Source organism: Setaria viridis, chromosome 9 (assembly GCF_005286985.2).
Source record: "Setaria viridis chromosome 9, Setaria_viridis_v4.0, whole genome shotgun sequence".
Taxonomy (NCBI): Eukaryota; Viridiplantae; Streptophyta; class Magnoliopsida; order Poales; family Poaceae; genus Setaria; species Setaria viridis.
This window is the reverse complement of record NC_048271.2, coordinates 16,364,966-16,435,169: the sequence shown is the minus strand read 5'-3', so window position 1 is coordinate 16,435,169 and position 70,204 is coordinate 16,364,966. Positions and strand designations below refer to the sequence as shown.

General features: G+C 44.0%; 5 protein-coding genes, 3 long non-coding RNA genes, 1 other non-coding gene and 1 pseudogene across 10 annotated transcripts; 5 read left to right on the top strand and 5 right to left on the bottom strand.

The window, feature by feature from the left end:
* Positions 1-732: 732 nt before the first annotated feature.
* LOC117835358 (transcription factor MYB30) lies at positions 733-3,134 on the bottom strand. The gene is made up of 2 exons (XM_034714720.2): positions 2,601-3,134; positions 733-1,511 (listed from the first exon to the last, which is right to left on the bottom strand). Exons 1-2 carry the CDS (start codon positions 2,861-2,863, stop codon positions 920-922), a joined length of 855 nt encoding a protein of 284 aa, XP_034570611.1. The 5' UTR covers positions 2,864-3,134; the 3' UTR covers positions 733-919.
* Positions 3,135-18,046: 14,912 nt separating this feature from the next.
* Positions 18,047-21,958, top strand: LOC117836954 (uncharacterized). Its single transcript, XR_004636211.2, has 2 exons — positions 18,047-18,348; positions 19,979-21,958. It is a non-coding gene; the product is annotated as an uncharacterized lncRNA (long non-coding RNA).
* A 2,219-nt stretch (positions 21,959-24,177) lies between these two features.
* On the top strand, positions 24,178-28,546 carry LOC117838638 (UDP-rhamnose/UDP-galactose transporter 5). Of its 2 annotated transcripts, none has more exons than XM_034718738.2 (6): positions 24,178-24,336; positions 25,262-25,478; positions 26,154-26,338; positions 26,415-26,615; positions 27,444-27,605; positions 27,938-28,546. In XM_034718738.2, the coding sequence occupies exons 2-6, from the start codon at positions 25,349-25,351 to the stop codon at positions 28,256-28,258; spliced, it is 999 nt and encodes a 332-aa protein (XP_034574629.1). In that variant the 5' UTR covers positions 24,178-24,336; positions 25,262-25,348; the 3' UTR covers positions 28,259-28,546. The 2 variants fall into 2 exon arrangements, with proteins under 2 accessions (XP_034574629.1, XP_034574630.1); XM_034718739.2 differs by lacking the exon at positions 24,178-24,336 and adding an exon at positions 24,548-24,565.
* A 2,935-nt stretch (positions 28,547-31,481) lies between these two features.
* Positions 31,482-33,213, bottom strand: LOC117838637 (uncharacterized). The gene has a single exon (XM_034718737.2). The coding sequence runs from the start codon at positions 33,196-33,198 to the stop codon at positions 31,870-31,872; it is 1,329 nt and encodes a 442-aa protein (XP_034574628.1). The 5' UTR covers positions 33,199-33,213; the 3' UTR covers positions 31,482-31,869.
* A 1,111-nt stretch (positions 33,214-34,324) lies between these two features.
* Positions 34,325-39,416, top strand: LOC140221113 (uncharacterized). The gene is made up of 3 exons (XM_072290437.1): positions 34,325-35,363; positions 36,603-37,318; positions 39,366-39,416. The coding sequence occupies exons 1-3, from the start codon at positions 34,325-34,327 to the stop codon at positions 39,414-39,416; spliced, it is 1,806 nt and encodes a 601-aa protein (XP_072146538.1).
* Positions 34,805-34,943, top strand: LOC117841136 (small nucleolar RNA Z247). Its single transcript, XR_004637168.1, has one exon. It is a non-coding gene; the product is annotated as a small nucleolar RNA Z247 (small nucleolar RNA).
* Positions 39,395-43,918, bottom strand: LOC117835361 (ubiquitin C-terminal hydrolase 12-like; annotated as a pseudogene).
* A 16,221-nt stretch (positions 43,919-60,139) lies between these two features.
* Positions 60,140-62,499, bottom strand: LOC140221272 (uncharacterized). The gene is made up of 2 exons (XR_011897016.1): positions 61,405-62,499; positions 60,140-60,776 (listed from the first exon to the last, which is right to left on the bottom strand). It is a non-coding gene; the product is annotated as an uncharacterized lncRNA (long non-coding RNA).
* A 1,235-nt stretch (positions 62,500-63,734) lies between these two features.
* Positions 63,735-65,186, top strand: LOC140221112 (uncharacterized). The gene is made up of 3 exons (XM_072290436.1): positions 63,735-64,149; positions 64,607-64,734; positions 64,833-65,186. The coding sequence occupies exons 1-3, from the start codon at positions 63,735-63,737 to the stop codon at positions 65,184-65,186; spliced, it is 897 nt and encodes a 298-aa protein (XP_072146537.1).
* A 681-nt stretch (positions 65,187-65,867) lies between these two features.
* Positions 65,868-67,511, bottom strand: LOC117838011 (uncharacterized). The gene is made up of 3 exons (XR_011897015.1): positions 67,135-67,511; positions 66,306-66,432; positions 65,868-66,038 (listed from the first exon to the last, which is right to left on the bottom strand). It is a non-coding gene; the product is annotated as an uncharacterized lncRNA (long non-coding RNA).
* Between the last annotated feature and the right edge of the window lie 2,693 nt (positions 67,512-70,204).

The window sequence follows — 70,204 nt, the reverse complement described above, 5'->3', positions numbered from 1 at the left end:
CACATGTGTAAATTTGGTTTTCCGATCTCCCTGTTTAATCCAACTAGTAAAACCATGAACATTCGGAGGTGGAGCAATAAGATCAAAGACAATGTATAGCACGTCACAGAAATTTGGTATAACTGCATCCAAAAAAGAGATGGTGAATGTTTCCACAGAACTATACAAAACTGCATATTCTGCTTCCATTCCACACTGTATGAGACAACCTCTAAGTAGGCTAGTAATATAACGATATGTTCCTAAACGAGACGATAAGTAATTTGTCTTCAGTTGTTCGAACCGTGAATTCTTCCTTGTTTTACGCGTTTTTACCTGGCTCTGGACGCATAGACGCGCAAGGGCTGGAGGTACAGTGAGGCCCATTTTTCTGCAGTCTGCACGCATGCGAAAAACATGGGTGCCATAGCCCCACAGTGCACCCAGCTCTATCACAACTAAATTTCATTCCGCCAAGGAACGAGTTAACCATGTGCTGCAACGGAAAGAGTCACGATCGGTACAATGAACTGTGACAAGTGTGGTATTCTGAAACGATGCCAGGGACTTCTTAGTTCAGTGCTAATTTTGCAGGTCATTTGTTTTTCTTGCCCAATACATCGAATCTGGGTTTAAGGCAATTAATTTGTCAAGGCTGAATGGAAAAACATAGGGAAGGTAAATTTTATGTCATTTAACCGGTGTGGCCATCTCATTTCCAGGATAGATGTGCACTGTATCTGATTCGCCAGCTAAAGAACAAACGAAATGTCGCTAGTATTCTTTTTCTAAGAAGGGTGAAATCACCCGATCGAATTTCCCAACATTTTCTCATCGCCGGAAAATGGGAAAAGAGACAACAGAAAAAAGAGAAAGAAAAAAAAAGCATGGTTCTAATCTTGCACGGTGGCAGCTAAGCTCGATTCTGCAATGGCTGTTGTTACAAGACGCTCAAGTCCCTCATGTCGCCGGCCTCCAGCAGCATCTTGAGCCAGAACTCCATGTCCTCGTCCCTCGTGGACAACGACGGCGGGCCCGCGAGGCCCAGCTCCTCGTCCATGGCGCCGAGGCCCATGTCTACCACGTCCGGCGACGACCAGAAGCTCTCGTCGATGGGCGGGAACTCGGCCGAGCTGAAGCTCTCCATCTCCATCTCCGCCTTGGCGGCGCCGGGCTGGGGGCTCGCGCTGGTGGTGGCCGCGTTGTCGCCCGACGACACCGCCGCGGTGGACTCGGTCGCCGTGGAGAACGTCGTCTCGCCGCTGCTCACGCTGCTCGACAGCCCCGGCGACGCCGTCGTGAACGGCTGCTGCTCGCTGCTGTCCGAAACGGCGGCGGCGGCGGCGGTAGCCTTCTTGGCCGCGGCAGCGGGCTTGCTCTTGCGCGCCTTCTGCTGCTTCGGCCGGCCGCCGCCGGCGGCGGCGGCGTTGGCCTCCGCGTCGTCTTCCAGGCGCTTCTTGATGTGGGTGTGCCACACGTTCTTGATCTCGTTGTCGGTGCGCCCCGGCAGCTGCGCCGCGATCGCGGACCACCTGCGTTGCCACGTTAAATTCAGCTGTCAGCGCCAGCAGGAACACGACGAGCAGAAAACAGTTCACATACACACGGAAATAAATAAAAAAAATCTGCGCGATGCAATGCAAGCCTGCAAGATTGTGATTGTGATGCCGCAAAGATTTGATTCCGTGAACGTGCAGTGTAAGGTCGTTTCGAAACACTCTCAAGAAAAGTATAGAAAACAACTCCTCCTTGCCAAGCTCGTGACTAGTTTATGGAGGGAAAAGAAAACTTGTTCCGGCATTGAATTCAGAGACTGGGGTTCTCATGTGCGCTGAAAGTGGTAGGATGGATGCGGGCTCAGGAGCCAGGACATCCTTGGGCACCGCATCCCACTGCAAAAAATTTTTTGGAAGATAACATCCCCACCAGCAATTCTCCCCCATAATCTATGCCATGCTAAGCAAAAATTTGACACTGCACATGCACCAGGCAGGGGTGTGTGGTCCAGGATCGGAGCAGTTGCTGTGCAAGTGGTGAACGAATGGCAATGTTGCTGCACTGCTAGTCTGCTACCGCATCAAGCGCAGGATTTTCATATGAGGCAGGAGAGGCCAAACGAGATGGAATCTCTGGCGACTTTGATGGCCGGGATTGGTTAATCTGCAAGTGGGGTGCTTAGGCTAATCGCCGGAGCTTTTGTCCTCTCTGGCCCTCTTGTGGTGGAGGATAAGTTTATGGTTTCGAGGCGGCTATGGCCATGGCCGCCGAGCAATGATAAAGCCGTACGAAAAAAAGCCTTGAAAAGATGATGCAGAGTATCTTTCCCATCTGAGCCACTGTTGGTGCCTGCAGCGCAGTAGGGCCCACCCGGCAGGCTTTTTTATGCCCCAGAAAGAAATGCTTTTATTTTCTTTTGATTTGCGGAGAGAAATAAAACACAAAAATTGTAAAAGCAAATTTTCCTCATACAAAAATCTAAGCATATTTATTTTTGAGACGGAAAAAAAAGGGAATGGGAATCAAAACCGGAATATGTGGGGAAAATGGATAAGCAAAAGACCAGAAAGAAGAAAAAACAAGAGAGGGGAATGGAAAGGAGGTGGCGGGCAGCTGGTGCTGACCTGTTGCCGAGCTCGAGGTGGAGGCGAACGATGAGGGCCTCCTCGTCGGCGGAGAAGTTGCCGCGCTTGATGTCCGGGCGGAGGTAGTTGATCCAGCGGAGGCGGCAGCTCTTGCCGCAGCGGAGCAGCCCGGCCTGCCGGGGCAGCGCGCGCCAGTTGGGGTGGCCGTGCTGCCGGATGTAGGCCACCAGCCGCTGGTCCTCCTCGGGGCTCCACGCACCCCGCCGCAGCCCCTCCTTCTCGCAGCACGGCGCCCTCCCCATCGATCGGCTCGGCGACGGCGGCGATCGAGAGCTGGCCCCGGGTGGAGTGGGAAGGGGATCTCTCGCTCGGGACTCGCGGGTGCTCCGGGGGCGGGGGAGGAGGAGAGTGGAGCGGCGGAGGAGGACGACGGGGACGGGCTGTCCCCGGCGGGGGGTATTTATGGTAGCAGGGGCAGCAGGAGCAGGAGGGGAGGGGGAAGCGAGCGAGCCGAAGGATGGCAGGGGCAGAATTAGAAAACGTGGGGCGAAAAAAAAATGGCGAGACGCGACTGCGCGTACGCACGCGCGCGCACGCTTTGCGTTTTGTAGCCTTCCGAGCTCCTCTTCGCCGTGCGCCTGCCTGCCTGGCTGGCTGGCAGTGGGCCCGGCCCCGCGCTGCAGTGCTGCGCGTTGGCCGCAGCGTCGGACTCATGCCGTGGAGTGTGGAGCCCACCCCGTCTCTTTTCTCTCCTGAAGGAAAAGGAGCTGTGGAGTTTTTCTTTCAGAGAGGCTTCTCAGAAATGGGGGTATCGGGTGGGGCCCGCAGGGCCGGGAGGGATGGACAGGGGGTAGGAGAGGAGTGGGCGTACGGGATTGATTGGCTCGGGGATTTTCTGTGACGGCTAACTCTGGGGGTGTTGGGGGAGACAGGGTCTAGGAGAAGAGGTTTTACTATGTCAGTCATCACACAATAATGGTACTAGCGGTGCCGTCACGCTGGTTGTGTAGCTTGGCATGACGTAAGTGTTGGCGACTAGATACGCGTGAGATGAGGAGTAGTATGTTTCGTAGTGTTTTCACACTAGTGATGTAATAGTGTCTAAAGAAACTCACCGGGCACCGGTCATACACCGATAAACTTAACAGTGATCTTTGTCGTGTTCTTTTCTTCCACGGGTGATGTAACAGTGACTTTAGCAAATCGCTCACTATAGGCTCGTAAAGACAAACGACGATCTTGCCAAGTGTTTTCCTACCACTATGTAATAGTGGTAAAAAGTAAACAGTCGACCGAGTACATTATTTGTATTCATTTCGTTAAAAGAAGCGGTCGCTTGACCAGGTTTCACCATAGTGTAGTTTATAAGTAGGGTTACGTGTGACGTTTCCAAAATTTCACATTCACACCGGGCAAGGAGTTATCATTTGCTGTCAGCCAGTATAGGTAATTTCATGGTGGAACGGGACATGTAACCGTACCTTTACCATGTCAACCATTTACAAGATCCAGCCAGCCAGCCAGAGCATCATCCTTTATTTTGATTGGTTTTCCAGCCATATGCCCATGTCACACTCCCACTAGGAAAAGATGACAACACCACGCATTAACTTATGACCTATTAAAACTGACAGCAAGATCCTAGGAGATTCAGTGCCTGATTTTAAAATTCAAAGGCCAGTGGAACCCAGTTTGGAGGACAAAGATAGATTATATCATGGACGGCAGTAGCATGCATGCTAACATTTCAAGGCCCTCCCAACACAAAGCTGGACCAATCATGAAGGGGCCAATTTGCTAAGCTTCAGATAGCAACGTTGGGGTATGCAGGCACAGGCGCACCGGCTCTGACAAAATGCTTGATATCACCATGCATGTGATGCCTAAACGAATATTCACTTTTCATTTGGTTTAGTTTGAGACAGACGGCTCAAACGAATATCCACGCACACGATTCCTAGATGCCATATACGTGACGCTAACAATAAAACCCTTTTTTTTTTTAAGTTGCACGTCCATGATACCCGGATACTGACAGTGTCACAACATGATCCCTAGCTTGTGTTTTGATTCGTACAACGCTACTAAGCTAACAGCATCACTAAGTTACGTGCATAACCATTCATTATTCAAATTAGGAATCAATAGTTTTTCCCTGGAGAAAGATATATAAAAATAGAGTCAAGATCATATCTTAGCAAGTTCCATCTGGTTACTCATCCTATAATACCATCTACATCTGACAGCTGAAATTAAACGTCAGCGGTACTCATTTATAGTGCTGGGAAAAATAATGCTACACTGTATCTAGCTAATCCTTCATGATGCTAATTATTACTGGACGTCGAGTTCATCCTTTTTTGTGTGAGAGAAACGAAATCCAGATCCTAACATAGAACACGCTATCATCTGATCAATTTCACAATCGAAAATTAAAGATATGTACTACTCCCGCCATTCTAAATTTGTTTTGATTTTTTTTTATACATAGCTGCTGCTATGCATCTAGATATATGTGATACTTAGAAAAATATTTATTTAAAAAAGAAAAAATGACCTAAATTTAAAATGGAGGGAGTAGTATTGTTTATAGAAAAAAAATGAAGCAGTGTATCTGGCCAATTCTTAAGCAAATTACTGTTGGCTCATTGCTTCTCTTTCACTCGTGTTAACAGAACTCGTCCAGATACATTGGCCAAGATGGGCATGCAGGACCCGTGAAAGCCAAATATACACTCCCTGCATATATGATTATCTTCTGCAGTGCATGCTATTTTTTTATTGGTAAAAGAAAAATAATACTCCTTCCGTTCCAAAATGTATATCGTTTTAGTTTTTCTAGATCCATAGATTTTTCTATGCACCTAAATATAGAGTTATGTCTAGATATATAGCAAAATCTATATATCTAGAAAAGCTAAAACAACTTACATCTTGAAACGGAGGGAATATATTATAATCGGAAGGTAGTGAGCAAAATAATTCTGCTCTCTCTTGTGTTCATATAGTATAGTCGACTGGTCTGCCACCGTCGATAAAGTGTGTGGCGCAGATATAAAATGTTGCTACTCGTTTGCTTGCTAACTTAAACTAGTTGCTGAAATTTGTTTATACTTGGTGCGTGCTCTCCAAGCATATAAACAATCAAGGTGCCCAAACACGGCGACGCGGCGTTACAATTATCCGTGCAAATTCGTAGAGATGGTTGAATAATGAATGCTGACGAAGGCAACATTGTTCGCGTTGGGGATCGGAGGCTGCTACATACGGTCTTTGTCCACTCTTTGAATCTAAAAGAAACGACTATTACAAAGTAATGAAAAATGCTTATTTTCACTCGCGCAAGGTTTGGTGATCGAAGGATAAGAGAAAAAAAATTAGAGAAAGAAGAACTCACTAATGCCAATGCCAATGCCAATGTTAGAGTTTGTGCCTTGAGATTAGAGCTCAAGGCTTTTAGGTTTCATGGTTGTTGGATCTAAAGACGATGCTGGGAAAAGGTTGGATTGATGGTTATGGTAGGTGCAATGGGGTGAGGTGGGGTGATAGGTTGGGGGGCGTCGCAGGCCACTAGGGTGGGCGGCAGAAAATGTCAGTTGTATATGGATGGCGCGGGGGGGGGGGGGGGGGGGGGGGGGGGGGGGGGAGGTGGTTGCAGAGGCGCAGTGCACCGCAAGAGTTGGTGTTAGGGGATCGCTCGGGTTGAAGAGGGAGGATCCTATTGTATTTCACGGTGATGGTGGAATGATATGGGTGGAGGAGAAGATAAAAGTTTAAAGGGAAGAGTGCGTAGCAAAGAGGATTCCGTGTGTGCGCTCATGTGTTAGTAAAATTCTAATAATAAAGTATTTATTTATGGGGACAAAAAAAGAAGGTCCTTGAAAAACCCAGTTTGACTAATATTGTGCATATATAGTCTGATCAGACACGGAAATAGTGGTATATTCTATGGGTGTTTGGATCCCTGGGCTAAACTTTAGTCCCTATCACATCAAATGTTTAGATACTAATTAGAAGTATTAAACATAGACTATTTATAAAAATCCATTGCACAGATGGAGGCTAAACGACAGGACGAATCTATTAAGCCTAATTAGTCTATGATTTGAGAATGTGCTGCTACAGTAACCATTTGCTAATGATGGATTAATTAGGCTTAATAGATTCGTCTCGCCGTTTAGCCTTCATCTGTGTAATTAGTTTTATAATTAACTTATCTTAATTAGCCTTCGAATATTTGATGTGACGCGGATTAAACTTTAGCTTCCGGATCCAGGTGGGAAAGATGGCGAATGCAACGTTGTTCTTCCGAAAGCGGCGATGTCCGGCCCGGCTCTGCCTACTGCTACCTAGCCTGTGGCGGCGGTCGCTCGGACGTACGTGCCCCTTGACCGTTGGCGCTGAACCAAATGTCACTGTTAGGACACATCACATATCCCTTGACCGTCTATAGCTATACTACTCTAAAAGATATGCTGCATCCGATGTGACCATCCATCTCTTATTTTGGCATCTTCGCATGTGAACGCATGGCCGATCCATCGACATGTACGTGCCCTCCCTTTTGACGAGCTGGGACACGACGACCGACCGACATATAGTCCGATACCAATGTAACTAATTAATAAGCTACTATCATATAGCACTACTGACCCATAAACATTTACTTGACCCAGCATGTAGCAGGACAATATTGTACATGTGGATGTGAAGTCCCTCGTGCAAGTATAGCACAACTATTTTTAGACACGTGTGCACTGTGAACTTAGAAAATGCCATTGATTTTCGTAAAGTTTCCGGTGGAAGCAGATGGCCTGGTTGGACTTGTGCTAGTAGGGCAGCCAGTACTTTTCGTTCGTCCAGTTGCTGTGGAAGTTTGCAGCCGGGGGCCCGGCCGGCCGGGCTTTTCAAAGCTCCGGGAAAGCGAGAGTTCACATCGTGCCGAAGCTTTGAACGAGCGGGAGGATATATGTCGTAGTAGGAGTATATGTGCCATGCCATGCATGCGTCCATGCAAGCAAGTTTGCAAGTTTCTTTTTACAGTACCGTCCTCTCCCTTGGAAAGAAGTTGGGTGCTTGGATTGACTGTCCGTTGCTCTTTTACTCCCGTGTACGTTTTCTCTGGTCTATAGTAGCGCTTTAGGGAGCACCCAACTATTGAAGAAGTTGAGCCAACGCAAGGGCATGTGCGCTCTCTCCTTCAGTTCCTTTTTTAATTTAATTTCATGCATTATTATTGAACGCAACGAAGTGGAACGATTTCAAAGATTGCATATGGAGCATTTCTCTAGATAATTTCTTTTAATACATGCATGTCATGGATTATGCTAATCTAATGAGAATGATTACGGCCATAATAATGCATAATGAATCTTGGATATTAACGAACTAGTAAGTCACACAATCATAGGGTGGCAATTCTCCTCTCCAAATCCACTATTGGGGAATGCGTCATTAGTACTGGTTGGGAACCCCTTTAGTACCGGTTTCGCAACCGGTACTGTTAGTTCGGTACTAAAGGGGACCCTTTAATACCGGTTAAAATAATCGGTACTAAAGGGGTGTTAAAAAAATTAAAAAAAGGAAATCCCCCCGCCAGCCCCACCCCCTACCCCCGTCGCCTTGCACCTGCCTCCACCCGGCCCCACCGCCCTCCTCCGCCCGCCCACCACCGCTCCCACCGCCACCCTCTGCCGCCCACCCCCACCTCCGCCCTCCCCCACCCTCCTCTGCCCGCCCGCCGCCGATCCGGCCTCCGCCTGCCCGTCCATCCGCCCGCCGCCACCTCACCTCGCCCCGCCGTTGCTCCTCACTGCCAGTGAGGGGCGAGCGGAAGGGGGAGGGGAGGGGAGGCAATAGAGGAGGAGGAGGAGGAAGGGAGATGGGATAAGGTGGAGATTGTGTGTGTGTGAGAGAGAGAGATAGAGGAGGAATGGGTAGCGTTGTGGGGAGATGGGATAATTAAGAGGAGGAGCGGGTAGCGCGCGCCAAGGGGGGACAGGAGTTTTAGTACCGGGTGGGAACCCCACCCGGTACTAAAGGTGACCCATTAGTACCGGGTGGAGTCCTCCATCCGGTACTAAATGCCTCCACCCGGTACCAATAGGTGACCTTTAGTATTGGGTGGAGCCCCCACTCGGTACTAAAGGGGGTCACGGGGGGCTCCTCGAGGACTATCCGTTAGGTCCGATACTAGTGCTCACATTAGTACCGGGCTAAAATGCAAACGATATTGAGTCTCGGGACGAATGCTCAGTTTTCCAGTAGTGATCCGACATGTATGCTATCACCTCAGGGTCTTGTTGGACCACCTCAAGAACACGTGGAGATGAATAGAAACTGAGAATGAGACGTATGCAAAGATCTACCAAAAGAAAACAAAGATGAAATATGCTCTATACCTTGGAATGGGCCTCATTCCCTTCTACTCCTAATTCCCATTTAAAGAGCATTTTGCACTCATTCCGTTGGGTTTTGAATGGTGGGAATTAATTGAGCTCTCAAATTACCTTCCCCATACCGCTATGAAATTCTTATATATGCCCACGGACCAATCAAAAGAGAATTCAAATCCCCACGCACCGTGTGAGCTTTTGGAGAAAGGTGAGGATTCTACATCGACAACGTGCAATACTTTGAAATCACTGCCAACGACTAGGGTGAAAAGTCTCAGCAAAGCTTATCGAGGTAATAAGAGATGGATCATGATAGCCTCAGACTGAGACTTTTGCGAGAGAGCTGAATTAACAACCCGAGTCTGCATCTGCATGTAATTGACTGTATCAAATAAACAATGAACAACGCAAATCGTGAACTACTATATTTTAAATGAGGGCTATCATAGCATAGACTATTGTTCGGCCGTACATATAGTTCCAACTATAGTTTGATAATACTGGCTGGAACATCTGGAGCGCTTTAGCCGGTAGACACTTGATTAAGAATTAAGCCCCCTTTGGCCAAAGTCCAAGGTGGTGCAGTATGTATTTCCAAGGGAAGGGAAATTGATATATAGGCCCCACCATCAACTAAACCCACTCCTTTCTCTCTCAACAAAAAGCAAAACTGAGACCTCTCTTTCTCTCTCTTAATTGGTTGGTGAAGAAGAAGAAAAAGAAAGAGGCTAGAGGCCCCAATTATTTGTGTCCATATAGAGACATTGTGCACAAACATGGTCAGTATCTTCAGTGGCACCCTAGCTACAAGTCCAAGCTGGTCGTAGCAACCGGCTGATCGATTTGATGGATGTAGCCATGTAGGAGACAGGGGGTTCTTCCAAAGCTTGGGAACCTGCATGCATGCAGTCACGGCTGCATCTACGTGTCTCTGATTTAAACGGGCCCCCGGCCCCATGAACATGCGTGTGGCCTAACTTGTAAACAGTGGGCTGGCATACGTAGCTGCATGCGTCACACTCCGCTATCTAGGCAAGACAAGATCGACGCACTGATCGATCGCTTTTGCGTGCAACGCTCTACAGAATCAACGTGTCCGTATACCTCCGTTTCAAGTTGTAGGTTCGTTTTAATTTTTCTAAATGTATAAATATTATTGTGAATCTGTGAAGCATGCGCTGTTACAGAAGTAGATGAAAAACGAGCTCCCAAGGCTGCATGTATAGTATGCGGGCCTTTTCCCCTTTCTGGAGATCGGGTTGGGGATCCGCCGGAATATTTTAATAGCAGCGAGATGGGTGCGCATGGAAGGAAATTCCCAGATGATGAGCAGTCTAGACGGGCAGGTTAATATATGCAAACCTTTTGCAAAAAGAAAGGCTGCATATGCACGCACTGTTCCAACAAACGTTTAATAGAATCATGGATGATGATACACTATCATGGATTCATGGATGTGTTATTTATATCATGCTTTATTTAGAACACAAATACTTGCACAACAAAAGAACGAAGGATTGTTGTATATATCCACTCATTGCTCAGCTCCAAAATTTTCTTGCTAATCAAATGCACCTCTTTTGTCGCGACTATGCCCGGCCCAGCAACCTTAAAGAGGATGGAATTCCCACCGGCAACGATGGCGGCCCAGCGCACTGAGCGCGATGGGCCACTTGTTGTTGCTGCTCCGCGCGAGTGGGCCGCGACGGGCCATTTCTTCCCGCTCGCATCGTTTCCCGGCAACCCGCCGCCGGCGACAGCGAGCACCACCACCACCTGCCGCCGGCCAGTCTTAAGCGAGCCACGGTGACACCCCCCCCTCCATGGTCAAACGGACGACCCGGCCTGACCTGGCATGAGCACAGTTTGGCTCGACATGTTTAGATCCGTACAATGACCGTGCCGTGCCGTGTCGGGCCGTGTGGCGAAGAAGCGGCCCAGGCACGGCACGCTGCCTCCCGACGGGCCTTAACGGCCTCGCCGTGCTCGTGCTAGCCCGCAGGCACGGCATCAAACAACCCTTCTTCAAAATCAGATTTAACACAGCAATTCAAATTTCACGAGTTCAAAATCGAATGGACTATTGTGCTAACTACATCACAATTGTTACAAGTCATACATACACATGCCAATAACATAAACATATATGAATTCAAAAGAGTGCAATATTATTTTGAGTTGTTTGTTTTGCTGCCTCATTAAAATCCTTTGTAGGTAAAAACTCACACCTCGTGAGAAAAACCTACAAAGGAAAAAAGAGTATAGCCAGCTCTATAATTGTTCAGATACATCACAATTGCATTACATTTAATCATCAAGATACAAGTTCTCAAATGATTCTTCAAGTTCTGGATCGTCCATGGTATATTGCAATCTTGAATCTCCTTACTCTCAATCCTTGATCAAAGCCAGCATCTCCACCATCTCAGGGGCCAGATGACGTCGCCGCTCCTCAATGATCCTACCAGTGGTACTAAATGCAGACTCGTAGAAACAGGCATAGTTATAACATCCCTAACTAAGATAGAAAGAACAGAATAGGATAACTTATGCTCATGCCACCAGTGCAATATGTTGAAGTGATCATCGTACTGGTTGACAGTGTCACTGTCTAGGTAGGCAGACAGTTCAGATGCAGCAGTAAGGGAGGTACCAGTACTAGCAGCCTGCAACAAAACACTTGCAGATGTTCTCCTAGATAGGAAGGAGGATGCAGAACCAGAACCCAGGCCAGTACCAAGGCTAGCAGCAACATAACCGGATGAAGTACCCTGATTACCAAAAATCTTACCCCAAGCGGTCTTTTTCTTACCTGTAGGTCCTGGCTATGTGGCCCTCTGCAACCTCACAGAATCAAACCTAACATCATATTTGGAAAAGATTGTAGACAATTCAACCCTTACATCAGTTAAGTAACAAGAATAATCATTTCCATTGAACGGAGACAATAGCCAAAGAACATTACTAAAACCTGTCATCTTAGCTTTAAGATCCAATATAAATGCAAAGGAATAAAGCATAGGTATATCACACTAATAATCTAAGTATTTAGACTTCATGGGTGCAACAATATTTTTGAGATCATCATCATACTCATAGGTACTAAGATGTCCAACTATTTCAAGAACATGATACAATACTAATGAAGCAGTAGAATAATAAACACCATACAGAACAACAGTATAATCATAAAACTGTTCAAGAAATAACAGAATCTTTTCAGCAACATACCAGTGTGTTTCTATCAGGAGTGGCAGGCCTTCAACCAAAGGGTGCTGAGTGGTTATAAACATAGAAATTGTGTTCTTATGGGGCATTAGATGCTTGAGCATGATATAAGTTGAATTCCATCTTACATCCATGTCCAAAGCAAACTTACGAGGGCGAACACCAACAACAACGCAATAGGACTTGTATGCAGCAATATGTTGGTTAGAAGAATTTAGGAATGAAATTGCAGTTCTAAATGCACTAAGCATAGGCTTGAAAAACATTAAGGCTAGCCTTAACAATAAGATTAATGATATGATAAGTACAACGCTGATGCAAAAATAGTTTTCCAATATAACCAAACAGTAAATGACTGAACCTACCAATGGTGGCAGTGTTTGCCAATGCATTATCCAATGTAACATAAAAGATCTTATCAGTTAAACCATAATCAGAAACAACATAAGTAATACGCTTAACAATATTATCAGTATTATGAGTTAATTAAACGAAGGTTTAAGATCATCTTATCTAGTTGCCAACCAGCATTCACATAATGAGCAACCACACTAAGGTAATCTTCCTTAGCATTACCAGACCATATGTTAGAGGTAAGAGCAATAGAGGAAACAGATTGCAAAAAAGCCACAAGATTAGTACGACGCTCATCGAAATACTTACCAAAATCTCTGGTGGTGGTTTGCCTCGACAAAGAAGTAAATCTAGGATTATGAGCAATCTGAATATACTCCTCAAATGCATCAGACTCACCAAAGTATAAAGGAAGATCTAGTATATCAATCAACCTACATAACTGGGTACGAGTAACATCAGCATTGTACTCCCGGAGATGGAGAGAGCCATCAGGATTGTACTTGAGTTGGGACTGAGCCATACGTGTAGCTCCTTGCAAGACTGGGCACCTTGGATGGTGCCTATGCAAGTGTCTAGTGCCACTAGAGGCAAAACTAGAATAGAGTTCCTTGCAATGGAGGCACCTGGCACCAGTTCTTACCCTCCTGCCACTCTTTACCTCGTACAGTGGCTCAAAGTCGTCCATACCTTAGAGGTGCAAGAACGACTCCTCTTGCTGCCCATACTCTCCGTTCCCGTCCCCGTCTCACCTCCAGCACCAGCAGTAGGCGGTGGCAGATCTCAACACCGGGCTAATCATCGGCATCGGGGAGGGGGATGTTGACTAGTTCACGCTGATCCGCCTCCAAGTCAGACTCATCATCTCCGGTCTCCCCCATCAACCTCAACTCCTCGTTGTAGCAGGTTAGATAGTATGCCATTGGTGGCTCCCCGACTCCTCAGCAGGTGTGCACCGAAGACCTGCAGAGAGAGTGACACAGAGAAGCAGAGAAGCACGTTAGCATGGTAGATGAGAAGCAAAGAAGCACCAGAGTTTGGCTTACCTCATACTCGAGCGCATCCGGAGCACCGGAGTCGCCGTCAATGTCATCTATCCACCCACCAGAGAAGCACCAAAGTACGGTAGAGGAGAAGCAGAGAAGCACTGAAGCACGGTACAGGCGAAGCAGAGAAGCACTAGAGTTTGGCTTACCTCTTCCTTGTGCGCACCTGGAGCACCAGCCACTAGAGACTGAGAGGGAGAAGAGGCGGCGTAGAGCTGACTCATCAAGAGGGAGGAGGAGGCGGATCTGCAAGGAGAGGAGCGGAGTCGATGAGGGAGGCAGCGTAGAGCCGACTCACCGATAGGGAGGAGGCGGCAGATCTGCAAGGAGAGGAGTAGATGTCACACCCTGAAATTTCCGAATTTCAGGATGTGAATAAAAGGAATAAATAAACAATGATTTTCTCATAATTTTAAAATTTTCCCAACATTTATTTTTCTTTACAGGAAATTTAGTATAGGAAAAATAATTGTTTGCTTTTATAAATTAATAATGTTGTTCTATGTTTGTGCATTCTTGTCGTTGCATCTTGGTGTTTCTTGAGTGCAAAAGTTTGAAAAATGTGTTTAGACGTTACCCAGACCCTTGTGAGAATTTTCCATCTTTTTCCGGAAATTATTTTCCTTTTCCTAGAGCTAAATCCAATTTTTGGAAGGCTTTAGAATCCTTTTCACGAGATTCAAGTATTTTATTTGGATTCCTTGCATCCCAATCCATCTCTGAGATTTATCTCAGATTTTTCGGAATTTTCTAGGTATTTTTCTCGCTTTTGAAATGAGTCCAGCTATTTCTGGAATTGTTTTCGCGCAGATAAATAAAATCAGAAATTCCGAAAATAAAAAGTCAACTCGAAAATATCTTTTTCCGAGTGTGGCCTATATATATATCACCGCGTTCGTCTCGACGCGAGGATTTCAGATCTGAAAACCTTTTCACGAGTTGCATCTTCTAACTCCGTAGATCTGAAGTCAAAGTTCGGTCTTCGTCAAACTCCGGCGAGCTTTTCCGGCGAAACCGTGGACTTCCAGCGAAAACCGACACCATGGAGTTCCTCTCTTCGAGCTCTACGCCGTGGTGTGGTGGATTGCATGAATCCGATGTTGGCTCCGTCGTCTTCCCCAACTCCGGCGAGCTTTTCGGCCGCCATTGTTCATCTTTGGCTGAAGGTGAGCACACCATCTTGTTCGCCTCGTCGATATCGTTCCATTTTGCCGTTCATGCGCGAGATCGGGCTTCGTTTCCAGTTTTCCCATCTTTCTCTCTCCTGTTTCTTTTTCTTTCTGTAAACAACCGAGAACCATGGCTGCCGCCTGGTTCGCCCAGCTCGCCCGCCGTGCGCTGCAGCTGCCCGCCGCCGCCGCCGCGTCTTGCGCGCCTAGCGCCGCCGCGCCCCTGGCCTGGCCCGGCCCCGGCCGCCGTCGCCGGCCAGCGCCGCCGGGAAGCCCGGGAGGGCCGGTCGGGCAGTTCATCGGGAGGTTGAAGATGAGATGGTGATTTTACTATTAGGCCCCTGAGGAAAACTCAAATTTTCAGCTTATTTCTTGTGTCTTGGCAACTTCACAGAAAACCCCTCGATCTTTCCGGTCCCATTCAATTTAAGCCGAGCCTCACAATCTTTTGGATCTAACCCTGTTATTTCTATTATTTGCGAGCACTATTCCTGGTGTCTTGCAAATTTTCCTTGCTAACCCCTGAGGTCTACGGTTAATTATGTTTAGGCCCCTACAACCTTGTTTAACCCATAGAATCTACGTTTTAATTCCGTTTTCGTCCGTTCAAGTTGCGTTAGATTCATAATGATGTAAATTACACGTTAGTAGTAATGTTTTCCTTCACACATGTTTTTGAAAATAAAATTTATTTTAAAATTGATTAATGCTTGACAAACGAGTTCTTCTCTAAATAAAATCTATTTAGTGTTAAACATCGTTTTTCATAATAATTGTTAATTTGATTAATGCCTACTTCATACCCTCTTCTAAATAAAAGCCAATTAGGTTATATGTCGGTTTTTCATAAACTAAAGTTAATTGGATTAATGCCTATCTAAATAATTCTTCCAATTAAAAGCCACTTAGAGTTATACCTCGGCGTTTCATAAATTAAATTCAATTTGATTAATGTTTATTCAATTTGTTTTCTAAATAAAATCTGTATAGGTTATATCTCGAGTTTTCATAATTAAATATTAATTTGGCTAATATAAATATAAATGTGTTTTTAATTTAATCTACTTAGTTGAACTCGAGATGTAAAGCTATACGCTTAGATGTCTACATGTATCTTATTTTTAAATTAAATGTTTAATTTGCATAAATTGTACTCAAATACTTATAAATAAAATTGGAGTAAGCTTTACACCGTCTTTTCTTATGAAAATATAAATATGACTTGATTAATTCTAACTAAGGATATTTCTCTGAAATATCTTTAAATTGCTTTTCTCAACTAAAATAAATAAAGCTTGTAGCTCTTATCTTTCTTTTATAATTCAAAACTCTCGATAGCTTTATCTTTTCAACCATAGTTCCGTTTTAAGCGTTCCTTACGTTCGCGTGACCTTAGATCGAGCCTTGTCGTTAGTACGCTCTTTTAAAGCTTTCCTTTTGTTTTGGTGTACTGCTCTTAGTTGTATTTGTTTGTTTGCTTGTATGATTGTGCCGGTGATTGCTTTGAGTAGAAGGATCGCTGTTCGAAAGCTTTGAAGATTAAGAGTTTCAAGAGAACAAGAGCCGAAGAGCAGTAAGAAGTAACTTGTCGCTGGAAAAAGGCAAGTGTGTCCTTGTGCTTTTGTCCCAATAACTTTATTTAATCACTATTGCATATGCTTGCATTAAATTTGATGGGTCCTATTAAGGTTTGCCTAGTTTTCGTGATTATTCCTTGCCAACCTGGGTTTACCTTTCTGTTGGGTAGCTATGCTTAGCTGCTATACTTGGGTTATGGTGGTTCTAATGAACAAAGATGATGAACTTATTTTATTTATGCTACACCTTCCTTTATTACAAGATCACTGTGATTAATTGGAACATGGAGAACCACCCAGGAAAACAGTGCTACCACAAGACTAAATGGCTCTGGTCTTGGCTGAATAATTAGAAACTCTAGTTTGGGGTAACCTTACCGAAAGGGCAAGAGGGGAGGCGTTGATGGGATATAGCACTCGCTCTCTTGGGAAGTGGGCTTGGCTAAGACACTATACCCTCTAGGGGACTGCTATGTTTCGCTTCGACCTGAAACCTTAGCGGGTTACCACATTGCTAGCGAATCTTTGTAAAGGCCTCGTAGCGTCCCTATGCAATCACACCTCGGAAGTGTGGTATTGTGCCTGATCAGCACAAGCGTGGTTGGGTCTAAAGTTCTTTTGAGCTTTTACGCGACTTGTGGGTAAAGATGTGCGACCTCTGCAGAGTGTAAAACTGATCGATCAGCCGTGCTCACGGTCAAGAGCGGCCTGGACCCTCACATGAGTAATATACTTGAAGATGGATTTAAATTGTGGTTTATGCTATGGTTATGGTTGTGCCATATGCTTATGGCTTATATTTATGTTTATATTAATTGTGGGTTGATATATACTTATACTTTAGTAATCAGGTGCTAATAAAATTTGACCAACTAAAAATGCTTAATGCAGTCAACCAGTCAGCCTTTCCTTGTTTAAGCCTTGCATTCATATTCTCCTCACACTTGCTGAGTACGACAAGTGCTCACCCTTGCTATAACCAACATTGCTCAGAAGAAGAAGCTGCTATGAAGTTGAGAAGATGCTGAGTTCTAGGCGTACGCAGCCCCCAGTCGATTGCCTGTGAAGTTTGGAGCCTCCGTTTCCATAATTAAGCTGTATATCTCTGATGGTTTGTAAGTCTTTATTTGTATCTTTTTACGTGATACTGTTGCTGTTATTCACTTATGATGTCACTATATGTATGAAACTTGATCCTGGCATACATATAGGTAGCATTCGGTTTTACCTTTAAAACCGGGTGTGATAGTAGAGTCGATAAGGGAAGCGGTGGATGTGCAATGAGGGAGCCAGGGAGGCGGTAGATCTGCGAGGGGAGGAGCGAAGTTGACGAGGGAGGTGGCGGATCTACGAGGGGATGAGCGAAGTCGATGAGGGAGGCCGAGAGGCGATACGGTGGCGGGCGAGGGAGGCGATACGGCGGGCGAGCGAGGGCCGATGGGAGGAGTTGATGAGGGAGGCAGAGGGGCAAGCGGCAAGCCGACAGCGGGCGAGGAGGCGGCGGATATGTGAGGGGAGGAGGCGAGGAGTGGAGTCGAGGAGACAAAGGGAGGCGGAGGGGTGAGGGAGCAGGGGAGGCGGCGGAATGGAGGTAGGGTTTGGGGTTGGGGGGCGGTCGCCGGCTAGTATATATATGGCCACGGAGGTGGGCTGAGCGGGCCTTAACAGGCCGGGCTGCCCGCTTAATTGTGACGGGCCAAATGGGTTGTGCCGTACCGAGCTAGCATGCGGGCTGAAAGAGCGACCCATGCACGACCCGTGGTATGGGCTGGGCCAGCACGAGCACGACGTCCGCTGTGCCATGCCGTGTCTGGATCGGGCCAAAATCCCATGCCGTGGGCCAGCCCACGTGGCATGGGACATATGGCCAACTATATCCGCAACCAGCTTCTCTCCCCTACTCCAGATGTCAGCTTCTCCGCTCAGCCCAGTGGCCAATGACTCCCCATTTCCTATCCGCTTGAACGCAAGGATTAAGGTAGAACTTCTCAGATCCAGTCCGCTTCTTCCTAACCATGGTTAGGCTCTCATGCTCATCCTTTCCCTTTTCTCCAAATTGTTTCCTTCCTTGCCGAGACCACCTGTATTCTATTTTTGGGATGCAGCAGGAAAGAGAAATGATACGGATGCCAGGCTATCCTTAAATCATGTTAGTATTCTAGAGATAGTTGAAGCAGGAATTGTTCGTATGAAATGCATATTTTTTAGGGAGTATAGTGGAAGCTATGCTACAATTGAATCAAATGTGCTTCAAATATGAAAGTCTGGAATTAGAGTGTGCCCACATGGCCACATGTGACTGCACCTATCTTTCAACAGCTTCAAAATGAAGAAAATGTGGATGTAGAAGAAGACTAGGTGGAAGATGAGCCATTGAACCAGAGTGCAAGTTGTTCTAGGCTGCTAGCTAGCAGCTTATTGCTATTTATTATGTGCTAAATTTGAGATTTCCAGTATGTAATGTAATAGAACTTACGTAGTAGAACCTGTGAGCAACTTTCCTTTTAACAAATAGTAAAGTACATTCGCCTATTTGGTTTTATGGGAAAATGGCATCTAAGCATATCCGCATTGTCTTGAAACTAACTTATGTGTCCATATCGGTCTTGCATAGCTGCATACAAATTCTTCTGCTTACTGGGTGAACTGCTCTGGTTAATTTTCGCACCTGCACACTGTTCCCTACTACATTTCACACATATAATTAACCACTTCATTTTCTGCGGTTGAAGCTTGGATTCCTAAATCTTATGGCCTTGTTCATTTGGGCAAGCCTAAAAATAGATATGAGTTCTCTAAAGACATCGATAAGAAAATTGTTCTAGATTTTTCATCATGGACTTTCAATGTTACTACATCGGTTGGAATCATCATGGTCAACAAAGCTTTAATGGCTCATGGATTTAGTTTTGGTATGTCTGTGCAGTGAAGAGTTATTTATCAATGGCTAGTCTATATTTCTTGTATTTGTGTCTATTGAGGGGTGTTATCTTTATTGTATCTTCGTGGGCTTTATTAGAGTTCAAACCGAATGCATATTTTTTTATTTTAAAAAGTTAAATCAGTGTTAACCTATTTGGCTTTGCTGAAAAAGGAAGTGGTGGTAATTCATGTACAATTTCCTTGGAGAGAGCATATTCAGAGAACTGACAGACCTCTTATAAACTTTAGTGGGTTTAATGATGCTAATGCAAATTTCCTACACAATTTTATCTAAAGAAAAGGGATTCCGTGCTTATTATGAATGGTGTATACTCTTCTATCAATAAAATATTAATTGAAAATTAAATTTGTACCAAAATATCCACATTTTATTTGTTAATGAGCAAAGAAAAATTGTAAAACCAACTTACATAGTTCTCTGACTTTCAGAGGTTCCTGCTGATCCTGAAACAGTGAAACCTATCCTCTTCTTGCTGCTAACATTAAACTTCCTTGGCATAAATTGGTAATGTGTCTTTTAATGGTTTATTGCCTCTATGGAAGCAATAAACATGTTAACATTATTTAATATTTTGCAGTATGTTAGGTACTTGCAGATTCTACCATATTTTTGCACCTTCTCAACAAACTGTGAAATGAGAATTTGGATAACTGAGATTCTACCGTATTCCTTCCATTCCATTAATTACACTTTCTTCTTTGCAGCTACAACATTAACCAGGCTTCATTTTGTGACTACCACCTTGATGACTATCGTATTTTTGTGGTTAGGCCTGAGCCATCCCTCCCACTTACCGGTAACAGATCTGATTAAATTTGTCATATTTTCAAACTTGTCGATTTTTGGGATGAATGTGAGCTTGCTGTGGAATTATGTGGGCTTTTATCAGGTGAGTAAATATTTTCAATAGCTAAACTAACGATAAATTGTTAACAAATAAATTCATTTTAATCTGTTGCTCAGATAACAAACCTGTGCATGATACCTGCATCATGTCTTCTGGAGGTTGTCTTTGACCATGTACATTATTCCCAGGATACAATGCTGAGCATAATGATTTTGCCTATAGGAGTTGCAATATGCACAGTTACTGATGTCACTGTGAGAGCAAGAGGTCTTATTGCGGCTGTTCTAGCTATTGGGAGCATAGTTTTGTAACACTATGTAAGCCTGGCCACCTTAGTATACCGATTTCTTTTTTTGAAAGATCCTTAGTATATCGATTTCTTTGGCATGCTTCAAATCTTTCCAAGGAAAAGTATTTACATATGGCACTATAGTGACAGTGATGCTTGTTCATTGCAAAGTTATGTATAACTAGCAGTTACTGAATCATTTGTTGGTGTTGCTGCTGCTTTAGGATGTAGCTCCTTTGTTTACACATTGGAATACAGTTACTCCAGTAGTGTAAAATTCCATATAGCTACTGTTTCATGCCAGTACATGGTATCTACCATTTTTGTGAACTTTAAGACTTGATGCAATGTCCTCATTATACTACTGCTTAATCTTTACAAGTTAACACTCCATTTCCCAGATATAGCATGTTTAATTTCTGTATTTACAGATAAAATGGTGATTAGCCTGCATTTAGCTGGTTGAGAATTTGCATTCGTGACAATGTGAAGATTTACAAGTTTATGGAGCACTTACAATGTGGCTGAAATTCCTCCATATTTCTGCTTGACCTGTTAGTGATAACTTCTAGCAACTTGTAGCTTCATTGAAGTGCCATCCTTTGCTGCATCTGCATCAGAATTTTGGATTTAGAGCCTGTTTATTTGAGCTGCAGCTTTTGAGCTTTTCTGAGAATCTGCTACTAGCTTTTTGTTATGAAAAAGCTAACACTAGCTTTTAGAATATGTGTTTAACTTTCTGAGCTCAGAAAGATAAGAAGAATTTTCTAGCTTCCCATATAAACTCAGCGAAAGCTGCACATGTTTGAGCTTCCTGGTAGAAGCTGCCAGGAAGCTTAAACAAACAGGTCCGTGCCTTCCTTACTGTATTGATTCCCACATTCTGCAGTTTTTCCTCACACTCTCATGGTGTCAATCTGAGCCAATTCATCTGCATCGGCCGGTTTTCCGCTGTATCCTTCCAAGTCCTGTGCCACATGAAGACCGTTCTTGTTCTGTTCCTTGGGTTTCTCCTCTTTGGCAAGGAGGGCCTGCATCTTTTCTTGGGATGCTTCTCGCTGTTCTGGAATGATTTATGGTACGGGAATGCGTCAGCTAAACCAGGTGGCAAAGAGCGGGTAGCGTCCTGCCAGTGAGGGCTGTGAGTCTCAAAAGTTTAGAAGAAAAGACCGGCGCAGCTATAACAAAAGTGAAAAGCTTTGTGTTTACTGCACAGGCTAAACTCTTCTATCGTACTCCCTCCGTTTTAAATTGTAGGTCCCTCCGTTTTAAATTGTAGATCATTTTAGCTCTTCTAAGTTCATATATAGATAGTATTATGCATTTAGACATTCACTATAGCTAGGTGCATAGCAAAACCTATGCACCTAGAAAAGCTAAAATGACCTACAATTTAGAATGGAGGGAGTAGATACTTTGCGATGTTATAGTTACATGCATACAGTACGATTTCATTTTTGACTCTGCGAATCATTTGTAGCGAGGGGAGCGTCAGATGTTTTACAAGACTTCAAGGCAGTTTATCAAATATAGTAAACTGTTTGCAAAGCATTCTGTATTCGGTGTGAGTATATGCTCAACACTTCGACTAAATTGCACAATGTGCAACGGGCACCTTTTCTGAAAAAACTTGAGTTCAGCATCAGTACAACTCGGACGTGCTCATCGGCGATGACTGTAACAGCCAACTGAAGTTCAACACTGTAACATTGTGTTCTGCAGGCTAAGAAGATTCTACGATGTTTAACGACTTGAGGCATCAGGGAGAGAAGACGGATGTTTGTGTTAGAGCTAATTTAGATGATGCGTCAGCATCAGGAACGAGCAATTGAGCCATCTATTCAATTCCACACGGACTCAGACGCAACGCTGCTAGAAACGCACAAGCTATAGATGTGTGAAGCAAATAGCGTCAGGATTCTCAAGTAGACAAGTACAGGCAACAAAATGACTTTGGAATTGTATCAAGCAGAATATTCATGCCTGACACAGATTGCGTTACAATTACTGCTTTGCATTTTTAAATACTCTCTCACGAGTTAAAGATAAGAGTGATAATTTTGACGACGTGGTCCTTGAAACAAAACGTCCACTTTAATTTCTAATAAGATATATTGCAAAATCATAGCAAAAATTGCATGAATGTGTGATTATAAAACTTATTTTTGTGACAAATCTAGCCATGATGTTTTTAAATATTTTTTTTTGAGTAACGATGTTTTTAAATATTCAATCAATCTCACTGTACATAAAGTAACTGATGGTCAATTTTTTGATATATATTTTTTTTAGATGGCACTCCGCTTGCTCGCGTACGGACTAGCTCGGGCTGATCGCCGTGGTGCGGAGCTCTTCCTCCCCTTTCTCCCTGTCCATTCTCTCTGAAACTTCCTGCCACCAGTAATTTTTTGATATATTTTACTGCAAGCAACCAAAAATGTTATTCTTTTGTGACTAAAGGGAGTAGTGGTGTATGCTTATATAAAAAAATGTTTGGCTTTATTAGTTCATCTAAAAGAAGAATTCTGAATTTATATATCACTGGTTTTTCTGGTTCATGGCTTTTCCTATGTAGAGTGCTTGCTGCTTTTCCGTGCTTGCTACATCGACATGCTAAATCAAACCCTTTTCTTAATCACCACATGCACGAAATAGCTTGGGATTATATGTCAGAAAGTAGCATGGCACTAAATATTCATAAATCATAATTAGATGTAGTCAACTTGTTAGCTCCTTTTAGTTAAAAGTCATAACATATTGTTATAGGGCTGGCTAGTGTATTTCACACTCCGTTTTTAGAAAAAAAAAGGGCAAAGCTACCTATGGGATTTCTCTTGATGCTTATAAAATAGGCAATCTTGATCGATTGCCTTAACTTGCATGCCATGTTCATTTGACTGAGGTGGCTAGCTAGCTTGTGATTTGAAAAAGGTTGCATCAATTTAGCGTAGCCTGTCGGGTTTCTGCCCAGCCATTGCACCATTTCATGCAATACCTAAGAGCTAGCGGTTAGATGAAGCATCTATTATTCATGACAATAGGTGAGAAAATTGGGACAGCTCTCCAAGACGATTCACTGGAGTCATAGTCCCAAACAACGCGAATTAATTTAACATCCCATACAAATAGTTAGGACACACATGATGATCATGGACGATGCTCGCTATGCGAATCAACATTTGACTCCATGGAATGTGTGGTTGTTGGTGGTGGTGGTTACCAAGCGATAACACGTTAGCACCACATCATGGAAGAAGGCTACTGCGGATTGCACAGTTCAGGGGATGTCAACTGATTAATGAGAGTGATGAAGCATGTGCGGAGATAGATTTAAGGGTTGGATGTTCTTATAAGATCATGTAAAAAACAGACACCGTTAGGAGAATGATACCCTTTATTATTAAATGGATAAAAAAGATACATTAGTTGACTGTAAAATTGCCATTGCTATTGCTATTGCATAAGCTAAAGTCAAAGAGACGCGTGAATTTCATCCCAAACTTTAGTAAATATGACATCTCTAGGAGTTGCCACAGATTCCTACCGAATCCAAGTGTTCGACATGACATCAAATCGAAAACTTAGATGGAGTCTAATTTGTTAACTATCTTTTAGGTGACGGAAATAAAAAACAAATTTCATGTCACCTCACCTGAAAACAGAGTTTATGCATGTAGACAATTCGGAAGGCAGACATGACAGCAGTTTCTTGTCACCTTACTTAGAACGAAATCACGGCGATTTAACCAAGAAAGAGGGCAAATACTTAATTACTCCCCGCACGGCGCTTCCCCCCACTCCGGCCCGCATCGCGCAGCCCGCGCCACCTGACCGCCTCTCCCTCGCCGGCAACCCGCAGCGCAGCGGCGACCGGCGACGGCGAGCGCCTCCATCACCTGCCGGCGGCGAGTCGTCGGCGAGCCGCAGTGAGTTCCTCCTCCCCTTTTCTCCTGCCCCCTGCTCTTCCTTCTTCTCTTCCTCAAGCCCGGCCTCCTCGCCCCGCTCCGCAACCACCTCCTCTCCTATTCCAGATGCCGCAGCCTCCGCTCAGCCCAGCTTTACCCCACCTTGCAGATCCAGTGGCGACCCCTTGTCCTCTAGCCGCGTGATCTCAAGGAACAACTTCCAGATCCACTCCGCTTCTCCCAAGCTACGGTTAGCCTCGCGTGCTTCTCCTTCCCCCTTTCTCCAGATCGCTACCCTCCTGCCGAAACCACCGGTCTTCTGTTTTAGGATGCTGCAGGAAATGATCTGTATTGCTATGCCATTGTGGAATCATGCCAATATTCTAGAGAGAGTGGGAGGACGAATTGTGTGATTCAAATGCAAGTATTGTTCTCGGCAGTACAATGGAAGCCATGCCAGAGTTGAATCACATTTTCTTCAAATGTCAGTCTGGAATTAGAGTGCGCTCACATGTGACAGTACTTATGCTTCAACAGCTTCAAAATGAAGGAAATAAGGATGAAGAAGAAGCCTAGGTGGAGAATGAACCAGAGTGCAAACTGTGTTAGTTATTAGCTTATTGCTAGTCATTATGCCCTTTACTAGTATACCCGAAAGTTGAGACTTCCTTCCAGTATGCTATGTAATAGAACTTAAATAGAATATAGGATCAACTTATTGCTGTTTCTTTTAAATAGTAAAGCGTATCCGAGTATTGGGTTTCCTGGGAAAATATCATAACCTGATATCCTCGTCGTTTTATCCGTATCCGTGTCAGTGTCGCATAGCTGCACAAAAATACTTCTGCGTACTGGGTGAACTGCTCTGGTTAATTTTCGTACTGGTGCTCTGTTCTCTAATACACATACGCACGTATACAATGATTATTCTCTTCATTTTCTGCAGTTCAAGCTTGGATTCCTGAATCTTATGGCTTCATTCCTTTGGAGATTGTAATTCAGCAAGCTTTATATTGAATTTGTGAAAATAGAGATGAGTTCTCTGAAGAAATCCGACAAGAAAGCTGCCCTGGATTTCGCAGCATGGAGTTTCAATGTTACTACATCAGTTGGAATCATCATGGTCAACAAAGCTTTAATGGCTACTCATGGATTTAGTTTCGGTATGTCTGTGGTTTAGTGAAGATTTATTTATCCAATCTCTAAATGAGTGGTGTTGTCTGGTGCTGTATCTTCTTATGCATTTATTGGAGTTTGTACTGAAATGTATGCATATTTTCTGTTTTTTTAAAAAACAAATTAGTCCTGTCCTGTTTTGGTTTTCCTGGAAAAAAGTGAGGTTGGGTCTAAATTATTTGTGGTATAATTTCCTTAGAGAGAACTGACAATTATCTTATGAACTATTAGTGGCTTTAAGTTTTAACATTGCTACTGCAATATTTAAATTTATTTAAAGAAAAGGGATTCCTCCCTTAATACGAATGCTGTATGCTCTTTTGTCAATAAGACTTTATTTTCAACTGCAAATGCCTTTGTTAATGAGCGAAGAATAATTGTAAAACAAACTTATAAAGTGCTCCAACTAGCAGAGGCTCCTACTGAACCTAAAATGCTAAAGCCTATTTCTAGCTGCTAAGACTAAACTTTCTTGGCATAAATTGGTAATGTGTCTTTTGACGGTTAATGGCCTCTATGGAAGCAATATACCATGTTAGCATTATTTAATTTCTTGCAGTATGTTAGGTAGTTGCAGATTCTACAATATGTCTGCACCTTCTCAACAAACTGTGAATGGTATATCTCCTTCCATGCCATTAATTACATTTTCTTCTTTGCAGCCACAACTTTAACCGGTCTTCATTTTGTGACTACCACCTTGATGACTATCGTATTTCGGTGGTTAGGTCTGAGCCAGCCTTCCCACTTGCCGCTAGCAGATCTGATTAAATTTGTCATATTTTCAAACTTGTCGATTGTTGGGATGAATGTGAGCTTGATGTGGAACTCTGTGGGCTTTTATCAGGTTAGTGTATTTTTAGTAGCTATCCTCTGTGACTTTGAATTGTTAATAACTGAATCCATTCTATTCCCTTGTTCAGATAGCAAAGCTGTGCATGATACCTGCATCATGTCTTCTGGAGGTTGTCTTTGATCATGTACATTATTCCCGGGACACAAAGCTGAGCATAATGGTTGTGCTCATAGGAGTTGCAGTCTGCACAGTCACTGATGTCAGTGTGAATGCAAGAGGCCTAATTGCGGCTGTTATAGCTGTTTGGAGCACAGCTTTGCAGCAATATGTAAGTATGACCACCTTAGTGTATTGATTACTTATATGCTGAATTGACACTAAGCGAGAGCAATTGTGATTGCGTGGAATAATAGATTGATTAGGTCATACAAGGGTACAAGTATATATAGGGCATCCCTGAGAGAGGTTTATAGAATCAGAACCAATCTCATGGATATCATGCCTATCCTAACCAACGGGCCACGGCAGATGGCCGGCCCTAGCCCTGGCGTTACAACGCCTCAGGGCCTACACGCACACAGCACATACACATATCTAACACTAAGATTGCTTGCTATGTCTGCTTCTGTTTGCAATTAGCTGCAAGTTTTTTTTTTCATACTTCAAACCTTTCAAAGGACAATGTATTGAAATATGGCTTATGGCACGATAGTTACATTGATGCTCATTTACTGCAAAGTTATGAGTAATTAGCAGCTACTGAATCATTCATTGGTGTTGACGCTGCTGAATGTAGCTCCTTTGTTTAGACATTAGGATATAGCTACTCTAGAACTCTAAAAATTCAGATATAGCTACTCACCATGCCAATACTTGGTATTTGACAGTTTTGAACTGTAAGACTTGATGCAATGTCCTCGTTATATTACTGCTTAATCTTACAAGTTATCACTCCATTTCCGAAATATGGAACATACAATTTCATTTAATATCATAACTTTGTCATTTTTTCAACTATATGACTGCCCTTGCTGCCTTAAATTTTCAGTAATCATCTATTGCACTGCATATGTACTTTGGTCCTGTCATAGTGTCATATACCTTTATTTTAGAGGCTACAATTTTTATTCTTTTCTACGTTCTGCTTGTTTTGCAGTATGTTCATTTTCTCCAGAGGAAGTACTCACTGAACTCATTCAATCTCCTGGGCCACACTGCTCCAGCCCAGGCAGGATCCCTCCTGCTAGTGGGACCATTTGTAGATTTCTTGTTGACAGGCAAAAGGGTGGACCACTTCAATTTCTCATCTCTTGCTCTGGTAAGTGAAATTTCCTAACATTGTTTTTATTTCTGTGATCATATGACAATTTATGCTGCTGCTTCTCTATGCATAATTCATCTTCCTGTTTACTTAGTGATAAACATGTGATTATCCTGCATTAAGCTGGTTGAGAATTTGCAATAGTGCCCATGTGATGGTTCATAAGTTTATGGAGCAGTTATATTGTGGCTCAAATTCCTCCATCATTCTGCTTGGCTTGTTAGCAATAACTTCTAGCAACTCTGGCTTCATTCAAATGTCATCCTTTGCTGCATCAGAATGTTTTATTCGAATGCCATCCTTACCATATTGTTGCCCTCATTCTGCAGTTTTTCCTCACGCTCTCATGTTTCATTGCCATCGGTGTCAACCTGAGCCAATTCATCTGCATTGGCCGGTTTTCTGCTGTATCCTTCCAAGTCCTGGGCCACATGAAGACTGTTCTTGTTCTGTCCCTCGGGTTTCTCTTTTTTGGCAAGGAGGGCCTGAATCTTCAGGTAGTTCTTGGGATGGTCCTTGCTGTTCTCGGAATGATATGGTATGGGAACGCGTCAGCTAAACCAGGTGGCAAAGAGCGGCGTAGTATATTGCCAGTGAGGTCTGCAAGTCTCAAGGGAAGTTCAGAAGAAAAGGCCGGTGCTGAGAAATAGTCTTGCTATCTCACTCCATTTGAGAGAACCATTTTTTCTTCGAGGTTAAATTTCTGGTGGAGCAAGCACCGCAGAAGTGGAAAGCTTCATGTTTACTGCAGAAGCTGAATTCTTTGTGTCTAGAAACTCTTATAGGTATACAGTACGACTTCATTTTTGACTCTGAATCATTTGCAGCGAGTGAAATGACATGTTTTACAAGACTTGAGGACGGGGTTTTACCAAATATAGTGTAATTGTTTGCGAAACATTGACTTCTGTATTTCATGTGAATTTGTGCTGAGCCTATTACCTTTCTTGGCTACTCCAAACTGACGAACTTGACCTCATCTGGTCTTTACAAACGAGCCCATTGCTGAATGTTCAGGAATCAGGATAAGGCGATGATGAATCATGTAGTACCAAGGCTATCCAATTGAATTAACATCGGCTTATGATAATGCGAATTTAGGGCAGTCCCAATAAGATATCGATGATAGTTTCTATTCCTCTTAATTGTCATGCTAACTAAGCAATTTGTTGATGTGGCAGTAGATTTATTATGGAGAGAGAAACTATTTCCTGAAGAGAAAACCAAGTCCTCATGCATACCGATGGGTCAAGAAATCAGCGAATCTGCATTGAGAAGAAATCAGCGAATCTGCATTGAGGAGACGCAAGTAGTTTCTTCTTGCTTACTGCCGAATCCTTTGCGCTTGCACCGCGGTTACCCATCACTCGAGCTTTTTTACATGATGCATAGATGATTTAGTACTAGAAGGGAGAATGATTAGTTGGATTTTTGTTTAGACTCTAGATAAAAAAATTACATTGTGAAGGATGATTTCATGATACAGTCTTTTAGACTATGGAAACTACGATGGTTTTTCCCATTGGGAGTGCCCTTGCACATGCACATTCTTTTTTGCTAAAACTTTGATTAAATGTGATGGAACATGCGTAGTGACGCGCCGCGCCAGCCTGGCTGTCTGCCATTGCCCTCCATTGGTTGCACAGCATACGCGCATAACTGCTACATGAGCTTCTTCTTTTTTTTTAACGGACAAATTTTATTACATTCAGGTCCTCACTTCTCTTCCACGTTTCTGGTGAACTGCGCTGCCCACGAACAATACGCCCATTGAAACCAGTGGACAACCTCTAGCTAATAAGGTGCATTTGACTTTTGACACAAGTGGGCAGTGGAGAACCTTTTAGGACGCGTTTGACACCTCACAATTTCATTTTCTCGTGACTCTCAACTACTCCCTCCGTTTCAAATTATAGGTCGTTTTAATTTTTCTAAATTCATATCTAGATGCATAATAATATCTACGAATATAGAAAAAAATCAAAACGACCTACATTTCAAAATGGAGGGAGTAGAACTTTACGTTTCAATTTTGTTACTGTTTGATTGCTGAATAAAAAACTATATACCATATGATATGGAAAGTAGATAAATATGCATGCCATTTTTACTACACTTTTGTAATGATATTTAATGATATTCCTTTTGCTTCCACGTGGATCCATATTTCTTTCTGAGGATGTGGGTAGCGAGCTCACATCCACTCCAGTACTCGACCGCGGACAGCAGCCACAGAATAGATCAGCCGTTCATTTTTCTCCCTTCATTCTGTTCCTAACGGTGGCTAACGGCCTAAACAGTCTCGTCCCTCACCATCTCCTCAACCAAACACAAAACTAGGATGGACTTATTCCTGTGACCAAACACGAAATTAGACCAAACACGAAATTAGGATGATCCCAACCCACCTTGTCCCAGAACCAAACAAAACCAAACACATGCTACCTGTCGTTGGACACAACAAGTAGTAATTGCAAGCCAGCAAATAAGAGTACCAAGACAAATGATTCAGCTCCAATAAATCGTGCTATAAACCTGTACAGACTCTTCATACATGAAACCTCAAAAACAAATGGGGGTGCGCAGATAGTGAAAACATAACAGATCAACAGGACATGATAATATCAGTACAATTTTGATCTTTCCATAAGATCTGTTTATTGCCACAAAAACATGCACTCAACATGTTACCACCATACAATAAGATTTTTGAGTATTGGAAAGGGAAACCACATAAGCACCAGCAACCCATGACTTTGCATAGAATGCGACCAGACTTTGAAGTCAGATTCCTGCTTGCTCACCAAACAACTACAAATCATAACATTAACAGCAGTAAAACAAATCCAAATCTCATTTAATCAAAGGACCAATCTCAGTTCTTCTCTGACCTGAGGTTCAGAAAACATGTTGCTTTCCCCACAAATAGAAGAACAATTATGAGGCTTCAAAGAGCAATGTAGCACAGGTGTACATCCCGTTCCAACTAGGCTATGATTTATTCCGTATGATCCTCAGCAAAAAAAAAAACAGAGAGAGAGAGGGGGGAAAAGCAAAACATGGTCTACTTTTACGCTGAGACGGAGATCGATAAGTCATAGAGCAATTTACATATCATTTTAAGTCAATTTTATTTCCTGAAAATATCTACATACATTGATATATGTCATTGTGATATAAGCTATAGAAGTAACACAAGTCAAAATGGAATTGTCACACAATATAAAGATTGCATATGAACTTGAACTAGGTCAACTAGTTATATTTTGTGTCCTAAGCTCAAATGTAACTGGGGAGCAGCTTAACAATTAACTGCAAAGGCCAACTTGGATGTTCAAAATTGGTCTTCATGGCAAGAGACTGTTATTACTCTTCTAATCAATCCAAAATGTGCACATACACTTCTAATATCTCTGGTACATACTACCAATTTTAGATAGATCAACTGCAAAAACTGAAATATAGACTGAAAAAAGGGTTAACAGGTGACAAGCTATGAAGAAATATAAAAATATATACCGGTCCAGAAATGTGCCCATAAATAAAAAACTAGATGCTAAGATGCTCATGGGTATTCTCTGCAAATTGCAGAGGCTTTCTGATCATGTGATTTCTATCACATCTATTGGAGAATAATAATTGTGCCATACAAGGTTCTAAATAGCTAGCTATAGGTTCTATGTAGCTAACGATAGTTCCTATTGCCACTATACGTGGTACGGCGTATTTTGGAACCTCCCGCTATGCCCCTACAAACGCTATTTAAAACCATGGTGCCATAAGAATCAATGACAGGGTTATTGAGATGGGGCCAGGAGAAAAAGTTGTTTACAACCAAAAAAATAGGTGCATATCAACAGTGTCACCGGTGTGTGAACAGATAGCATCACAAGCTTCAACCTAACATACCATCCAGGAAAATTTTGCTAGCACACCGCATGATGTACAAACTTCACAAATCATGTTGGAGCACAACACCTATCTGCTATCACCAGGTATTTTACCTCCCCTCAAAAGGGAACACATGGTGTGACTATACGTGGAATACCCCCCAGAAAGCAAAAACTGTACATACAACATTGTTGAGTTCTCTTTTCCTCATCTGAATCATGTGCCATCCTAGCAAGGTTAGAAGATCAAGAGAACTACAAAAACATCTACTGCACCAAGGCAAGTAGTGTCTCATCAATGACCTCTATGAGGCATGAAATATACCTCTCCTCATGTGTTGATGAACCAAGCAGCCACAACCAGCTGGCCACTACCTAAATCCATCAATAGCAGCTGCCACATCCTCCAGTCCAAACTGACGACCCCCCAGCCGCACCTCCTTACACCTTGCCGCAAAGTAGAACAACAGCCACACCACCATGAAGTAGACCTCCGCAATTGCATGGAGAAATCCGCCAAGAACCTTTCCACCAAATGTCACCATGATGAGCCGCCCCATGCTGCCACACACAACTGTTTCCCAACACTTGAGCAATGTGGCATCGGTTGCCATCAGAGACACAAGATAGCACCCTTCCTTCACAGCATTGCGCCCAGGTGGCCGCGGATCACGGTCCATGACAACCACCCATGGCACCACAGTGAACAATACCGAGACGACTGCATCAAGCACAGCCCATGCGACAAAGAAACCGTCAAGCTCTGGGCCTGCAACTGCCGCAGCAAGCCATGGATTGACGGACGCCGAGAATGGCATGAGCTTGGCAACCACAAAGAGCCTGAAAAGTTGGGCCTGGTCGTGCACATCGGCAAAGAACCAGAGGCAGAGCATCTGGACAACGGCATCCCGTGTCGCCCACCGGAGGAACGCGAACCCAGTGAGCCGCCTAGCACCCCTGGCAACGCCGGCAAGGAGGAAACCTCGCCGCCGCCCGTGCACGTGCCGCCTTGCGACGGACGCAAACACTGCGCCCAGCGCGGCGGAGTGCACGGCGATGTACCCGAGGATCGCGAGAACGTGTGCGGAGGAGAGCAGCGCAAGGAGGTGGATGATGGCCGCCGCGTCGCGCCGGGTCAAGTCTAGCAAGCGGAGCTCGTTGCCCCGCAGCGAGGCGGGCTTCGGCGGCGCCGTCTCGTTGTGGACGGCGAGGAAGAAGGGGGAGGCGGAAGCGGGGATCGGGTTGGGGAGCGGCACCGGGTAGGGTTTGGGCGCGGAGGAGTATGATGTGAATAGAACATGGTGGAAGGAAGCGTTGTGGCGTCGAGAGGGGGATGAGGCCGCGGGATCGAGGGGGCCGACCAGGACATCGTCGTCGGAGAGGGAGGACGACGGGGATGTGAACGGGGAGCGGCGCCGCGGGAGATGGTGCGGGGGAGGCGGCGGCGATGGCGGGCTGGGAGGGGAGAGGCGGGCGAGGAGAGAGCGGAGGGCCGGGTCGCGGTCGGCGAAGGAGGCGAGGCGGAGCGTGCCGGCGAGGAGCGCGGCGCGGAAGAGGAGGAGGAGGAGCGCCGCGAGGAGGAGGGGCGGGAGCGAGGCAGGGTGGAAGAGGTGCCCTGCAGCACGGCGAAGGATGCGGCCGCCCGTGCGCGCGTCCAAGCTCGCCGGCGGAGGATGCGGTGCGGGGGCGGCGGCCGGCATGGCGGGTCGTGACGGTGGATCGGCGAGGTGGGGGAATGGGGAATTTGGCCACGCGGAGGTTGACGCGCGCGTGACGAAGGCCGAAGGGGACCGGAGACGTGGGTTTGGGCTTGGGCTTGATGTTGCCATTATTTGGGCTTGTTTTGCTGGTTGAGAGCGAAACTTGGGCTGTTTTATAGTCTTGTAGTCCACGGACGATGAGATCTTAGGAATGCGCTCACTTAAAAACATAAAATAAAATTCTCCAAAAAATATAAAATAAAATCTTCACACACAGGAATGAATCACATAGTAACTGCAAAAATTGGTTAGTAAATCAGCCAGTGAAGTGTTACCAAATTGGCATGTGTTCATAACATCTCTTTATGCAATTAGAAAGGATTGCTAAGTAATGATTATAAGCGTGTTAGGATCAATTAATTACAATGTTTTTCATGTTTTATCTTTTTAAGACTCTGCTCGGTTGAGCTAAATTCGGCTTGCTGTGGCTGCAGCTGCAACAGCCAGCCGCTCAGCTTAGCGCAGCCAAACAGCACTAGCCATCCTCATCTTCTGCCTAAACAAAAGATCTCCTCTAACCTTGCGTACCCAGAAATCAAATTGCCTGTAGCACTGCTGCAGCCGCTATAGTAGTTGGGAGGCTGGCTCCTGCAGCTGCAGCGCTGCGCAGCCAACACATCGGATCAAGCTATTTATATCTAAGGATCCAATCCACACTACATATTTTATATGAACAGCCCACATGAAAATCACCATATTGCTTGATTGTTGTGCTTTCGCTCTTAGATCACGCTGTTAGAGATATATTTAGAGATAAGTTAAAAATAGATTTGTACACAAGACATACATAGGCTGGTTCGGTTGTGACTCTCATAGATAGGATAGTTAAATATAGAGTCCTTGTAATTTCCAACACGAGAGTCTAGCTTAACCACCTATATCTGTAACATTGCTTCTATATATAACATGCAACCTATGATTAGCCGAGATAGGCAATCATAGTTAACCTCATTATCTTTTATGGTAATCAGAGCCTCCTCTTCCTAATACATCCATCAAACACATCTACGACAAAACTCGCTGTGAGGGAAAAGGCCGCGACGAAGGAAATCTTCGCGACGCACAGATGGCGTCCTCCTCCTCGTCGCATCCCTCCTCGCACTTTGGACACCCGGTGTCGGACAAACTTACGCGGGACAATTTCGTCTTGTGGAAAGCACAGTTCCTGCCGGCTGTTCGTGGCGCCAAGGTGCTCGGCATCTTGGACGGAACTATTTCTGAACCGCGACCAGTAATAGAAGCTGATGTCGACGGCAAGAAGAAGCAAATCCCCAACCCAGAGCATGACTCATGGGTGGAAAAAGATCAACAACTACTCAGTTACCTGGTGAACTCGGTCTCCAAGGAGGTCCTCGCTGGGATTGCGACTGCAACGACTTCCGCTGAAGCATGGAAGGCACTAGGAGTCATGTTTGCAGCTCAATCAAGAGCGCGGGTTACAAACCTGCGCATGCAATTGGCCACTGCCAAGAAGGGAAGCCTGACGACGGCGGCCTATTTCAACAAGATGCAGAATATCAAGGATGAACTTGCTTCAGCCGGCGTCACCGTCAATGATGACGAGGTTGTTGCTCATATACTCAATGGTTTAGATTTTGATTATCACCCGTTTGTTTCTTCTATGATGGGCCGATCAGGGGATCTTTCTCTTTCTGAGCTCTACTCGCTTCTAATGGAGTATGATCTCCGACTCGAGATGTATCAAGGAACTGAGCAGCATCAATCCTCGGCAAATGTGGCATCTCGAGGTCGTGGAAACCGTGGACGCTCTGGGGGTCGCCATAGTGGCGGCAGATCAAATCGAAGGTTTCCGGCATCGAACAACAATAACCAAAACTTCTCCAACAACCAAGGCAGCAACCAGCAAAGCAACAGGAAGACGCCGTGTCAAATCTGCAAGAAAACAAACCATGAAGCCAAGCAGTGCTACTTTCGCTATGACGAAGATGAGCAATACCGTGGGCGACCCTCCGAAGCCTATGGTGTGGACACAAATTGGTATGCTGACAGTGGGGCTACAAATCATGTGACTGGTGAATTGGAGAAGCTCACAGTTCGAGATTGTTACAGTGGGCATGATCAAGTCTACACTGCCAGTGGCACAGGTATGCAAATTAGCAATGTTGGTCATACAATTGTTCATACCCCTACCAGCAATCTTTTTCTTAACAATATTCTTCATGTTCCCTCTGCAACAAAAAGCCTTGCTTCCGTTCATAAAATAGCTAAAGACAATAACGCCTATCTTGAATTTCACTCGGATTTTTTTGTTATCAAGGACAAGGACACGAAAAAGATCCTGTACCACGGTAGGTGTCGAGGCGGTCTCTATCCGCTTTCATCCAGTGCATCTTCTAGAGGACAGAGGCCGAATCCAGAAGCCCTTGCTGCTCATACGCCATCCACATCCCTATGGCATAGCCGCCTTGGTCATCCTGCTATTCCGATAGTTCAGAAGGTCATTAGCTCGAATAGTTTACCTTGCACTAGTAATAAAAGTGTGGAGTCAGTCTGTGATTCATGTCAGCGGGCCAAGAGCCGTCAGCTTCCGTATCCTGTGTCTAATAAAATCTCAAGTGCTCCTCTTGAGTTAATTTATTCTGATGTGTGGGGACCTGCACCGACCTCTGTTGGACGCCACAACTACTATGTTAGCTTCATTGATGACTACTCCAAATACACCTGGATCTATCTCCTTCGACACAAATCTGATGTGTTTAGAGTTTTTCAAGACTTCCAAAATTTCATAGAACGCAAACTTTCCCGAAAAATTTTATGTATTCAATCCGATTGGGGTGGAGAATATGAGAAGTTAAATTCCTTCCTTCAGAAAATTGGTATTAGTCACCGTGTCTCTTGTCCTCATGCTCACCAACAAAACGGAGCTGCCGAGCGCAAGCACCGTCACATAGTAGAGGTCGGGCTTGCCCTTCTTGCAAACGCCTCCATGCCCTTAAAATTTTGGGACCAGGCCTTCCTCACCGCCACACATCTCATCAATCTTCTTCCCAGCAAAGTAATTCAGTTTGAGGTGCCTGCTACTCGGCTTCTTGGTGAGATGCCTGACTACAATAACCTACGCGTGTTTGGTTGTGCTTGTTGGCCCAACCTTCGACCTTACAATTCACGCAAATTATCTTTTCGCTCTACGCAGTGTGCGTTTCTTGGCTATAGTTCTATGCACAAAGGCTTTAAGTGCCTCGACATCTCCACTGGTCGTATCTACATATCACGCGATGTCGTTTTTGATGAAGCTGTTTTCCCTTTTGCCACCCTTCATCCCAATTCTGGCGCTCTCCTTCGAAGTGAAATTGTCCTCCTTCCTTCTTCTCTCCGTAATCCAGGGGATGACGATTGCTATGATTCTAACATTACTAATCCTACTAATGTGCCTGGTGATCCTAGTGTGTTACAGAAAGAAAATGGCGTCCCAAGTACAGGTGGTATTCCCGGCGTTCACCTATTTCCAGATACATCGCTGCCTCCTGTAACCGAAGATCTGGGCAATCGATCCCAGGCAGATTCGATCGACAGTCCGAGTACTCCCCTCGAAGCTGATTTGGACACGGCGCCCAGGACGGGAGTAATGCAATCAGCACCCACACATGAGGGCGAATCTCCATCAGGATCTCCACTCGCCTCCGCCCCGCATGTACCTGACACGGGCAACGAAAATCCAGAACCACAACGTCACCAGACTCGACTCCAGAGCGGGATTGTGAAACCTAAGCGCATGTATGATGGTATGATCCGATATAGTTTCTTCAGTGCAACAGGGGAACCCAATTCAGTTCAAGAAGCATTAGCCAATTCCAAGTGGAGGCAAGCTATGGAAGCTGAATTTGATGCACTCAAGAAAAACCAAACATGGCGTCTAGTGCCAAGCAAGTCTGGGCAGAATATAATCGACTGCAAGTGGGTGTACAAAATTAAAAGGAAAGCTGATGGGAGCCTTGATAGATATAAGGCTCGTTTGGTAGCGAAAGGCTTCAAGCAGCGATATGGCATTGACTATGAAGATACTTTTAGTCCAGTTGTCAAAATAGCCACTGTACGACTGGTACTTTCTATTGCAGTCTCCAAGGGTTGGTGCCTAAAACAGTTGGATGTACAGAATGCGTTTCTTCATGGCGTTCTGGAAGAGGAAGTGTATATGAAACAACCACCGGGATTTGAAAGCGCTGAAACTCCTCATTATGTATGCAAGTTGGACAAAGCTATCTATGGGCTTAAACAGGCACCCAGAGCTTGGTACTCCAGGTTAAGTAACAAATTGATTTCCCTGGGTTTTGTGTTCTCTAAATCAGATACATCCTTATTTATTTATAATAAAGGTGACAAAATAATTTATATGCTTATTTATGTTGATGACATCATTGTCACAAGTAATGCACCTGAAGCTGTGACAGCTCTACTCGCTGATCTTCGTGAAGATTTTGCCTTGAAAGATCTTGGAAAGCTACATTATTTTCTGGGTATTGAAGTCAAGGAAGAAAATGCGGGTATAACACTTTCTCAAGGAAAATATGCACAAGACTTATTAACACGGGTTGGCATGGTCGGTTGCAAACCATGCACTACTCCATTGTCGGCTTCAGAAAAATTATCAAGTTACGAAGGTACACCCTTGAGTTCCGAAGATAGTACTCGCTACAGAAGTATTGTGGGTGCTCTCCAATATCTTACACTCACCCGACCTGATTTATCATATGCTGTAAATCGAGTCTGTCAATTTCTACACGCTCCAACGTCTACGCACTGGGCAACGGTCAAAAGGATATTAAGATACATAAAGCATACGATCAACTTAGGTTTGCACATTCAGAAAACAATACGTCCTTTTCTCAGTGCCTTTTCAGATGCCGACTGGGCAGGTGATGTGGATGACAGACGTTCTACAGGCGGGTTTGCTGTATTCTTTGGTACTAATTTGATCTCATGGAGTGCCAGAAAACAGCCCACAGTCTCTCGATCAAGTACTGAAGCAGAGTATAAAGCCATGGCAAATGCAACAGCAGAAATCATTTGGCTCGAGCAATTGCTAGCTGAACTCGGTGTCAAGATGAGTCGCACATCAATTCTATGGTGTGATAACTTGGGTGCAACCTATTTGTCTGCCAATCCAGTGTTTCATGCCAGAGCAAAACATATAGAGATTGATTTTCACTTTGTCAGAGAAAGAGTACTCAAGAAACAATTGCAGGTTCGACTCATCTCCACGAAAGATCAGGTAGCTGATGGTTTCACAAAGGCATTGCCGGTTGCTAAGTTCAATGAGTTTATACACAATCTCAATCTTTCAAGTGGCTGAAAGTTTCGATTGAGAGGGGGTGTTAGAGATATATTTAGAGATAAGTTAAAAATAGATTTGTACACAAGACATACATAGGCTGGTTCGGTTGTGACTCTCATAGATAGGATAGTTAAATATAGAGTCCTTGTAATTTCCAACACGAGAGTCTAGCTTAACCACCTATATCTGTAACATTGCTTCTATATATAACATGCAACCTATGATTAGCCGAGATAGGCAATCATAGTTAACCTCATTATCTTTTACACGCAGCAAGGCAAACCATCGAACTAGCCACTAAACAGAGCAACCCAATGCCACTGTAACCACACGAAGAGCCATGGACGAAACAAATAGAGCGTACTAACAATTTGACATCAGTCAAAAAGTAATCCAGTTGCAACTACAAGATCTGAACATCTAGCAAGAAGCAGCTGAGACAAATATGTGGACATGACCCAGAACAACGCTACTAATCTGCAAAACAATCTTGAATTCTGAAGACTTCACTGCCACTTCAGTATAACTTCCTCTGCAGGGCTCCAGGGTCAGTTCCTAGCCCACAAAATAATGCACAGCAGCATTGCTAATTGTGTCCTTTTTTGATTATGCATAACAAAAGTTTCCTATTATAATCCAATTTAAGATATAAAAACACACGACACGAGGCGTAAGATATAATTAAATTTATGCAGCTCAGGTAACACTTGAGCTCCTACAGCATTTTAACATGCTAAAAGAATAAGACTTGAACTGGACAAGTCTGATGTGCTTCCTTTGGGTAATAAGCAATGATGCCTCTGATCATGTACAGGCATTACAAGGCAGCATGCAGAACAAGTGTGACAACAGTTCACAGTCATGACTCATGAGTCACTCATTAAGCTGAATCCACCAACACATGCATGAGCTTAAGAGTTGGCACACCAGAACAACGTGATATATAATAGAAACTGAACATGTAGCAAACACTAAGCCAACATACTCAAATCATCCATATGTTTCACACGATTTTACTATCCATGCCAGTAAATATACGCATAAAGCATCCTCTCTCACTTTCTCAACCCCTAGTTCACTCCACCACTACCACTGCAGTCAGATCAGGCTATCACGGATACTAGTTCCAAATGTGCAAGGTGGTGTTCCTTCCTGAAATCACCGAACGCCTAACTGTCACTGGACGACCCACTGACAGTGATGTCCGCCTTCAGAATACAGTTCGATCCCACAAGATAACCTCTTGACTGATCCTTGAATGTGTTCAGAGCCATAAAGTTAGACCATCCCCATCCAAGGTTGCTTTCAAATGTGAACACAAAGCGACCTTCAGTTGTGATGAGGTAATAATGTCAATTATGTCATCACTGTTCGTTTCAAAAAAAAGAAGTGATCTCATCACCAAGCAGGAGGTAGCACTATCACTAGCTAATCGATTTAACAACGCACTGATATATAGATTTTAGGTAGAGCTGAACCTCTAACAGTGAAGTGCCGTCCATACTTCTGGCCCAGGATGCACAGGGCCAGTTCAATCATCATCCTAGGCTCAGGATCAAGGAGCTCCTTGGGGTCATGCAGCTGTAAGTACAGGGAAAGTGAGTTGGTGCTGTACTGATCACCAAGTGGATGCATCTTGATGTGCCTGAGACAGAAGAATGATCTGTTATGACCATTTATACTCAATAAGAAAAGAGGAAAAGAATGTGATTCTAGGCTTATCGCAAGAAAATAGTATATATGGGTTAGTTAACAGACTGTTACAAATCATCGCCTCCCTGAAGACAAACTAGCACTAGAGCCCTGAAGACATACTAGCACTAGAGCTTTTGGCTCATGCTTAGATATCAGTACATAATTTAACTGGGATATTGGATAATGAAGGGAGCTTGTGTTGCTCAAAACCAGTACAAATGTACAATAGAATACCCACCAATAATGTTGGGGGCATAAACAATTTCTACCACTCTGAACCTTCTAGGCCGCATGAACTTATCATTCTAACTTAATAATTAAGTTGAAGGATACATGCACACTGAACTGAAGGATTGTATGCATATTATGGTATGGACAAATTTCACTGGAACAATAAGATGCATACCATTTATGTCCGCCAACTTCAAATGCAGGATAATGACTGGGTGCTTCAATTCAAGGTAGTTGTTCATGGTCCAGGTATAGTTCCCTTTGACGAAATCCTTCTTCTGGAGGAAGAGGTTCTGAACTGTGGTAGGCTTTTCAGAAATCACAACAGGCATATTTTTAGGAGAAGAGACATCTGCTTTTAATATCCTCGCACCAAAGACACAGCTATCATCAGCCAGATAATCAGATGATTTTAGTAATTTTCCAAGACGAATCAAGCACATTTCTTTGAGTGTGTCTTCTTGACATTGAAGCTGCAGCTAGCTACCCAGAGGTGACAGTATTAGAGAAACACTGCTATGAACTTTTAACCTACAAATGGCCCAATAACAATATGACCTGCTTCTCTTCCTAGCTAACCATTTATTTTAGAAAAACAGTTAATAACTTTTGCGCACTGTAAATACAGAATGATCAGAATAAGAAGATTGACATATATGTGTACTCTCAAATATTGAACAAATTATACAGCATGGAGGAATAAGGAATTCCAGCTGTAATAACATTAATGTGCTAGAAAAACCAAGTTGAAGAAACTACCTTTTCCCCCATAGTAGGTTCCACTTGAATGGTTGTACATTGACAACTCAAACACAGCATTCATAATCTGGCCTGGCTTCAAGCCGGTTCGGCTTCTAGCTAGATCAAGAGCAAAATACACAATTCCATCACCGGATTTTTATGCACTGGGGTCAAGTGAAGGAACCTGATAAGTGAATTAATTAGCAGATAACCAACTCAATCTAGAAGTCTAGAATTCAAGGACGAAGTAACGAACAAAGACACACCACTTAATATCCGCAGCAGTGAAAAAGAGCAGAATTGGCTGGCCCTCTGAAGTAGAGATGAGAAACCATAAACCTTCCATTCCAAAACCGGATCACAGGTCGTTCCCAGCAGCGCAGGAGCTGATAACAATACAAGAGCAATTAACCAAAATTATAGAAGACAAGGATAAAATGAGAGTGAGAAGGTTAAGGTGTATATTTGCAGTCCAAATAAACAAAATACAAATTTCATCAAGGGGATATGGAAAGAAGACGAATAGTTCTCCGTGTAGGGAAAATTGCATAGCATTCATTTTCCAACTATCTGAATGAAACAGCAAGCATAACTGTTATTTGATGGTCGGTTGTTTCACTAAACAGATTAAAATATACATCAAACCTGCTGTTACATGGCATAGTAGATTAATGCTTCTTTTTGTAGGCTAAAAGATAGGACAAATTAAAAAGTCAAGCATGGTTTTTTTTCCTATGCAGCCCTGTAATAGTTCATTTCCAATAAGAAACAGTACAAGCCATTATTTTTTTTGAACGAACGGGCACAAGACGGTGCCTATTTCATTAATAAAGGGGGATAGTTACCGTCGGCTAACCGGCAAATCAATCAATAAATAAAAACCTATACAGGGGATTGCTTAAAATCGTGCTAGCAGGCCTACAAGACTTTTTGCCCCGGCCAAAATCCACATGCTCGCTGAACTCTTAATTTTTGCCAAAATTGACGGTACTGATGATTCCTGGTGCCGGAATATTCTTGAGTTCCTTTCGTTCCATACTTCCCAAATGATCAGTAGCGTTAGGCTACGTTTCTCCTTTCGTGAAATTCCTAGCATTGATGTGATGTTAGACCACCATTCTAGGCACGTTGTACTCTGCGGCCATTCCTCCGGGGCAAGCTTCTCCTGTGAGATCTAGGAGGCCACATGCGTCCATGTGCGTTTGGTGAATCTGCATTTTACTAGTAGATGGTGCGCCGTCTCCATCGTACATCTGCACAGAGGGCAAGTCGGGGTGTGGTCCCATCCTCGTCTTGCTAGCCTATTTGACAACCAAACCCTGTTCTGCAAAATTAGTCACATGAAGAATTTGTACTTAGGTGGGGCCCACGTATGCCAGACGCTTGCCAGCTTGGGTGCCTTGGTGCACCCGATGAATTGTGCCTTATAGGCTGATGCCACTGTGTACCGATCGCTTTGAGGTCTCTAATCCAGTTGTTGTTGTGTAGCGCTTCGGCCACCGTCCTCTTTTTCTTCTTTGTCCTGGTGTAAAGTCCAGGGGCGATGTCTTTTGGCCGTCTTCCTTGTATCCACGCATCGTGCCAGAAGCGTGTCCGCTCACTGTTTCCGAGATTGATTGTCGTACATGTGGCGAAGAGTAGTCTGTCTTTATCGTCACACGGTGTTTCAGTTCTGACTCACGTCTTATCCAGGGAAACCCATTCATGCCGGAGCCTTCTGATGCGCAGTGCCCTTGCAAATTTGTCGAAGTTCAAGCCATTATTCACTTTCTACATACTGTGACGTGGATAAAAATAAGCATAGCTGGTAGGAGGTAAATGTATCAACACGACCTAGGTGCTACTTTTTCTTCTGTGCAGAAACCAAATATCTGCGCTATGAATGTTGGAGAATTGGAGTTCCATCTTTACCAGACCCATTTCCACCCAGGGAATTGTCCCAATGTCATCAAGATTGAGCTCATAGTAAGAAAGATATGAATCTAAAATAGAAATCAACCAACAGCACTGTGTAAAAGTAGCGACCAACGTTCTAGCATAACAATTAATTCGAGAAACAAGCAAACAGAGTTAACAAGAATCCTTACGAGCGCCAGTGATGCAAGAGTTGCCCATGGCTGTACCACGTCCTCTTCCCAGCAATCCCCTGCAAGTAAAATACTAAAATCAATTTCCGAATTCAGAAGACAGGAACTTGTTGCCCTTCAAAGTAGCGCAAATCTCAGCCGAGTAGTTTCCATGGGTTATCAAAAAATCTTGCAAGAGAAAGAAAGGTGAGGTCATGAGGTAAAACCCCACTTCCAACACAGGCAGATCAAAACTTTAAAAGAAACGAACTTTACTCTCGAGTAATGAGCAGAGCCTCAAGAAGAAAGTGAAGAAGTTGCGGCGCCGAAAGCCCTAAAAAAACGGGTAGTTACACCACAAGATGTTCAAGTTCTTTCTCTCCCCTTTCTTCTATATGCCAAATATGTGTTCTTGCAAACCACAACCGCAATACAAGCTATACCAAAGGAGCAGACTTCGCTATGAATCAGGAGATGAGAAGAGGAAGAGGGGATCCGGAGAGATGGAGCACACGCACGCACCTGGCAAGGGAATGCTTTCCTCGCGCAGTTTGGAGGACCTGGAGCAAGGGAAAGGGGGTTTTATGCTTGCAAGAGCAGAGGGAGCGCGGCTTTGACAGTGTGGACGCTTCTATTTTTCTCGTGAACAAGGAGGGGTTAAAATTGTCATTTGGGCATGAAGTTATGCAGCTGAGGACAGGTTGTGGTCCAGTGCCATTGGATGGAGGCTACACAGTTAGGTGGATGGGAGAGAAAAATGAGAATTTTGGGGGAAAAAAACACTGTGAAGTTGCAGGCTTGGTACTCATTGTTCATATTTTTTATCAGAAATTATGTTATAATTTGTCGCAAAGTAGTTTATGTACACAAAATAAAAGACCATCCATTCTAAATACACATATGTATACACAAATCATTGCACAGATCTTTATGTAGAATCAACCCACCCTTTCTATAAAAGTAAAGATAAGGAAAGACTGAAGCCTACAACTATAAAGTCATTTTGCAAATTGTAACATGAGCATGCTTTAATAAAATCCACCTCTGTTTCGCAAAAAAAAACTATATATTTCTAGAAAAAAGCTTATAAAAAGAAAAGTTTTCTCTCTAGCCTATAGGACCACCACCACCACCCTATCTCTATTTTCATACTTTGGTCATTACTTTCTTTCCTATCCTTTCAATCAATGCTCCCACTCTTATCCCACCAATCTACCATACCTCCACTCTTTGTACTAGTTGGTGCTGCCATCAATGTTGCAACTTCATAGGATGGCCACTAACTCCGACTTCATAGGATGGCCACTAACTCCGCTTGCATAGTACACAATAACTTGTCTTTTTTCACCACAATCTTTTGATGAAACAAAGAGGAAGCGGGGATTCAAACGATAAGGAGCGCGTGCACATGTCAATCCTTCCTTGGCACAGTTTGAAGGACCTAGAGTAAGGCTGAAGGGAGTTTTATGTTTGCAAGAACAAAGGAAGGAGCTTTCACAGTGTAGACATTAATTTCTTCTCTGTTTCCTTAACAACGACAATGTGAAATTATGCAGCTGAGGATGGGTGGCTCAGTGCCATTGCATGAAGGCAGCTATGTTGGCTACAAAAGTAACAAGAGGTCATAGCAGGCCCCAGGAGTAAGAGAAAAATGGTAGGTTTGGGCAAAACCGTGAAGTTAGGTAGTCATTGTTCAAATATTAAAAGTAGATATATAAATGTTTAAAAAAGTTATATATATGTGTAAACAAATCATTGCGTGGAACATCTAGATGCAAGTCCACTTTCGTTATATTTCTTTACGTAGAACCAACTATTCCTTCTATAGAAGTAAACATAAAGAAATATAGAGTCAATAACCCCAATCCATTCTCATTAGCACATGTTTTTCTCAATAAATGTGGCTAGCATAGGGACAATCCACCACACCATCGCCATATCTTCATTTTCATGCCTTCTCATTCCTCCCTTCCTTGTCCTTTGAATCGGTGCCTCGATTAGATGTGGCTACCGGCTAGCATAGGGACAACCATCTCATCTAGCCAGATACCCAAACTCCATCTTATGCCGAGTCCATCGCTTATGCTATGACTTCTGTCGCTCAACCTTAGCCTACGCTCGTGCAGCTATCATTTGCATTAGGACCATCACTTCCATCGTGCCTAAAAGTAATTAAATTTTATGCCAACAACATTAGATCTCTAAGTTTTTTCTTAGGCAATTGGTTGTGCCTGTTAACATACTCGTTGAGGTCCTCTAACGTGAATGATCAGATGGTAATCAATTTAGTGCAACAGAATTGAAAATACTAGTGACCAAGAGGTCTTAATTTACCACTACCAGTCATATATCTATATCTATATCTATATCTATATCTATATATATATATATATATATATATATATTATCGGGTAGGAATGCTAGTGATAAATGAATGAAGCACTTATGCCAAAGACTAAAGCATCCAGCAGGTATGAGTATCCGGTAGAACCAATCGCAAAAGTTTCTGATTCTAAACCATAAACCACATTCGGACAAAAGGCTAGCCACGTCTAACCTCTCAAGCAAATTAAAACTACCCATTTCTGGCAAAATTCTCGAGCTGAAGTGGCACTGCTTGTAAGGATTCTTTTTCAGCCCCTTCCGTTTGTTGCTTGAATTTGTTCAGCTACAACGTTGATTGCTACTTTACCACATTGCGGTTGATCAATTTCTGTTCAAGATTCAGATTGTTCCTTACTCATCAGTTTAGATGAAATTGGGACTAGTCCTGCTGGCAAACATAGAACTCTGATTCTCTGAACTTTCATTGCATCGATTTTTGGTCTGAAACCGGTGTGCAATTAGAATTCGTTTCCAAATCAATCGGTGAAGTTGCCAAGTAGGCGTGCGTTTTATGAAGCTCTCAGATCACGCAGCAAACACTACCGGAAAGCTAAAAATTGCCGAGTGTTTTTTCGAACACTCGGCAAACAAGCTCTTTGCCGAGTGCCAAGCTAAAAACACTCGGCAAAGAAAAAACACTCGGCAAATCGGCAAATCGAATCTTTGCCGAGTGTCAAGAAAAAAACACTCGGCAAACCCGTCCCTTTGCCGAGTGTAAAAAAAACACTCGGCAAAGAGGGGGCTTTGCCGAGTGTCAAAAAAGACACTCGGCAAAGGGGGTTCGCCGAGTGTTTTTCTTGACACTTGGCAAAACAATAAGTTTTTTTTCCTCCTCTCACCTTGAAATTTTTTCTACTCCCCACATACAACATGTGGTACTTCATATTAAAATTTGGTATATTTTTGGATTTGTTTGCTATATTTAATTAATTAATTGGTTCAAGGGAATTTTTGGTATAAGTCAAATTTGAACTGCAAGTGATTCAAATTACAGAATAAAATAAGTAGAAAAATGATATTTATGTTATTTAGCCCAATTTGAGGCCTTACCCATGAAACAAAAAGAAATTTCAAACATCTTGTTCAGGAAACATAACCACAAACATGTGATCGAATGATTTTTAAATTCTAAAAAAGGCAAACGAAGTCGTAAAATCATGAGATTTGTCATGATGTGATGATATCATACATGGAGGTTGTGGTAAAAAATTGAGAAGGTTTTGCACATTTTATCACGTACGATGTTTACAAACCGAAGCATCTCCGAAGAAGAATAGTAGGGTTGAGAAGAATTCAATTAGATTTAAAGTCAAAGTGATGGTCGAGATTTGATTTGACCACAAAACTTTTTTTATATGCAATAGAGAACATAAATTGTTTCATGTGTCATTTTGCTAATTTTTTGGAACTGTTGGATATTTTTAATAATGTATTAAAGGTAATTATAGAATGTTTGCCGAGTGTTTTTCTTTTCACACTCGGCAAATTTTTTTTTCTTTTTCTTTGCCGAGTGTCCCTCGGCAAACGTCAAAAACAACTATTTTACGCTGTCCCCCGACCCCAGCACCCCCTTAGCGCCCCCCCCCCCCCGACGGCCCCCTCCTCTTCCTCCGCGCAACACCGCCCCCCACCTCCCTCTCCCCGCCGCCGCCGTCCCTTCCCTCCCTTCCTCTCCCTCTCCTGCCGGCGCCCCTCCCCCTCCTCTCCCCTTCTCCCTCCCCGATGACGGCGCGGCCCGCCCCTCCCGGCCGGATCCGGCTGCGGCGCCGCCCCTCCCGGCCGGATCCGACAGCGGCGCGGCCACCCCTCCTTCCCTCGGCGAGGCCCCCTCCCCTTCCCCCGCCGAGGCCCCCTCCCCTTTTCTCCGGCAGCGACGCGGCCGCCCCTCCTTCCCCCGTCGAGGTCCCTCCCCTTCTCTCCGGCGGTGGCCCCTCCCCTCCCGGCCGGATGTGGTGGCGTGGCGGGTGGCAACAAGAGGCGAGGCGGCGTGGTGGTGGGCGGCAGCGGGCGAGGCGGCAGCCGGCGAGGCAGCGTGGTGGCGGGCGGCAGCGGGCGAGGTGGCGTGGTGGCCAGCATGACGGCCAGTGGCGGCGTGGTGGTCGTGGCCGGCGGCCGGTGTTTTTGTTTTTTTTATTTTTTTTGAAAATGTTTGCCGAGTGCTTTTTAACACTCGGGAAACCATTTGCCGAGTGCCCGATGTTCGACACTCGGCAACTCCACTGTTTGCCGAGTGCAGTTCGCCGAGTGTTACACTTGGCAAACTCTTTCCCGAGTATTTTTGGGTCTTCGCCGAGGGCACTCGGCAAACTTCGTGTTTCCGGTAGTGAAACCATCGAGCTAGCAAACAGACTAAGCGTCTAAGTCTGTGCCAGAATAACCGCATGGCCAGCCATGAATGAAGTAATAAAAAGGTTAATACAAAATGGCATCAGGCACAAAGCAAGTAATCCAATTGAAATATTGGAGATAGTAGATGTAAACATGTAAGCAAGAAAAGGCTAAAACGATTACATTGGGATCTCATAAACAACCAAAGTCTTAATACTTCACCACGCTTCAGTATGACGGTATCTTTCTAGGCTCAATTTCTTCACCTAGAAATTCAATGAGGACCAATGGTGGTCACCCTTGGATGATGAGTGATTGACAACGTTGTGTTGGTTTGATGTTGCTCTTGGCTTGTGATGTGCAGGTGTAGGATGCGACGTGGCGGTCGACGGCGTGCGGTGAAGGTCAAGCGAAAGGTTCATGTCGATGGACCAAGAGCGGTGAAGGATGAACGCGAGTAGGCTTGGACCGATGGACCCGAGGAGTCCGGGCGAAGTCACGGCGATCCACATGGTGCACGGAATGGCGAGAGGGCATGACAGGTTGGAGACGGCGTCGGTCGAGTCAAGCGGGAGGCTTGGCGGAGGCCGGACACGCGTCAATGGACGGTTTGGGTGGTTTGGGCCTCAAAACCACCGCGCAGGCAGGTTTCCCGGTTTGGGCCTCAAAACCGGGGGCGAGCCCGGTGCGGCCGGAGCTTCAAGAAGGAGGGCACGTGGCGTCATCGCGAAGCTTGCGTCGAGGCGAAGCAAAGTCGTGAAGACGGCGTGTCCATCCGATGTGCGGATAAAAACTTGGACCAAAATGCCCCTGCGTGGGTAGTTATCTTAGTTGTAGCTGTAGGGGTATTATAGTATTTTGTCCTGGACTATAAATAGGGATGGGGGGCTGGTTATTTCAGCACCTCTTTGCTTAGCAACTCATTATCTATTTGCTTAGAGGCTAGCCATGTGCTTAAAGTGAGAGGAGAGAGGGAGATTAGAGAGTGATTACTCTTTTCTCTTGATTTCTTCATCTTTAGTGGGTGGATGAAGGGAGGAGGCTAGTCCTCATCTTGTATAGAAGATGTTCTCGTGATTTAGCTTTGTTTGTTGTCTCAAATCGTGCTAAATCTTTATTTCCCGAGCGTTTTTCTTTTTCCCTATTTTCGGAGCTATTTTTGGGGAATTTTTGTTCATCATGTTTGCGCCCGAATCTCGTAGTTTTGGTTGAAGAGAAATGTTGCTACGACCTTAGGGAGCATCTTTGATATGATCTCCCTCCAAATCCCACATGGATTCGGCCGGATTTTGAGTTTTTCCCAAATCGTGTTCCTTGCGTAGGGTTTCGGTTTTTCTCCAAATCCGCGATGAATACTTGAGCGTTTTGAGATCTTTCTCATGGATCTATTTGCTCTTGGGGTATTGCATCCTTGTCTCAAGTTTCGTGTCGAATCGTGGAGTATTGAGAAAGGAATTTTGAATTGAAGTGTGACCGGCGTTCTTCGTGTTCTTGGTTTTTCGTTCTCTGTTCATGCGCGCAGGTGCTTCAGGCGTCGAGGGGAGCAGCAAGCGAATCAGACCAGCACGTGAGGGAGCAGTAGGCCGGCTCGGTGCGTCGCGGCCCAGCAGCTCAAGGCAGGCCAACAACAGCACCGTCGCAGGCCGCGGCCCAGGAGGATTCAACCAGCAGGTAGCCCAGGCAGTGGATCTGTTGCAGCTCAGTTGCGCCATCAAGCAAGTCCAACACCAGGCATGTGCACCAACGCAGGCAGCAGCAGCTTCCACGCACGGCCCAAGCAAGGAACTTGGCCGAGGCAACCGTCCAGCAAATCGCGAGCTCCAAGGCAAATTCACACGCACAGGCCCAGCTTCATCTTGGACAGCACCGTGAGCTTTTATTGTTCTTTTATTTACAGCAAATAGTTAATCACTACTTGTTTAGCTACTTTCCATGAAATATCTTTTGCTAATCAAGTCTAGTGGTTAATTATTTTGTTCTCTCATTAGCTAATCACGCCTAGCATTTTGGATTATTTTTTTTCTTGCATGCTTAGTTGAGTGATTAGCTAGTAGTGATCTTGGTTAATCATATTTTTGAGCAAACTTGTTAGAGTCATTTTATGTCTTGCTTCCGTTATATCTTGAGCGTGTCAAATCGTTCCTAGGGTGAGCTTGTCACGAGTTGACTTGTGTCATCTTGACGATACGACGCGCAGTGTGCTTTGGGGTTGCATTTGGGACATAGGCCTTGTTTTCGTTGAGAATTTTTATAGGCTCCCATTCACCCCCCCTCTGGTCGCCCCTTCGGTCCTTCAATTGGTATCAGAGCCGGTTAAGGTTTCTCCATACCCTAATCGGTTTCGAAACCTATTATGGCGACCTCTGAGCGTTCTTCCTCGACCGCTGCACCCTACTTTGATGGCTCTGATTATCGGTATTGGAAAACTCGCATGAGAGCCCATCTAAATAGTAGGGGAGCAGGGGTTTGGGAAATCACTCAGGATGTGACTTATGTGATTCCTGTTACTCGTGTGACTCAGGATGAAAGGGATAAGTATCACGCCAACAGCAAGGCGGTTGATATTCTGTTTGCGAGTCTGAGTCGTGCTGAGTTCGATCGAGTCGAAGATCTCTCTCTTGCTCATGAGATTTGGTCTCGACTTTAGAGTTTCCACGAGGGAAACAGTCAGGGGAAGGCTAGACTCTTTGAGACTTATAGGCGTGAGTATGAGAACTTTGTTCATTTGCCTGGTGAGTCTGCCGATGCTTTATTTCAGCGTTTCTTGGCTATTGTGAACAAGATGAAAGCAAATATCACCATCTTACCCTACACTGATCATGATAGAGCTTTAAAGCTCCTGCATGCCTTGGATCACGAAGTGTGGGGTACGAAGGTTGATGCTATCATCGAGTCACCGAATTATGAAACACTTTCCACTGATGAACTCTTTGCTAAGTTGAAATCCACGGAGGTTGACAAGAGGCTCCGAGCAAAACAAGGAGGCCCTACTGATCCAAATAGTATGGCTCTCATGTCAGGCTCTGGACAGCCTAAGTCTTTGAGTAACTCTTCTTCTATGTCGTTTGCCTTGTCTTCTTTGGTTTGTGTTTCAGAGGAGCAGCTGGAGGTTCTTGATGATGATGAGCTCGCCTTGATCACGAGGCGATTCATGCGCTTCAACGACAACCGCAAGAACAGGCGAAGGAACAACAACAACTGCTTCGATTGTGGCAAGCCAGGTCACTTCGCCGCCGACTGCCCCGACAAGAACAAAACCAAGAGCAAGTACGACTACAACAAGCACAAGAATAAGGACGGCACCAAGAAGAAGAAGAAGTACACCGACCGCGAGAAGAAGGAGTATCGCAAGAAGGCCAAAGCACGTGCCTTCATCGCCTCCCTCAGCGACGTCGACTCCGACACCGACGACCACACCGACTCAAGCTCAAGCGAGGAGGACGACGACCGCAAGGCAAAGAAGAAGGACGGCAAGAACTTCAATGGCCTCTGCTTCTACTCCGACAAGAACCGCGACGGGTACTGTGTCATGGCTCTCAACTCCAAGAAGGATGACAAGGAAACTGACTCCGACACAGAAACTGAGGTAAAGTCTACTCCTGAACAACTTGCTCTAGAAGTAGAAGAACTTAATGATTGCCTAATCAATCAAGATAAACTGCTTAAGAAGGCTGCTAAAGAGCGAGTTGAGCTTAAGGCTAAGTTAGAAAGTGCCTTAATTGAGATAGATATACTTAAATCTGCTTCTGCTGTTTCTGATGTTGTTGAGTGTGATGAATGTGGTGTTCATATGGCTAGTCTTGCATCTTTACAATCTAAGCATGCTTTGTTGGTAGATGAATTGGATTTGACTAGGGCTGCTTTAGATGAGGTCAAGACTAGGCCTATTTTGCTTGGTGCATGTAAGTCTTGCCCTGCTTTGCAAGTTCAGTTGGATGAGGCATGTGCTAAGCTTAGTGCTTTAGAGAAGTCTGAGTTTATTGCTAGATCTAAACTTCCTGAATGCACTGTTTGTCCTGAACTCAAGCTTAATTTGCAACATGTTGAGGATGAAAACTCCTACTTGCGCACTGTTCTTAGTTGGGTGTCAAGTAGGGAACCTCAGCTAGGCATGATGATTCAGGAGTTCAAAAGGGCTGATGGTTTTGGGCTTGGGTCGGTTATGAAGGGATGTCTTTTTAATGGGTTGCACAAGTTCTTTGATGGGTTGTGTGAGAAGGTGGGTCAAAACAGTGGTGAGAGAAAGAAACCAAGCTACAATCAGTGTGAGCCACCAATTGACTACACCCCTCGAGAGTCACCCACTAAAAATAGAGAGCAACCCAATCCAGCTTGTGAGCAAAACTTTTCTGAGTGTGTGAGAGATGGAATTTTCATTGAGACACCACCTAAAGCACCCAAGAAAGCCATTTGGGTGGAAAAGCCAAACCACCTTAAGAACAAACTTGACACACTTCCAGAAATTGCTCCTAAAAAACCTCCACCAAAACCCCAAGACAAGCCACAACCTAGAGTGAATCCTCAGCCAAAACAGCCTGCTAGATTCCACTGTGAGTATTGCAAGAGATGGGGTCACCTTGAGGAGTTTTGCTTTCGCAAGAAGAAGGCTTTGAGGCATGAGCGTGAGTGGGGCAACAGGGACATGTACCACCCTTCTCATGGTGTACATGCGCCTAGAGCAGCTCCTCCACCTCGTCGTGTGGATAGTGTGCATTTTGCTCCTTCGCGTGTTTTTGCTAGGCATGCTCCTCGCCATGATCAATATGGCCCAGGACAATATGGCCGTGGCTTTGAGTCTCGGAGCTACAACGGACCACGTTTTCCCTCTAACGTTGGTCGTAGTCCTCCTGTGAGACGAGAGATGGTTGATTTTGATAACCCCACTCTTGAGCAAATGGTTCGACACTGGTATTCTACTTGTTTTTCTAACCCCAGTGTTGAGTCATTTGCTCATCCTTGGTCTCCCTTTGTTTGAGCAGGTCGGAGGCCTGGAGAACACGTGGCTTATTGATTCCGGTTGCTCTCGACACATGACCGGTGATCACAGATGGTTCTCCAGCCTCACCCCGGTGATGACCAAGGAGTACATCACTTTCGGGGATAATAGCAAAGGTAAGGTGTTGTCTGAAGGTGTTATCAAGGTGAGTGAGAATTTCATGCTCAAGCGAGTTGCTCTAGTTGATTCTCTTGGTTTCAATTTGCTCTCTGTGTCGCAGCTGCTTGATGATGGTTTTGAGGTCCGTTTTAAGCAAGGGACCTCAAGGATTTTAGACTCTCGAGGCGATCTTGTGTGTATGATCGTCCCCGAGGGTCAAGTGTTTCGAGTTGATTTTTCCAAGTCATTTGGTCTCTCTCGGTGTTTAGTGGCTGGCTCATCTTCTGAACTTTGGAAATGGCATAGGAGATTGGGTCATTTGAGTTTTGATTTGCTTTCCCACTTGAGTACTTTGGATCTTATTCGTGGTTTGCCCAAATTAAAGTTTGAGAAAGATCTTGTTTGTGCTCCCTGTCGACATGGGAAGATGGTTGCGGCTTCCCATCCACCTGTGAATCAGGTGATGACTGAACATCCAGGCGAGCTGTTGCATATGGATACTGTTGGTCCAGCTCGTGTTTGTTCAGTCGGTGGGAAGTGGTATGTGCTTGTGATCGTTGATGATTTTTTGAGGTATTCATGGGTTTTCTTCATGGAATCTAAGGATGAGGCATTTCCTTTTGTTCGAGATTTGATCTTGAGGTTGAGAAACGAGCGACCAAAAGATGCCATGAGAGCTATCCGCAGTGACAATGGCACAGAATTCAAGAACGCTCGTTTTAAATCCTTTTGCAATGATCTTGGTCTTGAACACCAATTTTCATCGCCTTATGTCCCTCCTCAGAATGGTGTTGTTGAACGGAAGAATCGGACCCTTTGTGAAATGGCTAGGACGATGCTTGATGAGCATAGGACTCCTAGAAAATTTTGGGCCGAAGCCGTCAACACTGCTTGCTATGTGTCCAATCGAATCTTTTTGCGAGCTTTCCTGAAGAAAACTTCTTATGAGCTGATGCATCGACGTTCCCCCAAAGTAAGTCACCTGAGGGTGTTTGGCTGCAAGTGTTTCATTCTCAAGCAAGGAAATTTGGATAAATTTGAGTCTCGTTCTACGGATGGGATTTTTCTTGGTTATGCTTCTCATAGTCGTGCTTATCGTGTGCTTAACCTTGAAACTAACCGGATCGTGGAAACTTGTGAGATTACATTCGATGAAACTATGCCTTGCACAACTCCTGTCTTTGAAGTTGCAGGTGAACATGAAATGGGGCAAAGCATATTTGAGGAAGAGGAAGAGCGTGTAGATGGTGGTGAGGAAGAGGATGATGAGATTGACCGAGCTCCAGCTATTGCACCTGTACCTTCTACTTCGACTACGAGAGTTGATGGCCCTACCTCTACTTCCACTACTTCAAGCCATCAACCAGTTCCACTACAGGATGAAGAAGAAGAAGATCAGAGTGATCTAGTTGCTGTTGAGGGGGAGACGACTTCAGAGCGAGAGGCTCCACGGCACATTCAGCGTCGTCATCCTCCACAACAGATGATCGGTAACTTACATGAACGCACCACTAGGCACAGCTCTAGGCAGATTTCACACTTTGCACATTCTGCATTTGTTGCCTCTTTCGAACCCTGAGATATTGGACATGCTTTATCTGATTCAAATTGGGTTAATGCCATGCATGAGGAGTTGGAGAACTTTGAGCGAAACAGGGTTTGGGTTTTAGTTGAACCACCTCCAAATTGCCATCCTATAAGAACAAAATGGGTTTTCAAAAACAAACAAGGTGAGGATGGGTTGATTGTGAGAAACAAAGCGAGGTTGGTTGCCCAAGGTTTTAGCCAAAAAGAGGGGATAGATTATGAGGAAACCTTTGCCCCTGTTGCCCGTTTGGAAGCAATTAGAATCCTTCTGGCCTTCTCTGTGGCTAAAGGTTTTAAGCTCTTCCAAATGGATGTGAAAAGTGCCTTCCTAAATGGTTTCATAGAGGAGGAAGTGTATGTGAAACAACCCCCTGGTTTTGAGAGTCCTAAATATCCTGATCGTGTTTTCAAACTCCAGAAAGCTCTCTATGGCCTAAAACAAGCACCCCGAGCGTGGTATGCTAGATTGAAATCCTTTTTGCTTGGGAATGGGTTTGAAATGGGATCAGTTGATAAAACACTCTTTGTCCTCAAGCAAGGCAATGATTTATTGATTATTCAGATATACGTGGATGATATTATCTTTGGTGGTTCTTCTCATGCTTTGGTTGCCAAGTTTGCAGATGACATGAGCAGGGAGTTCGAGATGTCGATGATGGGTGAGTTGACCTTCTTCCTCGGGCTACAGATCAAGCAAAGCAAGGAAGGAACCTTCGTGCACCAAGGGAAGTACACGAAGGACGTGTTGAGGAAGTTTGACATGGCTGATGCTAAGCCACTCTCCACACCCATGGGGACGACGACAGCACTAGATGCAGATGAAGATGGCGAACCGGTGGACCAAAAGGAGTACAGAAGCATGATCGGCTCCCTCTTGTACCTGACGGCAACGAGGCCGGACATACACTTCGCCGTGTGTCTGTGCGCTCGTTTTCAAGCTTCACCGAGGACATCTCACCGTCAAGCAATGAAGAGGATCATGAGGTATCTCCGCTTTACCCCTGAGTTCGGTTTGTGGTATTCTGCCTCCTCGACACTCACGCTCCGGGGATACTCCGATGCGGACTTTGCTGGGTGTCGCTTGGATCGCAAGTCTACCTCGGGTACTTGCCAGTTTCTCGGTTCATCTTTGGTCTCTTGGTCTTCTCGCAAACAATCTAGTGTTGCTCAGTCTACCACCGAAGCTGAGTATGTTGCTGCTGCTAGCTGTTGTTCTCAGCTGCTTTGGATGATTTCCACTTTGAGAGACTTTGGTTTGGATTTTACTCGTGTACCTCTTCTTTGTGACAGCACGAGTGCCATTAGTGTAGCCAAGAACCCCGTTCTCCACTCAAAAACTAAACACATTGATGTGAGATATCATTTTCTGAGAGATCATGTTGAGAAAGGGGATATTGACCTTGGTTGTGTTGCTACCCAAAACCAACTCGCGGACATTTTCACCAAACTCCTGGATCAAGCCAATTTTGCTCATTTGCGTGGGGAGTTGGGTGTTTGCTTTCCTTTCTGAGTTGGGTTTTTGGAGCCTCTCTTGTATTATACTTGTATCATTTTTGTACAAAACATGGTAGGATAGTCACTTGTTCATGATAGCTTTGAGTTCTTCATGTATATCTTATCATGCTATCTTTTGTGATATATTGTGGTGGATGATACATATGAACATCTTGTCATGCTTTACCTTAGTTCACATTTGGGTATGGCATGTTGTTCATCTGTATCATTTTAGCTTAGTTTCCATGCATTTTGTATCATATTGCATTTTGTATCATGTTGCACTAGATGAGCTTCTCCTATATATCTTGTGTACTCCCTTATGCTACTTGTGAGGTAGTGCTGTGGTTGGTGATTTTGATGCAATGTACAGTTATGCTCTTGATGATATTGTATACTTGTTGAGATAACTGTTTTTGAAATTCAATGCTAAATTCTACCCTATTAACTTACTTATCACCCATGAGTAGATGCTTAGTTATGGTTTGCCCTTGGTTGAATATCAGTTCCATATCTAGCTTATGTTTGGAATTCATGTTCTTTTCAATTGGGTCAAAGATCTAGGTATCATTGCAAATGTTTAGCCCATGATGCACCCCTTGGGGAAGCATGGCTTCTTTGTGCCGCAAAGGCACTTCATGTATTTTGTTTTGTGTGAATACTGAAAAAATATGCTGAAAACTTCATAAATTCACCAAGTTTTTGTGCTTAATGTGATATTATTGCTTGCTTAGTTGTTACAAGATGTCTACCAAAAGAAGTAGACACTTGGTTTCAACAAGCTTTAAACATGACTTGTGATGCATATGTGGGCGTTTGCAATGATCTCTTGTTGAGAATGGATTTTCCTAGTATGAGCTCTTGATGGACTAGTCTATTCTTGCTTGGGTGATTCTTAACTATGTGAATGCTCATGTGGTGATATTTTTATATATTGCTAAAACTTGATACTTGCTTCACCTCCACTATTGTAACTTGATATCATCTTGTTGGCGATGCTATTGTTTCTTATGATCTATCAAGCTTTATCTCCCTAGTAGCCTTTGAGAGTGCATTGTGATATATTTGAGAAGCTTGTTAGGTTCTGCATTTCCATGGCATGCACTTTGTCCTTTCATGCTTTTCTTGATGGTTGCATTGTCAACAAGGGGGAGACTTTGCATGTATGCATGATTTCAGGGGGAGTGCGTATGTTCAGGGGGAGTAGTTATGAGTTGTTATACTCTTGTTATGCTCTTATGCCCTTGTACCGGTCGCGTTGAGCTGTTTACCTCTTCTTGAGGAGCCGGTTTTGATTTGAGTTTGGATTTTCATGTGATTGGTGTTGAGCCCAGTTTCTGCCTCTTCTTGAGGGATCACATGATTTTGTCTCAGTTGTGTAGAGCCGTTGCCCTTATCTTAGGGGACTGAGACTTTTCTATTTTGAGTTTCTTGTTTTTCTGTTTCAATACTATGAATTTGTGGGGTGTTGTCAATGCACTCATCAAGGGGGAGATTGAGGACCAATGGTGGTCACCCTTGGATGATGAGTGATTGACAACGTTGTGTTGGTTTGATGTTGCTCTTGGCTTGTGATGTGCAGGTGTAGGATGCGACGTGGCGGTCGACGGCGTGCGGTGAAGGTCAAGCGAAAGGTTCATGTCGATGGACCAAGGGCGGTGAAGGATGAACGCGAGTAGGCTTGGACCGATGGACCCGAGGAGTCCGGGCGAAGTCACGGCGATCCACATGGTGCACGGAATGGTGAGAGGGCATGACAGGTTGGAGACGGCGTCGGTCGAGTCAAGCGGGAGGCTTGGCGGAGGCCGGACACGCGTCAATGGACGGTTTGGGTGGTTTGGGCCTCAAAACCACCGCGCAGGCAGGTTTCCCGGTTTGGGCCTCAAAACCGGGGGCGAGCCCGGTGCGGCCGGAGCTTCGAGAAGGAGGGCACGTGGCGTCATCGCGAAGCTTGCGTCGAGGCGAAGCAAAGTCGTGAAGACGGCGTGTCCATCCGATGTGCGGATAAAAACTTGGACCAAAATGCCCCTGCGTGGGTAGTTATCTTAGTTGTAGCTGTAGGGGTATTATAGTCTTTTGTCCTGGACTATAAATAGGGATGGGGGGCTGGTTATTTCAGCACCTCTTTGCTTAGCAACTCATTATCTATTTGCTTAGAGGCTAGCCATGTGCTTAAAGTGAGAGGAGAGAGGGAGATTAGAGAGTGATTACTCTTTTCTCTTGATTTCTTCATCTTTAGTGGGTGGATGAAGGGAGGAGGCTAGTCCTCATCTTGTATAGAAGATGTTCTCGTGATTTAGCTTTGTTTGTTGTCTCAAATCGTGCTAAATCTTTATTTCCCGAGCGTTTTTCTTTTTCCCTATTTTCGGAGCTATTTTTGGGGAATTTTTGTTCATCATGTTTGCGCCCGAATCTCGTGGTTTTGGTTGAAGAGAAATGTTGCTACGACCTTAGGGAGCATCTTTGATATGATCTCTCTCCAAATCCCACATGGATTCGGCCGGATTTTGAGTTTTTCCCAAATCGTGTTCCTTGCGTAGGGTTTCGGTTTTTCTCCAAATCCGCGATGAATACTTGAGCGTTTTGAGATCTTTCTCATGGATCTATTTGCTCTTGGGGTATTGCATCCTTGTCTCAAGTTTCGTGTCGAATCGTGGAGTATTGAGAAAGGAATTTTGAATTGAAGTGTGACCGGCGTTCTTCGTGTTCTTGGTTTTTCGTTCTCTGTTCATGCGCGCAGGTGCTTCAGGCGTCGAGGGGAGCAGCAAGCGAATCAAACCAGCACGTGAGGGAGCAGTAGGCCGGCTCGGTGCGTCGCGGCCCAGCAGCTCAAGGCAGGCCAACAACAGCACCATCGCAGGCCGCGGCCCAAGAGGATTCAACCAGCAGGTAGCCCAGGCAGCGGATCTGTTGCAGCTCAGTTGCGCCATCAAGCAAGTCCAACACCAGGCACGTGCACCAACGCAGGCAGCAGCAGCTTCCACGCACGGCCCAAGCAAGGAACTTAGCCCAGGCAACCGTCCAGCAAATCGCGAGCTCCAAGGCAAATTCACACGCACAGGCCCAGCTTCATCTTGGACAGCACCGTGAGCTTTTATTGTTCTTTTATTTATAGCAAATAGTTAATCACTACTTGTTTAGCTACTTTCCATGAAATATCTTTTGCTAATCAAGTCTAGTGGTTAATTATTTTGTTCTCTCATTAGCTAATCACGCCTAGCATTTTGGATTAATTTTTTTTTCTTGCATGCTTAGTTGAGTGATTAGCTAGTAGTGATCTTGGTTAATCATATTTTTGAGCAAACTTGTTAGAGTCATTTTATGTCTTGCTTCCGTTATATCCTGAACGTGTCAAATCGTTCCTAGGGTGAGCTTGTCACGAGTTGACTTGTGTCATCTTGACGATACGACGCGCAGTGTGCTTTGGGGTTGCATTTGGGACATAGGCCTTGTTTTCGTTGAGAATTTTTATAGGCTCCCATTCACCCCCCTCTGGTCGCCCCTTCGATCCTTGTTCAAGTACAGAAGTTGCAGGACAAATAAGTTAAATGTGCGTTTTCAGAAAACATAAAACTATTTTTTTTCTAAATCCTAACACAAACCAGGTTAAAATGTAACAATACTTGAGACTTTATGCAACGATACACTTTATGCAACTATGGCAACCTTTTCAGTTGAACTGCTACATCACCCTTTAAACTTATTTAAAAATTGGTTGATTGAAACTGGGCTATAGTTCATGAGATTTTTTATGAAGTATAAGGCATTCGTTTTCGATAGTCATCAATATAGGATCATACAACCATGCAGCATTCAAAACAAACTGATCGAGTGAGACCAGTTTGCAATCATGAACCACCCTGATTAATCTGAATCCATCAGCACATGTGCAGGATTTGAAGACTTGGCGCACCAGAGCAAAGTGATATATATAACAGAAATTGAGCATGTGTTCACCACACAATATTTGCATAATCCCAACTTTACTATCGTCCGACATAATATTACTCCACATGCCGATAAAGTGTACACATTCTGCATGGCATGCGTTCATCTCAACCATTATATTATATGATCATGAAAAGCCAATAATAATACTACCGTATATAGCAATCCTGTATAAGCATCAAAGACACCATTCCTAGGTTTGCAAAGGCATTGTTCCTAAAATTATCAAAAGGTCTAACCGTCATTGGATGACCCAGTTATAGTTATATCTGCCTTCAGAACACAGTTCGATCCCAGAAGATAACCTCTGGATGGGTCCTTGAATGTCTTGAGTCGAATAAAGTTGGACCATCCCCAGCCAGCTTTGTCTCCAGCTGCGAACACGAAGCGACCTACAATTGATATGAAGTAGGGTCGTTACCAAAGAGGAGTTAGGACTGTCAGTCTGACACTATTTCAATCAATTTCACAACACGCTGGCTTGTAGATTTTACGGGTGAAGTGTTTCCCATGCTTCACGTCCAGGATGGATAGGGTCAGTTCAATCATCATCCCAGACTTAGGATCAGGGAGCTCCTTTGGATCATGAAGGTGTAAAAACAGAGAAAGTGACTTGGTACTGTACTTATCACCAAGTGGATACATGTTGACATACCTGAAACATAATGAAAACAATCTGTTATGACCATTCATACTTAACCAGAAAAGATGAACAAAATTTGATTCTGGGTTCATAACCAGAAAAGATGAACAAAATTTGATTCTGGGTTCATCGCAAGAAAAAGTATATTTAGTTCAATTAACAGATTGGAATGAATCATGGCATGCTCGAAGACAAACACGCAATAGAGCTGTTTGGCACCATGTTTAGAGATGACACCCTAGATAATTTAATGGGGATATGAGATAATTAATGAGAATAAAATCGCAACAAGGGAGCTTGTGTGGGAGCACGAAACCAGTACATAGAAGAATTGACCACGGAAAAGACACCCCCTTGGCTCTGTCTTAAAACAGGATAATACCAAACCCTTTAGGGAGGTACTATTCACATGACCTGAGATCACCCAGGTCCAAGTCCAGGCATCCTCAACTGAAGGCTAGCTCTACCAGCTGCCCAGTTGTGGCATGAACAATTTCTAGTGCTTCTAGCCTTCTGGGTGGCACAAACTGATAAATTTTTCAATACATTAAGTTGAAGGATACTTGCACACTGAAATGACTAATAGCATATGCACATGATGAAATGAATCAATTGTATTGAAACAATTGAAGAAGCACACCATTTATGTCCTCCAACTTCAAATGCAGGAGAGTTGACTAGGAGCTTCAAGTCAAGGTAATTGCTCATCGTCCAGGTATAGGTCCCTCTGATGAATTCTTTCTTCTGGAGGAAGAGGTTCTGAACCGTGATATGCTTCTTTGAAATCACAAGAGGCTTCTTTTCAGGAGAAAAGACATTCGCTTTTAATATTCTTACACCAACGACACAGCTATCATCAACCAGATAATCAGATGATTTCAGTACTTCGAGAGGAATCAAGCACATTTTCTTTGAGTGCGTCTTCTTCACAGTGGAACTGCAGCTATCTGCTCAGAGGTAAAAGGTGGAGCTGTAGCCCAATCACAGCTCTACTTGCTTGTACCTCTAGTTAATAATTTATTTTAGAAAACCAACTTATTCAGGGCTAGCGTTTGTGCACTGAAAGCACAGAATGATAAATATAAGAGTGGCATATATATGTATTCACAATTGTTGATCAAACTAGACGTACCAAAACATAAAGTTGGAGGCAAACAGAGAAGACAGTTTAAAGTCAAGAATAGTGTGAAAATAAAAAAATAATTAATAATTTGAGAAATATTTGACCATGTACCAAATTGGATACACATTGAGTTGCAATAATAGAAGTTTCACATGATGTTCAATGTATTCACATGAAGTTTCACAGGAGTGTTGCTCAAGCTTAGGAATAAGGAATTCCAGTTGTAATAAGACAGATGTGCTTGAAAACCAAGCTCAGTATACTACCTTTGCCCCCATAATAGGTTCCATTAGAGTGGTTGTACACTGACAACTCGAACAATGCATTCATGGTGTGGCCTGGCTTGAAGCTTACTCGGCTTAGAAAGAGTTGAAGAGCAACGTATGGAATTCCATCACCAGATCTTTTATGTGCTGGAGTCACTTTCAGGAACATGATAAATGAATTAATTAGCAGACCACCAACTCAGACTAGACTTCAAGGCTGAAGTAAGAAAAAGACATACCATTTATATCCACAGCAGTGAAAACGAGTAGAGTTGGCTGGTGTAGCCCCCCTCTCAAGTAGAGCAGAGAAGCCATACACCTTCCATTTGAAAGATGGATCATGGATCTTTTCTGGTCGTACAGGAGCTGAAATTAGCACAAAAGCAATTAAATAAAATTATAAAAGATGAAGCTAAAAGGATAGATTATGTGCTATGAGAAGATTAAGGTGTATGTTTGAAATTCTAAATAAACAAAATACAAATTCATAAAGAGGACATGGAAAAAAAAAAGAATAGTTCTCCATATAGAGAAAATTACATAACATTCAGTTTCAAACTATATGAATCAAACAGGTAACACAACGATGTTTGAAGATTGGTAATTTCAACAAGCAGAAGTAAAATATGGATGAAATCTGCTTTTGCATCAGTTTAAAAAAAATGCTTTTGCATAGCATAGTACAATAATGCTTCTACGTAAAAAAATAACCAATAAGAGGAGTCAAGCATTTTTCCCCTATATGCAGCCCAGTTATAGTTTATTGCCAATAAGAAATAATACAAGCCATTATTCACTTTTGACATTCTGTAACGTGGATCGCACATAACTAGAACTGATAGGAGGTAGTTGTATTAATAAGACCAAGCTGCTATTTCCTTTTCAGTGCTGCTAGCGCCCGGATGTTTCCCATCGGACGCTCCAATGTAACATTAAAAATTACCTAATGCAACATTAGCGGTCACCATTTGCAACATGAAAAAATAATGTGTAAAAATGGCTACGTCATCCGACTCCGGGATACCAAATTCCCGCCACAACATAAACACTATGTTTCATGCAGCATTCACTGTGAAATATGCAGAAACAATAGTTGCAATATCGATGCTTAACTATTGCAACATATGTCGAGCGTCCAATTCTTTCAAGATTCCGAACGTATGTTCTATAGCATTATTGTTTCCTTTTCTATGTAAAAAAACAAAAAACAGACCTCAATGGAAATTAGGAGAATTAGAGTTCCATGTTTGCCAGACCTTTCCATAGAAGGATTTATCCCAATTTCATATTATATAGTTGAACTCATAGAAGGAACTATCTGAATCTATCTAAATCGAGCTTGTTCAAGCGGTGAGACATTGGTGACCCTATCTCTGGACACAGCACTTCAAAGTTCGGACTGATCACTTCAGCCTCAAGTACTTGCTGGATCAGCGCCTATCTACAATTCTGCAACATACTTGGGTTAGCAAGCTCTTTGGCTATGTGTTCACAGTGGAATACTGCCCAGGCAAGCAAAATCGAGCAGCTGATGCTCTATCTCTTTGTGATGAAGACACCGCTGCACAACAGGCTCTGACCATGTCACGGCCTGATTTCAAACTCTTCAATGATTTCAAGATGGAAGCTGACACCTTGCCGGAGATCATCGCCAAGCGCAGAGAAATCGATGAGGGTACGGCTGGTGCTGCCTGGACAGTGGTGGACGACTTTGTTATGAACCATGGCCGCATCTTTGTGCCTTCTTCGTCTAGTCTATGGCCACAGATTTTGGAAGCAGCACATGGCACCAGACATGAGGGAGTTCAGAAGACCTTGCAGCGATTACAGGCATCCTTCTACACACCGGGTGCAGCGAAGCTTGTCCGCCAGTTCGTGCAGGACTGTTTAGTCTGTCAGCGCAACAAAACGGAGCACCTCCACCCTGCCGGTTTGCTGCAACCCCTTGATGTTCCCTCTTCCGTCTGGAGTGATATTGCAATGGACTTTGTGGAAGGTTTTCCTCGGGCAGGAGGCAAGTCTGTGGTTCTCACAGTTGTCGACCGTTTCTCCAAAATGGCGCATTTCATTTCTTTGGGCATCCGTACACGGCTTTGATTGTGGCTCAAGCTTTCTTTGATGCAATTGTCTGTCTACATGGGCTGCCCTGCTCTATTGTGAGTGATCGTGATCCTGTGTTTACCAACTCCTTATGGATCGATCTCTTTTCCCTTGCTGGTGTGAAACTTCACCTCAGTTCTGCCTTCCGTCCTCAGATAGATGGACAATCTGAAGTAATCGGATTATTGGGGTCTATTTGCATTGTTTGGTTGGTGACCGTCCCCGTAATTGGCTTCAGTGGTTGCCTTGGGCGGAGTACTGCTATAATACATCCTATTAGACCTCCTTGCAGACTACCTTGTTTTGCGTGGTATATGGACGTGACCCCCCTTCACTTCTGTCCTATGAGCCAGGCTTAGCTTGGGTGGCTTCACTGGACAAACAGTTGCAAAAGCGGGATGAATTCTTGGCTGAAATTAGGGAACGCCTCCTTCAAGCTCAGGTTCACATGAAAGCTACATATGACAAGGATCAGTTGTGGGTGATTGGGCGTGGCTTCACCTTCATCAATGTTCTGTTGTTGGAATCACTACTAGGTCAAACCAAAAATTAGCAACATGATACTATGGTCCATTTCAGGTGCTGGAACGGATTGATTCAGTGGCTTATCGCTTGTTGCTACCTCCCAAGGCTCGGATTCATGATGTTTTCCATGTCGCCTTCCTCAAGAAACACTATGGGGAGCCTCCTGTGGATGTTGTTCCTTTACCAGCAATTGCACATGGTTGTGCTTTGCCTACTCCTTTGGCGATTGTTCGTGCTCGTCCTCTTCATAACTCTTGGGACCTTCTCGTCCAATGGGTTGGCCATGACCCAGCTGAAGCTACATGGGAGTTACTGGAGGACTTCAAGGAGCGATATCCGACGTTCCAGCTTGAGGACAAGCTGTTTTCCCAGGGTGGCATTAGTGTCATGGACAACTTCTTTGGTTAGAAATTCCATCATAGAAAGAAGAGTCCAGCCACGACAGGAGTTAGTAGTTAAATTCTAGTTGGATAAGTATATCTTAGATTGGTTTGGAGTCTGTTAGTATTCGGTTTGGAGTCAATTATTTGGCCGGCCCTATATATATGAGTCTGGTGGCTCATTTGTAATTAAGCATAAAGTAGTTGGCAAATCTCAAAGCCTCCAGTGAGAGGGTGAGAACCAATCTGCTATCTGCCATCATAGTCATCAATATAGCCATATCAAAACATGTATGCAGGGCTACCTTTTGTGAAGTGCAAATACTGAATGAAAATAGTAAGAGTGGCATGGTTATGTTCTCGGATATTGATCAAACAAGAATATAATATCAAGTGAACGAAATAGTGTGAAAATATAAAAGACAATGTGGCAAGTATTTGATCATTTTTTTCTTGAACACACATGAGAGTTGCGTACATTATATTAAGAAGAAGAAAGGGTTTGAAAACCCATACAACACCACACATGTGTGACAAGTATTTGATCATATATTAAACTCTATAAAGATTGAGTTGCAATGGTAAATTGTTATATGATGCTCAGTAGTTCCAAGTTCGGGGAGTTATTGCTGAAGCTTATAAAGCATGGAGGAATAAGAACTCCAATGTGTAATCAAATGAATGTACTTGAAATAGTAAGTTCAGTCTAACTACCTTTACATCCACGATAAGTCCCTTTTGAGTGGTTGTACATTGACAACTCGAACACTGCACTCAAGGTGCAATCTGGCTTAAGGTGTTTCGGTCTACAGAAAGGCAAAGAGCAACGAATGGAGTCTCATCACCAGATCTTTTATGCACTGGGCTCACTTGCAGGAACCTGTTAAATGAATTAATGGGCAGATGAACAACTCAGACTAGGAAGTCAAGAGTGAAGAAAATGAATGGATTTTCTTCAGAAATGTGATTGCTTCTAACTTCATAGAACATCATTTGTGACTACGTGACAGCTAATATTTTTTTCTTGAACAATCTAATCAATATTTTTGATAGACAACTATTTTAATCTCCTCAAACATACGAAATGAGATTGAGTATTGCATCATGTCTGCTAGATATAGAGTCATTTTGGGATTATGATACATACCAACTGTATCCACAGCAGTGAAAAAGAGCAGAATAAGCTGGTACAGCCCCCCTATCAAGTAAAGCTGAGAAGCCGTAAAACTTCCATTTGAAAGCTGGATCATGGGTCTTTCTCAGCAGTGCAGGAGCTGAAAGTTACAAGAACAATTAAGTGGAGTTTGAGGAAGACAGGGAACGTGAAACTCCAAATTAGAAACTTCATGAAAAGGACATGGAAAGCAGCAGAATAGTTCTGTATAATCTATTATAGAGGGAATAATACTGCATTCGACCTCCAACTGTCTGGATCAAAATATCTAGCAGACTTACTTATGACAAATGACTCAGTTTACGTGATAATTGATTACTTGACCAAACAGGAGTAAAAACCAATGGAAGTCTGCTTTTGCATATCTTAGCACATGATACACTCACTGCTCTTTCTTTACACTCCATAGATAAGAGGAGAAGTGGAAAGTCAAGCACTTTATTTTCTTTGCACCGATGAATCGGTTTAAATCCACAATAAATCTTCAAAGCAATAGCACACAATACATGCCGCTATTCATATTCTACATAACGTAACATGGATCACACAGCATCATAACTGGTAGTGCACCAAACCAAAAATCAACTGTCAACTGGAATAAAATTTGGAGATCGAAAGTTCCATTTTTGCTCGACTTTTGTTTATTCTAAGGGATTATCTTAATTTCATCAAGAATAAGGTCATGTAAGGAGGTATCTAAATCCAAATACAAACCAACCAGCACCACTAACTAAAAGTAGTAATCAATGTTCTAGCAGAATATTTTAATCAACAAGCAAAAGAAGCTCAACTGAATCCTTACAGGCACCAGTGATGCAAGAGTTGCCCATGGCTCTACCACTTCCTCTGCCCAGGAATCCTCTGCAAGTGAAAACAATCATGATGCCAATATGCCTATGTTAGATTGATCTCCTCCCCAATGGGCCTAAAGGCCCATCGGGACCCTGATCCGCGCCCTGATCGGGGGCGCCCACCCTAGCATTGGGTGGTGGACCCCTGTCGTGTTGCGCTATATAAATAGGGTAGGGGCCACGGCTCGGCTCATGAGGTTCGCCGCTGCCAGCCGCCCCACCGACACACCTACCGATCTAGGTCTTGCTCAGTAGCGACGGGAAGCACCACCGCCGCCGCGCCGGCAACGCAACTACACTACGCGTCGCTGCCTTGCGCAGATCTTCAACGACAGAACCCGCGATGGCCAGCAGCTCTGCTGCTTCCACCCCTAGGGGTGAAGGTACCCCTGCCTCTCTCTCTCTCCCTCTCGGTTAATACTAGAACGTCATGAACTCTTGTCAATCCCATGAATCCTGGCTAGATGTGTATCTAGAAGTTCTAGATTCTAACCTAGGAGCCTAAGCAAATGATGCAGAGTTAAGAACCAAGAAATTTTTACCTCACAAAAAAAGAACCAAGAAATTATTCCCCTTGCAAGAAGCGAAATCCTACACAAAAGATTACCAGACACAAGAAATTCTTGCAAAAAGGAGAGAGAGAGAGAGGCCGGGAGGTAAAACCCCATTCCACAAACAAACAGGCAGGTCAAAAGTTGAAAAGAAACGAACTTTACCCTAGAAAACGAAGAAACCACTCTTGCCAATAAAGCTAAGAACTCCCGTTGCAGAGAAGCCTCAAACAACCCAGGAACACTGGATCGGGCTACACCAGAAAGGCAGAAACCCATAAGTCCCTTCCTCCCGTAATCCCGTTTCCCCTCTGTATTTTACAGATCATGATCGCAGAACAAGCTAAACCAAAGGAGCAGACTTTGCTACGAATCGAGAGAAGAATCGAAGAGAAAGGGAGGGGGATCTGGGAGAGACTGAGCAGACGCACCTTCCGCGGCGCAGTTTGCCGCACTTGCGAGTGGCAAGGGGTTTTTGGAAGCGTCCTGGGGAAGAAAGTGAGGTGGCTATGCCTTTTTCAATGGGCAGAAGCAGAACCGTCGTGAACAGGGTAGGGGTAGAAATGGCATTCCGCGTGAAATCGTGCTCCGGTTGGTTTCAAGAGCTTTAAGACTTGGTGATTGATGATCCTCGTGATTTCAAGTGCTCCGGTGGATGTTTTTCTATGATAATTGGTTATGTGTGCAATACTGTTTTGGGTTCTCTAGTGCAAATAAATACTAGAATGCGATCGTTTTTGTGTGCACGTACGAATGACGTAACTAGATTCACACGGATATGCGAGCGAGAGAACGAAGCACTTGTGGCAAGACGAAGGCATCCACCGGGTTCACACGGGTTTCTGGCCGGCACTAACCATGAAAAGAAAGGCGCTTCACACTAAGGTTGCGCAATCCACAACACAGGAAAGGGAGTGCTCACTGCTCAAGCCTTTCTACTTTTCTCATGCTTCAGTTCGGAGTACCCGATCGCAGAACAAAGCTTTACCAAAGCAAGGGATTTCCTAGGGATCGGAAAGGAAACGGTCAGAAACACCAGGATTCAAGGGGAATTGTGCGCAGCTGCACGCACCTCGCAGATCGCAATGCTTCCTTAGCGGAGTTCTGGGGTGCTTGGAGCTGGAGGGTGGAGGAAGGCCCTAGGCCGCTAGGGGAATTGGGGTTTTGTGCAGGTGCAAGAGCAAGTGAAGCTTGAAAAAAGAAGGCACTCGGTCTCCCTGGTGAGGAAAAGGGAGGGGCAAAAATGACAATCCGTGTGAAACTGTGCACCTGGAGACATGTGGGCACGTGGCAAAGGTATTAGATGTGGAAGACTAATTTGAGCAGCAGGATATAAAGACTAAAATCACAACAATGTACCTGTCATGAGTGCCCAAGCGGGAGTCACGTTGTAATAAACTAATTTTTCTTAATACAATGATATACAGCTCTCCTGCTTACTCTCGAGAGGCACCTTTTTTATTCATGGCTCACGGCTCACGAGAAATTCACTTTTTTTCAATGTTTCTCAATGTACTTAGTTTTTTCAAGAAGATTTTTCAGAAACATTCCATAAAACTTTTCTGTTATGGAAATTTTTCCCCCAAAAATTCTGAAAATGTTTTTCAACAAACTTGTCCGGAAACGTTTGCTAAGGATATTTTCTGGAAATGTTTTTTAAACACTTTCATGTAGAAATTTCTGAATTACTTTAAAAATATGTATCTAGAAAATGTCTAAGAAAAACTTTATGCTCTACATGCTTTCTCATTTATGTAAAATACAAAGAAGGTCCAAGTGAGAAAAAAAAACAACTATACTTAGCTGAGATTGGATGGTTGGAAGGGGCCAGGACTTTTGACTCCTAGCTTGCATCAGCTAGATAGGGCCAGTTTGGTCGGACTTCGCTAGCTCCGGCTCCAGCCACTATAGGTGGCAGAGGGAGGTGGAGCCGGTTTGTGGCTCCACCGGCTCCTTCGGCGGCTGTGAGGGGGAGAAGGAGAGAGAAAAGGAGCTTCTGTAAACAATGTTTGCACAATGGATGAACAGTGACCGGTGAGAAGGAGCCGGAGTTAGGAGGAGCTCCTCCAAACGTGCCATAGTTGGTTCCAACTGTGTTTCAAGAAAGGCATATTCCATGCCAAATCTTTGCCTTTAGAAAATGAAAACACACTGTAAAGAAAGAAGTGAAAGTGAAAATCGTTAAAAATTCTTCGGCTCATCAGCTCATGCCTACAGATAAGATGAGTAAAACATGAAATCTACTTTCACATGGCAAAATATTAGTACCTTTTGTTAACTATAAAAATACAAAGGATAAATTAAATGAGATAAAAAAAGGATGACATAAAAAACCAATCCTTTTCATAATCTTGAAAACAGTATGCCACAATACATGTAATTGTTCACTTCTTACATACAGTTACGTGGAACATGCTTCATCATATACGCTAAGCTGCAATGGTACCATATTACCAACAAGACCAAGCCA

Excerpts from the sequence above, each read along its gene's own strand:
- LOC117835358 (XM_034714720.2), bottom strand. The coding sequence starts at position 2,863 with ATGGGGAGGGCGCCGTGCTGCGAGAAGGAGGGGCTGCGGCGGGGTGCG. Across the intron at positions 1,512-2,600 it reads CACCTCGAGCTCGGCAACAG|GTGGTCCGCGATCGCGGCGC; the intron begins GTCAGCACCAGC and ends GTGGCAACGCAG.
- LOC117838638 (XM_034718738.2), top strand. The coding sequence starts at position 25,349 with ATGAGTTCTCTGAAGAAATCCGACAAGAAAGCTGCCCTGGATTTCGCA. Across the intron at positions 26,339-26,414 it reads ACTCTGTGGGCTTTTATCAG|ATAGCAAAGCTGTGCATGAT; the intron begins GTTAGTGTATTT and ends TCCCTTGTTCAG. Across the intron at positions 26,616-27,443 it reads GCACAGCTTTGCAGCAATAT|TATGTTCATTTTCTCCAGAG; the intron begins GTAAGTATGACC and ends CTTGTTTTGCAG.
- LOC117838637 (XM_034718737.2), bottom strand. The coding sequence starts at position 33,198 with ATGCCGGCCGCCGCCCCCGCACCGCATCCTCCGCCGGCGAGCTTGGAC.
- LOC140221113 (XM_072290437.1), top strand. The coding sequence starts at position 34,325 with ATGGCGTCCTCCTCCTCGTCGCATCCCTCCTCGCACTTTGGACACCCG. Across the intron at positions 35,364-36,602 it reads CTACACTGCCAGTGGCACAG|GGGATGACGATTGCTATGAT; the intron begins GTATGCAAATTA and ends TCCGTAATCCAG. Across the intron at positions 37,319-39,365 it reads AAATAGCCACTGTACGACTG|GCATTACAAGGCAGCATGCA; the intron begins GTACTTTCTATT and ends GATCATGTACAG.
- LOC140221112 (XM_072290436.1), top strand. The coding sequence starts at position 63,735 with ATGTCACGGCCTGATTTCAAACTCTTCAATGATTTCAAGATGGAAGCT. Across the intron at positions 64,150-64,606 it reads TGCAATGGACTTTGTGGAAG|GCTTAGCTTGGGTGGCTTCA; the intron begins GTTTTCCTCGGG and ends CCTATGAGCCAG. Across the intron at positions 64,735-64,832 it reads ATGACAAGGATCAGTTGTGG|GTGCTGGAACGGATTGATTC; the intron begins GTGATTGGGCGT and ends GGTCCATTTCAG.